The following is a 53,825-nucleotide window of genomic DNA, read 5'->3' as shown; positions in this document are numbered from 1 at the left end:
CAAACTGGTCCTATCATACTTAGCCCCACGAGTCTCATGCATCTTTAAGTCATTATGATCAGTTATCTCACTGCCACTGATTTAAAGCAACCCTATATATGCCTTAACTTGCTTCTAAAAGACCACACATTGAAAGCCACTGTCTCAGTCCAGCTAGCGTGGTCCTAACAAATATATATGCATTCCTATAGTTCCAGTATGTGAGATAACAAACCCTGGCATAAGCATTAACCTAACTTGTGGGGCAACTATGTCTCCCTTAAGGTGACAAATGCTCAAAAGTTAACCTCAACCATTTTCTCAATCTTGTATTAAATTTTCTTTCCAACTTGGATCCTTTCGGTTTGTTATAAGTTATAAGCCAGCAAAATTATCAGTCACCATTCCAATAAATCAATCTTATTTTTGGCAGATACAGTTAAATTAATCAAGGTTTTGAATTGCGGTTATAATTATAATTGCACTCTAGTTGAGAGTCTTGACATTGTCCAAGATTATACATAAATATGACCAATGTGATTGCAATTACGTCATGATACTGTTGTGTTTAGTAAAAACAAAAAACTTATGTTGCCATCAAAATTGCAGTTGTAAACCGTTTTTGAAACCCTTGGTAATAATGTTCTCTGATTAATTAAAGTTATGGTTCTGCAGTTTGGTGATTGAGGTTTTGTCGTCTAATGGGTTTTCATGGATTATATATACACACACTTTGCAAAATACGGATTGGAGAGCATCATACTTGATACTTGTTGAGAAGCATGAGCCAAATGGTTGTAAACAATTTAATTAAACTCTTTATTTACAAAAATTGATTAGATGAAGGCTTATCGCAAACACTTGATCAATATATAAGTTTTTTCATAGCATCTAGAATCATATTTTGTAAAGTATTTATATAAGAATTTAATATCTATATGCATTAATATTGTAAAATAATTTTATATTATCATATAATTATAAATTACTGTTTGAATTATTTTAAAAATCAAAAAAATTATCATAAATATTAGGTTTTGATTTGATATCTAAGAAACTCAAATATAACATTTTTTCTCTTTATACATTTGATGAGTTTGTTTGCTCTTATTTTAAATATGTTTGTTTTTTTTTATAATTTAAACAAACTTATTTAATATTTCATTAAAAGGACTGGTAAGAAGTTTAGTATACCAGGGACGTATATGATTTCCCCACCTGATGAGAAATTCAATTAATTCAAATAAGTAAAAGGATCATAAGGTTTGATTTTCATATGGTTGTTTAATTTTAATTTTTTTATTAAAAAAAAATTTAAGTGAATTGAGTCTTAACGATTCATTAAGATTCAAACATGTGTCAAACTTAAAGAATATGAGAGATATACAGTATTTATCAACAAGATTCTTAGACAATGAAATTTGATTCGGTAACATTTTCATACTGTGTTTCACCACTAAAAGTGCAGGGTGGTACTTATTAGATGTGTTGGATATGCTTGACCTTGCGTCTTCAATTTCTTCACACCCACTTCGATTGGCACAAATCAAGTTCAAGCAACAAAAAAGCCACAAGACACTAACTAAACCATTAACAAGCCACATCCCAAACAACATGTCATTTGAAACAAAAGAATACAAGTTAACACCAAATCACATGCATCTAAGTAGAAACTAATAATAATTGCATTCCTTTAATGCTTAAATAAAAGAACAAACCACCGAGACAACCAACATCCCAACCTCTTTTCAGTTTACGGGAGCAAAGCAAATCCACTGCTAATAGACGTGTAAGATACGTGAATTTCTTAACGTAAATTCCACACACACTTAAACCATGATCTACTCTCGTAGCAAACAAAACCATCATCCCAATTCACTTGCAGGGACGTAAAATCCATAATCTAAAACCATCCATACTAAGTAAAAAATATATATTCAAAACAAGCTAATCATCGAATTACCTTTAAAACAAAAGAGCAAAAATATTGAGACTTGCATTTAGCTTGCGTTTTCCCGTGAACAAAATCGTCGCCACCAGTGATCCCCACCTTGAAGCCTGAGCTAATTACATTGGTCTTTGCAACACCATCTCATTCCATCCATTATTTCTGCCTACAACAAAGCCCCGTATCCTGTGAGCCAATGTGGTCCCATTACCAAACCCTAATATAGATGGAGTAGACATAATTTTTCAATTGTAATTAACCATTACTTTATATGGTTAACCCTTAAAAGTTAGTAATAGCAAATAATTAAAAAAAGAATAAATTATACTCATACTTCGTGATCAAGTTAGCACTTATTACACTTAATGATACTCTTTTTTTTATCATACACAAGATTCTCTTATTTTTTTACCATCCATTACACTGTGACCTCCTAACCCATTATCACTGTCAAAGATAATGAGAAAAAGAAGAAAGAAGTGAGGATCTAGTGGCATTGTTGTCACATCCTTGACCTAGCTCGATGAATGTAGCATTATCGTACATGGCGAAATAATTGTATCGAGCTTCAACGCGTCGTCACAGGAGGTGAAGTAGATGTTGTTGAGATGGGTGATCACATGCGACACGTAGCAAGAGCACTAGTCATTGGTGAGATCGCTACGACACTGGAAGATGCCATAGATAGCATCAGAGGAGGCAAGGATGGTGAAGTTATTGTGGTTGGCGAAGGAGATGAAGTTGACAAGGGAGGTGAGGAACGAGTTATCGGTGTTTTCTTTAGCAAAACCCAATATGAACTTGGACTGAAAGGAGACTTGCAAGAGAGTGATAGGAATTCTTAGGATATTTCACAAAAAATTAACACCGTTAGTAACAGTGACATTTTAGGAGAGACAACAGAAATACGATTTTAGGAAGAGAGTAAGTGTAAAAAACATTAACTTCGAGGGAGACGAATGTAATTTGCTCTTAAAAATATGATAATAAAACAAGTAACTTACTGACCTTGATTCATTTGATGAGTAAGCAACTAATATATTGGTAATATTTTTTAATGGTTAAGATAGAAAATAATTAGAGATGTTCACGGGTTTGGGTTGACCCATGACCAAATCCGACCCAATATGAATCCAATTATATTTGAGTTGGACAACGAGTTGCAAATTATCAACCCATGACCCAATCCAACCCAACCCAATCATATAATAATAATAAAAAAATATTAATATTATTAATAAGAACATAATAAAGGTTAAATTATAATTTTGGTTCTTCTAGTTTTCTAAATCCATGATTTTGGTCCCTTTGATTTTTAATTGTAATATTTGGTTCCATAGTTTTACAAATTAGCGATTTTGGTCTCCTTTGTAGATTATTAACAAATAATTATGATTAATAGAGTTATTCAAAAATAATTATAAATTAATTTAAAACTATTAATTATTGAAAACTTTAATACAAATTATTAACTCTAATTTTTCACAACATCCTACTCCTTCTCTTTTTCATAAATACCTCTTTCACCTTTACCGCCACACGCGAGTCCAGTGACAACAACACCACATTAGGGTTCATAATCTCTTATTAAAATTTTTGAATGATTAACAATTTTTATTTAATTTATAATTAATTTAATGACTCTATTAATCATAATTATTAGTTAATAATTTATCAGGAGACCAAAATTACCAATTTATAAAATTAGAAGACCAAATGTTAACTAAAAATTAAAGGACCAAAATCATAAATTTAAAAAATTAGGAGGACCAAAATTAAAATTTAACTTATAATAAAATACAAAAATAAAAATAATGAAAATCTAAAATTTCTTTATGCAACAAATTTGCATATTATATGTAATTATATTGTACATTTTAAAGAAAATTATTTTAAAAAAATTGTTCTAAAATTTTTAATTTTTAAATTTTATGACCCGGTTGACTTAACCCAATTCAACCTAATCATGATCGGATTGGATTGGATTAAATTTTACAATAAAATCATTAGAAACTGACCCAATTAATCAAATTGAATTTTTTTTAATTGAATTGGGTGATGAGTTTTGGCAAACCGGGTCCAATCCAACTTATGTACACCCCTAAAAATAACTCTGGGTGGTGTGATATACCAGTAAAACTACTGCTACTGCTACTCCAAAGCTGATAACAATTGTTGTAAGGTCACAAACGTGTTCACAAGGCCCGAAATCTGTCCCTAAATGAAGATTCCTGGTATTGGGCCCATCTTGGACATGTTGAGCATTCTATATTATTATTATGTCATCTACCCTAACTCTTGCATTTGTGTGCTATAAGTCATCCACCATAACAGAAGACATGTATTGCCACCACCGATATTCACCTTAGCTTCAACCTTCAAGTTCAAATCAAAATGTTTCGGGATACAAATACAATCTTTTGAAATCGCATATATAGTTATTTCCAAAACAAATCCTTCCTTGGTGGAAGCAACATTCTAATTGTTTTACTTCTGTAATTTGCACAAGGAAACTGTCAACCATTTATCTCTAACATCCTCTAATTCTACTCAGATCTGGAATGGGATATTCAGATGGATGGGTATATATACAGTGCTTCCTGAGGAGATAAACTAGTTAATTATATGAACAATTCTGCATGTTCATCAGAGGCAGGAAATTTCGGAGATGGAGGCATTTAATTTGGCATGCTACTTTGCTGGTGTCTGTGGAATAAAAGAAACAGCATTGCCTTTTGGGAACAACAATTTGAAGGAGCAAAAAACTCATGGAAGAGAAGAAACAAATCTGCGATCTTTTTTTCTTCGTTGAGTTTTAACCCTTTGCTCTGCTTTTTCTCACATACTTAGGATATATTTAAGGATTCTCTTTTTTGTGATTACTATCGTACAATATTCTCTATTTTGGTTTGGCCTTTTGTATGTAATCTTGCAGCTTTATTTCTTGTACAGACTTGCTAACCCATATATATATATATATATATATATATATATATATATATATATATATATATATATATATATATATATATATATATATATATATATAACACTTTTGCCTTCCAAAAAAAATATTTGTCGATAAAAATAAAAAAAATTAAATATATTTTTATTCCTTGCACGTTAATGTTTTTTTTTCTCTTATAAAATTATTTTTTAATTTTTAATTATTTCAAATTATATTTATTTTATTTCTAGTTCTTAAAGTATTTTAGATAACGTTTAGATAACGTTTTGAACAGAAAAAAAAATTATCTAAAAAGTCTTAAGGATTAAAAACAAATAAAAAATAATTTGTATGGATTGAAAATAAAATTTTTGTACAAAAACAAAATAAAAAAATATAAATTACAAAGACTACAAGTGTAATTAAGCCAAAATAACGTAGTATATTTTCCTGCAATCTTCTAAGGGCATTATTACAAATGGACATTCTATTTCAACGCTTTTTTCTGTTTGGATTTACCTCGTCAATGGGGGGTTTGGAAACAAGAGGACTTAACCATCAATATTACTACAGTTATGGATCACCATCATCAACAGAAGCATGTTAGTGGGCCTCTTGGCCCACTTCAATTGAAAGAGGATAAAGCTTTGGGCTCAGTTAAGTCCTAAAGAAAAGTTCATGAATCCTCCTAATTAAATGACTTTTATTAATTGTATTCTACTTGTTAGTAGACTTGGATATTAGATTTTTTTTTACTACTAATATTGTTTTTACTAATATTACTTTATTAAAATAATAATTATTTAATATTTAAACAAAAATTAATGTTACACAATTATAAAACTATGAAAGCATTCCTTAAGTGAATATAGCATTACTTTCTATCAAATTCATGGATGCTTCTTTTTAAACGATAACAATATAGCTCAGTTAGAGGTTTTTCTTTTCTTTTCTTTTCTTACTACTGAAATTCATTAAGAGTGTGTTTGGATAGAGAATTTTAACTGAGGAAAGTAATTTATCAGAGAATTTGAATTTCTGTAATTTAGAATTCATTGTTTGGATGCTTTTTATGAAGAATTTAAAATTTTGGAATTTTAAAACAGAATTTTAAACAATTAAAAATTTGGAATTTCAATTTCCTTCTAAAAGGTAAGAAATTGAAATTCTCGTCTTCTTCAAGAAACACCGTCTGAGCTCCTAAAATATCGATCGGGTGTGAGCATAGAGGAACACACGTATAACTAACACACTAACCAAACACAAAATTTTGATTTTTTTTATCCAAATACAAAATTTTGAAAATAAAAGAATTTCAATTGAAGTATTTGAAATTCTTAAAATTTAAAATTTCTAAAAATTTTAAATTTCTCCATCCAAACACACTCTAAACGTCATGCAGATTATCTCCCTTCAACAAAACACTACGATCTTATGAACCTCATCTTGTCTCTTAACATGTCATAATTTGATGTAGACATTTAACGCATTTATAAATCGTGAAGTTGATTAAATCAAGCATTGGCAATGAGTACAACTCCACATTAATTTTCGAAATTATGAGTTAAAAATTTTAAAAATCCTAAATTAATCGCTGGCTTTATAAAATATTATTCACTGTAATTAGTTAATATTAGTGTAAAATGATAGTGAAAAATAAAACAAATGACTTTTTTTTGTAAAGTCATCAATTTATGAAAGTTTTTTTTATTCTAAAAAATTAAAATTCTAACTCATATATCCACAAAGATTATATAAGCTAAATATTTACCCTTAGTTGCCAATTCTTGTTCAATCTCCTTCTAACAAAGCTTGTCCATTTTCAGTACATCTAGAAAGAAAAAGTTCTTGCATACAATGTTCAAAGTTTAGTACCATTAGTCAATCTATCACTCATACAGTCATGCAGTTTTAATTTTAAAATATAAAATAGTTGTTTAGCTAAAAATATGTAAATATAATTGGCACCTTTGCATCCAAGAATTTCTCAATGAAGACAAATTACCAACACGGGGTATATAGTTCTCTTGGCTCATGCCACACAACTCTTTCTATATATGTATATATGATTTATTCATTTATTTATCCCAAAAGAAAAAACCATACAAAAATCTAGCCACAAAGAACATGAGGCCGAGAAAACACCACCAAATGGATAAAGCAAAAAAAGTTCAAAATTAACAGCAAAAAAAGTACAATTCTAGTTACCATATATGATATATACCCCTTCTTTTAACTTTTATTTCACAAATTAATTATTATGGTGGGATTCCCTGCAAAGAATCTAAATGACTAAATCCAAATCCAGGATATAAAGATATCACACCTATCATCATTTCATTTGTTTCTTCTCCCCTTCCATGAACACTACTTTCTCCCTCTTCTTCCATATCTTTTGATTAATTCTAGCTATCATAGTTTTAAAAAATTCAACCATGCGCCTCTTCTCTTTCCCACACTACAAATCCTTTTGGAGATCTTCAATTGCATTTGCATTTTTCTTAACATTTCTCACTCTCCAAACCCAATCCACTCCAATCCCATGCAACAAGGACCCCTACAAGGAGCTCAACCTTATCCCTAACAAAAACGGCACCGTCACGCGCCCCAACAAACCCCCCGAGAGCCCGCCCGCACCGGATCCCAACCTCAACACCCTCGTACTCTCCAAAGACATCTCCATCAACCAATCAAAAGGCACATGGGCGAGAGTCTACCTACCCCGCGTGGCACTGGATCACAGCTCCAAGCTCCCCTTATTGGTTTTCTACCATGGGGGAGGGTTCATTTTCCTCGGTGCGGCCTCAACAATCTTCCACAATTTTTGCTTCAACATGGCAAACGACGTCGTTGCGGTCATTGCTTCCATCGAATACCGTCTGGCACCAGAACATAGGTAGTGTTTGGTTGGTATACAGAGTAAATTTTACTTTAATTTAAATATTTTATATTTTTTATGTCTTTTTATTTTCAATTTTTTAATTCTTTTAAATCATATGGTGCATAGACTACCCGCGGCATACGAGGATGCCGTGGAGGCACTGCAGTGGATCAAAACCAACAAAGATGATTGGCTGACAAACTACGTCGATTACTCCAACGTTTTTCTCATGGGGAGTAGTGCCGGAGGAAACATAGCCTACAACGCGGGTCTACGAGCAGCCACGGTTGATGGTACTTATAATCAGATTCCCAAGATCAAAGGGCTTATTTTGGTTCAACCATTTTTCAGTGGGACCCAAAGAACCGGTTCTGAGCTGAGGCTAGAGAACGAACCTCATTTGGCGCTGTGTGTTAATGACGCGTTGTGGGAGTTATCGTTGCCCGTTGGAGTTGACCGTGATCACGAGTATTGCAATCCAACGGCAGGGAATGGTCCTAAGAGATTGGAAATTATCAAACGGCGTGGATGGTGGGTGCTGGTTACCGGCTGTGGCGGTGACCCACTTGTGGATCGTCAGGTGCAACTTGTGAGGTTGATGCAAAGGAAGGGAGTGAGAGTTCTGGGGCATTTCACACCAGGGGATTATCATGGGGTTCAAGATAGTGACCCATTGAAGGCAAGGGAGCTATATGGGGTAATTAAAACTTTTATTTCAGCTTTAAATTAATGTTCATTGCTCAAGAGTACTTAGAGTAAGAATTTCTTGTAATTGCATCATTTAATGAGTGAGAGAAATAAATATTGGATATAGACATTTTAAACTCCACTTATCCCATTTTTTTCCTTTCTATGTTAAGTGGTCATGATGTGTGAAGTTTGTTGTTGAGAATTGAAGTCTCGTTTTGTGTCTTGCTTGCTAGTTCCCTGCTTGATCTTTCAGTAGAAAACTTCAAATTATTAATTGTAAGCTATATAAACATTTGATTTTTGCACTTTATTTTTTCTGGTCATTATTGGTTGTTCATAATATAGTAATATATATGCTTATAATGAATTAATCATGTACTTGTTTTCAAAATAAGTTAAACTATCTTGGATTGAGTTGTATTGTTTTGTTTTCATCGATGTGTCTAATAGGTTTAATTCATCCCGCCTAATCATGGTTAGGACAGTTTTATTATAGTTATGGATTACTGCTACTATTGTAGCTCAGCTTAATAATATTGCAATGGGGTTGGCTCAGGCCAAGTTGACTAGTTTGTACAATAGAAAAAGTTGAAGTTGTATTATGGGTCTAGTGCACATGTTTCGCCTATTTATCTATTTTTACCTTACGATAGGTTTGAAATTAAGAATCAAGCCATATTGGAATGTGCTGTCTATTGGAATGTTTCGTATACTTTATAATTGCAATAATAAAGGGCTTCATAATTGCAAATTTCGCATTATAAAGCCATCTATCTATATGCGACAGGAGGCAACATTTGATTGCACTCCTTGCCCTCTCTACTTAGGAGTATTTCAGCTACAGATATAAATATATAATAGATTTTAATGTTTCTTATGGATGGCAGAAAAGAAAAATAGATAATGGAATAGCATATATCTACTTATTTAGTTGAAAAGAAAAAAAAAAGAAAAAAAAGTTATTGTTTACAAGTTTTTTTTTTTTTCATTTCTTCTTAGAATCAATTTTTTTTCATTTTTCTTCTTCTGAAACAAATGATCCAAGGTAAAGGTTAGAATTTATAAGCAGGGACATTAAAGACATATTTAAGTTGATTATAACATATTCCATTGAGCACCTAGATAGTGAGTGTGCTTTGGTAAAAAGTGTAAAAATTCTTAAGGGGTTTTCTAGACTATCAATTATAGGAAACAACAGAATCTTGAAACCTATGATTCTCATAAATCATCAATAAATAATTATGTGTATCTTTCTCTATAGGAAGACTTGTACCTTTCTCCATAAGAACTTCTCTCCGGTGTATTTTGATTTCCTTGAAAAATGAGAGAAATAAGATTTCATTTCCTTTGACCTTTCTTTTCTACCTCTCTCCGTTAGTGATGACTATGAGTGAGAGATAATATTTTTCTGGCCAAGAAGGGGACCTTATTTCACGTTAGTGGGTATTAAGCCTCTTTTATAACCACTACTCCCATCAAGTAGCAGTTAACCCTAAAAACTTTTCCTATTAAGTCCAATTACAATTTAACCCTTAATCATTAATTATTTACATATTAGTCCCTACATAAGTCACATGCCTTTCAAATGAGACATCAATTCTAACATTCTCCCACTTGGCTCATGTGACATTAATAAACATTATGGACTAAATAGATTAACTAACATAATGCGCATTAAAAATTGACTAAATTGTTCTATATATTGGGTACATCATAATTTCATGATTAAGAATAAGAATCAATTCGAGTCATGGCGGTTGTACATCATCTAATCGACATAGTCCCTTCCATGTACTACAAATTAGTTTTCTCCTTAATATGACCATTAGTTAGGAGTACATAATTGGTCCAACATAATGTCTTCTTTCAAGACAAAACTTGTTAACATTACTCTAACACAAACATGCATGCAAGCATAGAGAACAGGTAATCAGAAACATATCATAATTAAGCTCAGAGTGTCACTAAAATGTATAAGATAAATTACACTTAATGATCATCAATAACAATAATGCCCATACTTTCAACATGTTCTATAATGTCTTGGGCGGTAATCCCTTATTCAAAGGATCAATTATCATAAGGTTTGTGCTAATTTATTTTATTGACACTCTTTGTTTCTGAACTTCTTCCTTCACGACAAAGTACTTCAATTTCATATGCTTAGTACCCTTAGAGTACTTATTGTTCTTACAAAAATATTGATGCGGAGTTATCACAATACATTTTCAGCAGCCAAGCGATACTGTCGACAATTCCAAGCCCTGAATTAAAGTTCTGCAACCAATTAATCTGAATTGTAGCCTCAAAACATACTACAAATTCAGCTTTCAGATGCAACAACAACTGATGCATACAAAATAGCTTTCATTTATTTTCGTTCCATATCATTTCTAGGACATTGTGCAAGACCAAATTTGTCTCTTTTCTAAATTAGAACAGGTGATGTTAAACACCTTTCCATCTTGAATCTCTCTAGTACTTTATCGATATATATACTTTCTGAGATAAGCCTAACAATCCTTGTGATCTATTATGGAATATTTCTATCCCCATCACATAGTTTACCTCACCCATATCTTTCACTTCAAAGTTTCTAGAGAGAAATTTATTAGTCTCATGAAGAAGACCAAGTTCGTTAGCTGCAAGCAAGATATCATCAATATACAAAATTAAAAAAATAACCTTACTCCCACTGACCTTCAAATACATAGACTGATAAACAGCATTTGCCTTAAATCTAAAGGAAACAATGACATCATTAAACCTCAAATACCATTGGCGGGAAGCTTACTTTAAGACTGTATATTGATTTCTTTAGTTTGCACACTATGTGTTCCTTTCCCTCAACTGAGAACCTCATTGGTTGGTCCATACAAACATTCTTCTCTAAATCTCCATTAAGAAAAGTAGTTTTCACATCCATCTAATGTAGCTCCAAGTCATAATGGGCTACTAATGTCATGATAATCCTGAAAGAATCCTTTCGTGAGACCGGTGAAAACGCATCTTTATAATCAATGCCATCTTTCTGAGTAAATCCCTTAGCAACAAGTCTAGCCTTGTAACGTTCAAAGTTGCCATGAGAGTCACGTTTAGTTTTGAAGACCCACTTACAACCAACTCTCTTACAACCCTTTGGTAATTCTACAAGGTCCTAAACACTATTATGTTCTATGAAATTTATCTCTTCTTTCATGGCATTTAACCACTTCTCAGAATTATCACAACTTATAGCTTTGAAAACGAAACTGGGTCATTATCATTAATGCTTAAGTTTGTTTTTGTTTCATGTAGGTATACCACATAATTATTCGAAATAGTTGGTCTCCTTTCTCTTTGAGACCTCCTTAATGCTACTTCTTGTGGTCCTTCCATAATAGGTTCATTATGCATTATGGGTTCATTATTGTGTTGCTCCTCTTCATTAATTTTGTAACAACAACTAAAAGAAGAAATCACCTTACTACTAGAGGCACAAGCTAAAAGGGCTTGCACTCTAACTTCTTTAATTTCCACTTCTCGTGGAACTGTACTCCCACTGATTTCATCATTTTCAATGAACCTTGCATTTCCAGTTTCGAAAAAATTCTCATACTATGATTAGGACAATAAAACATATACCCCTTTGATTTTTTGGATAACCAATAAAATATCCACTGATTGTTCTTGCATCCAATTTTCTTTCTTGCGGATTATAAATCCTTATTTCTGCCTAGCAACCCCAAACATGCAGGTGTTTTATACTAGGTGTCCTATTTGTCCACAGTTCAAAGGTGTCTTTGGAACTGCCTTACTAGGAACCCTATTCAACAAATACATAGCAGTTTTCAAGGAGTACATCCACAAAGATACGGGTAAAGTCAAATTGATTAACATACTCCTAATCATATCCATTAAAGTTCTATTGCGCCTTTCTGATACACCATTTTGTTGTGGTGTACCAGACATTGTGTATTGTATACAAATGCCACGTTTCTGAAGAAGCTTAGCAAATGGACCTGGGTGTTGCCCAGTTTCATCATATCTTCCATAATACTCGCCACCTCTATCATATCTAATAATTTTCACATTTCTGTCTAATTGTCTTTTTACTTCATTCTAGTAAATTTCTAAGGCATCCATTGCCTGAGAAATCTCAGGCAGTAAGTAGACATAATCATAACGTGAATAATCATTAATAATGGTGATAAATTATCTTTCCTTTCCGAAAGAACTAACATTAAAAGGTCCACAAATATCAGTATGCACAATTTCAAGAAGCTGAGTGCTTCTTATAGCTCCTTTCTTTGTATGTTTTGCTTGTTTTCCCTAAATACAACCCACACAAATATTTAGATCCGTAAAATCTAGATAAGGAAGAATTTCATTCTTTATTAATCCTTTCATCCTTTCTTTAGAAATGTGACCAAAACGTTTATGCCACAAGAAAGCAGATCGTTCATTCACTAAACTACGTTTAGTGCCAACATTATGATGCAGAGTTAAAAAAATTTCAGCATACAAATGGTCTATTTCCAATTTATATAAACCATCACAAGAATTTCAGTACCAATGAGATGATTATGCTTAAATAAATTGAAACATCCATTACCAAAATTAAAAGAGTATGCAGTAACATCAAGTTTAGATAATGAAACTAAATTCCTAGATAAACTAGGTACATAAGGAGTTTCCAGTAAATCTAAATGATGTCCAGTGTCGAGCTTTAAACAATAAGTCTCAACTATTTCCAGTGGAGCTTTCACTTCATTCCCTATGAAAAATGAACTTTTCATTTGGGCTTATGGTTTGGATTGTAAGGAATCTTTGCATAATGTTAGAAACATGAGTCATACATCCAGAATTAATCCATCATGTATCATGGGAAACTTCAGTTAAGTTTGATTCAAAACATACATGAGCATTAAGCTCAACATTCTTTTTGAACCAAGACTTACACTTTAGGCAATCCTTTTGGAAATGTCTTGATTTCCTACAAAATGGACAATTATTGCCCTTTGATATCTTCTTCTGGATTTGCAAAGAGTCGTCATTGTTCTTTAATGACCCTTTGCCTTTATCATGCTTCTTCATAAATTTCTTTTCAAGCTCCTTGATTCCCTTGGTGACTTACATAATGGACTGAGTGACTTCCTTGATTCTTAAGTCTCGTTTCTTCCTGAACTAACATACTGTGAAATTCATGCATATTCCATTTATCTTTCATGGTATTATAGTTCATTTAGAACGGGCCAAACTCAGACGTTAATGAGTTTAGAACAAACTGAACAAGAAAGTTCTCATTCACAGCCATTATATTCCCAAGGTCTTAAGTCTTGCTGCAATGTTTTTCATCTCAATGACATGTTCATACATAGTACGTGAACCATCAAACTTCATGGTGGTCAATGTACTCATTAATGTCCTAGCAACAGACTTATCAGCTGTTTGAGAGCACTCTCCCACTAATCCCATAAACCTTTTAGCACTTTCGATTTTAGGGAGAGTTGTCTTAATACTATCTGCAACAGTCATTCTCATCAACATTAGGCTGAGACTGTTAGATCTTTCCTAAGTTTTATAATGAACTCTCTCTTCATTGCTACTAGCATCAATAATAGTAACAAACTTCTCTTCCAACATAGCAATATCATGATCCTAAACACCGAAGTGAAATTGGACTTGCTCATTTCAGTAAGAGAAGTTAAGCCCATTAAAATTGACACAGATGATACATAAGAATCCAATGAATTCAAAACATGTATTACATAATAAAATTCACATAAGTGTTTTGAGACATAAAATACATGTCATACATATGATTCATTCAGATAATGATCAATGTATATTGATGTTCTCCTTTGGGTGATACACCAACACACAACATACAAACATAATGATGCTAATAAAATTTTAACATTATTTGGCAATTAAATATGCACCAATTAGTAGTATTTATTTCCTTTGGGCATATAAATAAAACTAATGATACACACAAATCGCCCACAATTATATTCATTAATTATAAGAACAACTAATCAACCTTTGGGCGATCCATAAATGCCTTATAACAATGAATTTCAATTACCCATAAACCAATAACCATATAATTTAGCATCCATTATTCTATGAGTAATCAAAATAATCATTAATTTTGAAATTAAATAACCTTACAAATTTGGCCACTTTGGTGACTAACAAATTCAATATACATTTAATTCCAACCAAATATAATTGAAATATCATTAATTTGGAATTAAATAACCTTACAAATTTGGCCACTTTGATGACTAACAAATTCAACATACATTTAATTCCAACCAAATATATATGGCCTGCACATACTTATTGCTATTAATAATTCATAGTCATTCTATTAATTTCATTCCAGACCATAAAATAATATTTGCATTTATTTGTGTTTTTGCATTCAAACATGTTCAAGCAAATATGTAGCATATACATATATTTAATGCTACCAATAATTGCAAAACATTCACATTAATTTAATTATAGAACATAAACTTTCAATCCTTTAATCCCGTTCAACAATAATTTTTCGGAAAAAAAAGATCAAATGGGATTGAAAATAGCAAACATAAGGTTGCAAATAGCAATTTCCAAAATTTCCTATTTTCAAAGAAGGAATTAACATGTATGGAGCATAGCGCTTTTCAAAACATGAATCACACTAATGGCTTTCTCACATTATATGATAAAAAAATACCAATACTAGCCACCATTATCATGGAATCAAATCACATTACACAAAATATAAATTTGAAATCTTTCTCCAAATTTAATATATACAATTAAAAGTACCCGCTATAATTTTATGTATTCATACTAAAGCCAACTTAATTGATATCCTTTTCAATAAAAGATTTTATACTTGCAGCGGAAAAAAATTTCTAAATTTTATAATTAGGATTCATGGATAATTGAGAGAAATTAAATTATCCCTAAATTTCATAATTAGGGTTCATGCATAATTGAGAAAAATTAAATCATTCTTGGAGAATCATAAATTTCATAACACATGCTTTGATACCACATGTAAAAATTCTTAAGGGGTTTCCTAGACTATCAATTATAGGAAACAACAGGATCTTGAAACCTATGATTCTCACAAATGATCAATAAACAATGATGTGTACCTTTCTCTATATGAAGACTTGTATCTTTCTCCATAGGAACTTCTCTCTGGTGTATTTTGATTTCGTTGGAAAATGAGAGAAATAAGATTTCACTTCGGCCTTTCTTTTCTGCCTCTTTCCGTTAGTGATGACTATGAGTGAGAGAGAACACTTTTCTGTTCAGGAAGGGGACCTTATTTCACGTTAGTGAGTATTAAGCCTCTTTTATAACCACTACTCCCATCAGGTAGCAGCTAACTCTAGAAACTTTTCTTATTAAGTCCAATTACAATTTAGCCTTTAATCGTTAATTATTTACTTATTAGTCCCTACATAAGTCATATGTCTTTCTCATGAGACATCAATTCTAACAAAAAGGACAGATTTTACAAATTCATAAACATGTTTGTAAGTCACTACAAGTACAACTGTAATCTTTGGTAACATATGAAAGTTGTAGGTAAAACAAAATTGTTGAAGTCCACAGGACAGAGTGTGTTAACGAGATGTTAGTGATGTTATTAGCAGCTGGTTATCAAAGGAGCAATTAGATAAGAGTTGGTTTTAATTCAGTTAGGAACTAGTTACTTTGTCAGTTTGTAAATAAGCTGCCTATAATTCAGTATCTATTTCAGTATCAATTTTAATATGGTTCCATTTTAGTTTTACCCTCGTTGCTCAAGCACTACTAGAAGAGAAGCATTTTACGACGCACATTCTAAGACGGTTATTTGCGACCGTCTTAGAATGTGACGCGGTGGCAAACTTGTAATTAAGTAACAAAAAATTGTTTTCTACGACGTACATACTAAGACGGTCGTTAATAACCGTCTTAGAATGTGCTTGGTTGGCATTTTCGTTATTCTTGACAAAATAACAACGACGGGTTTTAATGAAAACCGCCTTCGTTGCATTTAATCTTTTTGCACACCAGCCCAATAGGTTTATGCATTATTGAACGTTTGTCTTGCGCATGCTCTCTACTCACCTTTGTAGTCCCCGCCGTCAAAATACCCATTCCCATCGCCTTTCTCTCTCCTTCTTCCTCTGCCCCCCAAAAAAATGAAGCGTTTCATGCTCCCAAGAAACCCTTTCAGCGACGCAGCAGAGCTTCCTTCTTCGCCAAGCCCAACCCCAACTACCAGCTTTGCCAAACTCCGTCCCTCTTCTCACAAACACAAACCCTCCAAAGAGAACGACCTTCCCTCCGATCCCAATCTCGTTACTCCCTCCCCTGCCAAATTGAAGAGCCCCTTGCCCCCAAGACCCCCTTCTTCCAACCCTCTCAAGCGCAAGCTCACCATCGTTGATGCCCTAACCGACAATTCTCTTCGATTTCGGCATCAAGGTAATGCTCTCATCGCCACTTAGGGTTTTCAACTCTTCATTTCTCCAAATGTTGTTGATCTGTGTCCCGATTTTGACTCCTTTTTTTCTTTGTAGGTTATTGTCAGGATGAGGCCATTGTCTTCGGACAAGGACGAAGGAGATCCCACAGTTCAGAAGGTTTTCAATGATTCCTTGTCCATTAATGGATACAATTTCACCTTCGACTCCGTTGCTGACATGGCGGCTACTCAGGCATGCTTTCTATTTTTGTTTTTGCACTTCTAATCAATACTGAATACTGTTGTTCTTTTATTTTATCTAGATTGAAACATTTGATTCACTTTCTGTTTCTGATTCCGTTTTTCAGCTGGATATTTTCGAACACGTTAGGGTGCCTCTAGTGGAGCATTGTTTGGTTGGGTTCAATAGTTCAGTTTTTGCTTATGGACAGTTTTTTTTTTCCTTCCCTTTGAGTTGACTTTTTGCTTTTAGTTTTGTCCTGTTGTTGCTCTAATGTTGTTGAATTTCATGATGTCTATGCAATTAAACTTACTAGATTGTGGGAAGACTTATACAATGTGGGGTCCTGCCAATTGTTTATCGCATGAAAATGATCAACAAGGACTTGCCCCCCGTGTTTTTCAGCAACTCTTTGCACGCATAAGTGAAGTAAGCATTCCATTTTCATTCCTTGTTTGAAGATTGCTTGCACTGTTTCGGGATGTTTACTGTTGTATTTCCTGCACAGGAGCAAACTAAGCATTCTGAAAACCAACTCAGCTATCAGTGCCACTGCTCTTTTCTTGAGGTTGATTGTCTCTTAATTGTTTCTTTTTGTGTTCCTGACCTACTTAACAATTTTAGTTTAGTCCTTTTGGCACAAAGTTTGTTTTTGCAGATATACAATGAGCCAATCATGGATTTGTTGGATCCAAATCAGAAAAACCTACAGGTAAATTCTGAAACAGCAGTGATGTTCTTTATTTTTCTTGTGTGATATGCTTATTATTAGCTTATGTGATATGCAACTCCGTTAATAAGGCTTGCTTGTAAATAGATGTGTTGAAAGTGTTGGTTTCTTTGTGCAAGTATGTACTTCATTGATAACAAATATGATTTCCCATGGTATGATTGAAACTTGATTATTCATCAACTAGACAGGGATAGCTATTTTGTAACTAACTTGAGATTATCTTATTGCTTGCTACCTTAAAGGAATGGAGCAAGGAACTTATCCTCCTTGGGCACATGGTCCCGGTTATGTGGTCTCAGTTGATATCACGAGGACGATGTCCAAGAAATTCAGACATAACCATTTGAAGGTATATAATAAAATCCATTATTTGTTGAAAACTGTTTGTATAGTTGCTATAGTGCTAAATGTGTTTTGTGCAAACACAATGTTGACATCTTTGAACGTCAAGCAAGCTTCCTTCTGTTCAATGTGGTTTAAAACGGTTTTCCAAACACACCCTCAATGATTCAATTTTAACTCTTTTTGGCACATGTTTAAACTAGAAGACGTTGCAATGGGAATCTGGATCGCAGTCATGAAGAAGGAAGGTCTAGAAGTTTGCTATGAGAATGAGATCAGAGTTTATCTCGAAGGTTGTAAGGATGGTTATGTGGTTTCCCATTACCAAGGTCCCAGGGATATGCTCTTTTTGTGGCAGAAACTTCTGGTCGATAAACATGCAAAATGTTGTGGTGATAGTAGGAAATGATTGAGGACTGGTCAGGTTACAACTTACAGAAAATAAATAAAAAGAAAAGGCTAGGGAGCTTTGTATAATGATTAGAATAGTTAGCTTGTATAACTCAATTATCTTATTGCTCTATGTAGAGAGTGAGAGAGAAATTTGTATAGAGCCGCCAATCGTAAATAGGTTATCAGATTTTATGGCACCTAATCAATTTTGATTGAGATGTCATTGTACTAAGAAACCTCAATTTTTTTTATTTTATATTTTTTTCTCCCTACCCTTTTCTTTTATTTGAATAAGATATAGGAGTATAATGGTTGATAAACTCTTCCAAATATCTAATACAGTTGAATATCTAATTTCGTACTTAAAATACAGCTGCATAACCAATTTCGGACGTAGATAACTTTTTCTGTTTAGCTTTATAATTGTACTCTTTTAATATTTTATTGACCTTGAATTCTCTATAGAAGCTTGCTTGTAATTCACTTCATTCATTTGTTTTAATTGTCTATAGCCTAATTCACTTCAACGGTAATTTAAGTGTTGGTTAAATTCAAGACTCTATTTACCCAAAAAAATTATTAACAAGACTAACAAAATATTTTGTTTCCTTTTTTTTCCTGTAGATATATATTTTGAAATCTCTGATGATGCAAACCTTTTGGCGGATTGTGGAGCTAACAATCCCGTGGTAGGAATTTTGTATCCGTTTTCAAAGGGATTCTTTGTTATACATGCTAAGAGATTGGCCAACTATACTTACCTGTTCTGCTGTTGAGCTTTCTTTCTTTCTTTTTTTTCTCTAATGAATATTCCATATCCTTTGTTCTTTTACTTCTTTGTCTTCCCATCTGATTTTGTTTATAATGATAAAACATCACTATAGTTTTACTTTCTATTCACCTAAAAACAATGTTACCCTTGCAGATGAAAGAATTTAGTGATCTTGACTCTTGGAGGTCCCATTTTTCTATGCAACTGGATCATGTACTAAAGGACAATGCTGTTTTAAGGTGAGACCCCAATAAACCTTATTTTTAGGGAATTAATATGGGATGTCAGGTGACATCCCTCATAAAATAAACCTTATTTTATATAGATATATTAAATAGTATATGTATATGTAGTTTAGATTTTTTCTATTATCATGACACACACAAAAAATTATTATTTAATTAAAATTGAATTTTTTTTCTCTTTTTCTTATCAGAATTAAAGTTTTACATACTTGCATATGAAAAAGTTAATATAGGTTATTAAAATATTATTTCAAACCTAACTCCTTTAATATTATTTTAATTTTTTTTAGTATGCACATGTAATTGTGACTGTCCTTTCAGGCGGCTGTCCTTTAATATTATTTTAATAAAAGTTACATCATAGATATAATTTAAAGTCAAGATAGGGAGAGTTTAATGTTATTTTTCTAATTATTATATTAATCTTGTAATTTGTCTCTATTTTTTTCATTTGAAATGTATCACGTGAGTTTGTGAGAATCTTTTATTCAAGTTATAATATCCGTACACTCTTATCCATAAAAATTTCCTCACAAAAAAAAAATGAAAAATCATTAAAAGTCAAGTTTAATAGTTAAATGTTCAAATTAACATTAAAGAATTGAATGATATATATGAACTCGTACGTACATGAATCTTTATTCCAAATTCTGAAAATAATGTGTTCCGAATCATATTCTAAATTCCGAATTAAAGTAGAGATCTGTTTATTAATCAGAAAAAGACGTAGACATATGTTAATACTATTATATGAAGCTATTAGCATGTGGTATTTGTTAGGATACAATTAATCATAAAAATAAAACATAATTTCTTTATTAAAAAACACTATTATAAAAGCTCTCACTTTATAATTATAACTTAGTCTTTTGTATCAAAATAATTCAGTACAGAAAAAAATATAAAAATAATTCAGAAATTATAGTGTGGAATCACTCTAGCTAAATTCCTATCTTTTTTGTTTGGTCCTTAAATTTCTACATTTTTAATTTATAGATTTCCATTTTGGGGTGAGGTGAAGGACTGGACCAATTTCTAGCAAGTCATGTTAGTGCTTTAAATTGAAGGGCTAAAAAGAATTAGGACACAAAGTATAAATTTGTCTTGGAGATCAGACTATAGAGAGACAACTACATATGTTATATCACTACACCGCAAAAGTGTATAGCCTGGCTAAACCAACCTGAATTTAGACTTCCTCTTCCTTTGTATAGCCTAGCTATTATAATAAATGCTGTGCAATTTTAAGAAGAAAAAATATATATTTTTCTTAATTGGTCTGCGTGTCAAGGTACGAAAGATTAATTAGTAATCTCCAATGTCTACTATGGTTTCCTAATGATTATCCTACATTACAACTTCCTTACGTGTACTTTTGGTATTTATTTTATTCACAGTTAACTTTGGTTTATTTATTTTTCAATTTAGATGTATTGGCTATATATGGTGAAATCAAGTTTACAAGTGCAATTTAAACTTGATTTCAAAAAGAATCATAACTCAATATAGTAATGGTCCAAATCCAACCTTGTACTATGTTGCAAATGAAACACATAAACTCACTCTTCCAAAACAGGGAACCAGCTAAACTTGGGAACCACACGGGATCACATTATGTTCGAGAGAAAAAGGAGACAGCTAATGGCTGAGAGATTCATAGCGCTTTCAGCTATTATACCGGGCTTGAAGGTCAGTGCTTAAATCTCTGCATCACTCTGTAGTATTATTTTATCGTTAAACACTTCAAAATACAATATTTCTATGGAAAATGTTTCCAATTTTTTGCCTGTGATCCAAGGTAGAAGGACGACAAATAGAGAGATAAAAATAAAGGAATGAGGGGAAATTGTTGGTTGATGGATATGTAGTGAAAAAAAAATAAGGTTAGAAATAATTTGTAAGAGAAGCTGCTGGGTGAATAAAATAGTGTAAAGAGATTGAGAGACGGATAAAAAAAAAGAGATCAAGAGTAATAGATACCAAAAGTAGGTTGGACTATTTGGAAACTAGAATTACGAAATGAAAAATAAATAAAAAAAATAGTATCATGTGTGAATATGTATTGTCACGATATGTCTACAAATAACGATTAAGATTAACTATCTAGATTTTGAAATTTAGAAGAGAAATTGGAGCTAGCTATATAATGAGAAGGATAAAAATTAAGATTGTCCTATAATTTATGTTTTCCATTTTAAGATTATATGCTTAGTAATAATTGAGCTGGGTTAGGCTATAAGTTTGACTAGTTTAACACCCAACTGAAAGTTATTGGTTTTAACTTTCTATAGTTTCTCAATTGGTCTTAAGCATTATTTGGCTCCATACCTAATAAGAATAATACTCCATAGGATTCAATTGTCTAAAATAATCTACAATAATTATCTAAGCTAAAGTTTTTATTACTATATTTTACTTCTTGTTTTTCTGAAAATAATCTTAAATCATAGTTGTGCACCTCTCAGTGAGATTCATGACGTAAATGTGAGAATAGGAACCATGAGTTTCTGAAAAATAATTCTTGAATCAGAAAATAATGAACTTTTTTCAAGTTCTTCGAGAATGAGAGATTTTCTCCTACAACAATTTTGTAATCATGGAAATGGGAATGAACATGTTGTGTGTGACATTCAGCTGTCCCAGGACATCTCCATTGCCTTCTCTGTGGTCAAGTACATTTTCTACCACTGAGTATATCACCTGCTGTTTGTAATTGGCAAGTTGGTCTTTGTAATTTATTTTCTACCATGTTTTAACCCAGGAAATAGAATAGCATAACTAATAGTTGTGTCAAAACACACGAATAAGGTATTTATTGTTATACGGGGGTGATGAAAGTTAGTATACCTTTTAATTTATGTTATCTTTTTATTTTAATTGTTTAAGTTTCTCCAATATATTTATTTTCTCCCTCTGGATTTAATGGTAAGTTCAAGAAAGATTCAGTTCAACACTTCAAGAAGAAGTGATCTCTCAGATGTTGTTTAGGTGTCAAAATAGGCTTCTTGAGAACCTGAGTTAACATGCATAATCATGCCACTGTCTATTAAAAAAACAGAATAAAAAAAAATATTAAATAGCAACAGAAAAAAAAAAGATACCACGACGATTCTTGAATAACCGTCTTAAAATGTCTTATTTTCTAAGACGGTCATTTAAGAACCGTCTTAGATGGTCGCATGCTGATTACAACATACTAAGACGGTTCTTGAATAACCGTCTTAAAAATAAGAAATTCTAAGACGGTTATTTAAGAACCGTTTTAGATTTTACATATTCTAAGACGGTCAGTTGCTTTGAACCGCCTTCATAAAGGGGTCATTTTAAAACGGTTGTTTATTAACCGTCTTAGAAACTTATATTTTTTAAGACGGTTGAACAACCGTCGTTGTAAGTGTAATGTTATTTTACGACGCTGCATTCTACTACGGTTTTAAACCGTCGTAGAATATCAAATTTAACCGACTTAAAATGTCATATTTGCAGTAGTGAAGCTCTCAAGTTATGGTTTCCTCCCCTCCTCTGATTCCTAATATGGTGCATGTATTATAGCTCTCTCACCGAGAGAGTAATGACTATGCTGCCAAAGAAGACGAGAAATGATGGAAGCTAAAACTATGGTATTTTAAACAACAATCAAAGAAGAATATGTGATAATAACTCCTAAAAATGTTTGCTTTTTAGAAAGAAAGAAAAAATCTAAAATACTATTGTTGAAGAATAATTCACAACATCAGTCTTATTCAACCAGTCTTTATAATTGTAATTATTTTCCATCATTTGGGTGAAATGTCACCAACATCATTTGTGTGATGAATGAGATGTCTCTTTTTATGCATGTGGCGTGTATTTGTTCTGTGAGTTGAGGTTCTTGAAATTCTTTTTCATCCTAGTTTCTTGAATTTGGTCCACTCCGGTTGTAGAATTAAGAAGAAACGTGGGAAACCTAGGTTCTTCAAATTCTTCTCCATCCTAGTTTTCAATCAATCATTGTGTGTTTGAGGTACTCTATGTGTGTGTTTGTATTTATCTACATAATTCATACGTACTATGGTGAATGTTGCATAATGCATATTGTATAATGCATATATTGTTGATCGACTACATAATGTATACTGTGAAGTACTGCATAAGTTTATGTATGTTGTGTACTGTATAATGAAAACTGAGTTTCACACCTTTTACGTTTTCGCACAAACAACATAAGCAGAGATTTCACAGTGAGATCAAATTAAAAAAATATATAATCATAAAGATTAAATTGACATATTTTAAACTATAAAGAGTAAAATCGAAAATACTTACAACTACAAAGAGCAAAAAGATATTTAAATCCATCAAAAATGAGGATTGATATTTAATACAGGACTCATATTATTTATTTATTTATTTTACTCTTAAAAAAACATAAATATAAATCTATAGGTAACTAATAAGTACAAGCTAGGATAGATTAAAAATATTACCTACACAGATATAGGAGAGGATGCATATTTTTTTTTCTTTTCAAAATGCAAATATTAATTGTAGATGTCTAATTAAAGATTTTTTTTAATGTGTTATAAACATAAATAAGTCAATTATGATTAATTTTTGCATAATTTCAACCTCTGCAAGTGAATTTAAGTATTTATTTCACAAATTTTTCATAATTATTTGGCTGGATAAAAGATTAAATTTTGCAAAAAAAAAAACCTTTATAATTAATTTAGTTGTGGTTATAACACACTAAAAAAATTAAAGAATTAAATGGGAGAATGCAATAAAAGAAATAAAAGTTCTAAGATCCCAATAAAAGAAAAAATATTAAAAAAATCTAATTAAAAATTCGGCAAAAATATAAAGACCTGTGGCTCAATTTAACCTTTTAAAAAAGAGGCAATTATTCAAGAGAATACAACGATGCATCAAAGCCCCAATCCCCCAAAGCAGCTGCTAGATATAAGTAGGAGACAAAAAAGTAAAACCTTAGCATCACTATATATCTCAAAAGAATAAATAGACAATAATACCAAATAATCAGCCTATGCCGCCGTGTATATTCTTCATTCGCTACTGTGGCCATGAATTTGGAATACTCAACACATTCCTCTACACGTTTTAATACGTGTCATTTTCCAATCCTTATTTTGATGGTAGTATGAAGACTTCTTGGCCTTCTTTGTGGCTATTAGAAAATCAATTTAATTTTCCAGTCTTAATCATTATTTTCTAACAATTTATTCTCTAATTATCTGTAACGTCTATTTTCAGAAGAGTTAGATCCCTAATTTAATAGATTAAAATATAACTTTCTCCTTTGATTCTTTTTCCCTTTCAATTTCACCTTCTAAGTTTAATTTTTTTTTTCTTTATAGAAAAAAAATTATTTTGGTTCTTTAGAGCGTTCTCTTAGTACTGTAAAATGATTTTTTTTTTATCAGTTTTTTGAATTGATAATAATTTTTAAATATGACAAATGTTCTATAATTAAAGTTTTTGACTCATTAATGGGATCTTAAGATATCTCTAAAAGCTTAAGTCATTTGAGTAGACTATGAGATTATTGTTATACTTAAAGCTCATCTTAATTATACTCAAAGCTTATCATTACAAATTCAGTATCTATATCCTTTGGAAGAAAAAGTCTTCCTCACAAATTCAATATCTATATCCTTTGGAAGAAAAATGTTAATCTAACAAAAAGACTAACTTAATTTAACACAAACACTTTAAAAACCAAAGTAAAAAAAAGAAAAAGAATCGACTAACTAAAAAAAAAAAGAGTATATTTTAACTCAACATTACAATAATTTAAATTAAAATCAATCTTAAGTTTTTACATAAACCTCTTCAATGCATGGAAGACTTTGTGCCTTTTTACTGTAATAGAAAAGCAAAGCAAGTTTCTCCATTATTCCACCATCATGTCGAATCAAATCACTGATCCCTACCACCACCTCCAACTCCGCCGCAACCCCGACGATGGCACCTTCAATCGCATGCACGACGTCTATCCACGCACCTCTCCTCCTAGGACCCCACTCTTCCTATTTTTGTTCTCACCATAGACCTCACCATCAACCAACAAAACAATATCTGGCTACGCTTATTCCTAGCCTGAATAGCACTATCCTCTTCCAACCCAAACCCTAAGAAGCTACCTCTCATCGTTTTCTTTCATGGTAGCGGCTTCATCATACTCAATGCAACTTCCACAATTTTTCATGATTTTTGTGTAGAGATGGAAAATACTGCTAAGGCTATCATGGCCTCCGTTGACTACCGCCTCTCCCCGGAGCACAGGCTACCGGTGGCGTATAACGACGCCATGGAAGCGCTGCGTTGGATCAGAAGCAGCCAAGATGAGTGGTTGACGCAATATGCTGATTATTTGAAGTGTTATTGTTATGTCCTAGTATTCGAGAACTAGGAAGAACTCTAGAAGAAGAGAATAGAGAGGAAAGGTTTTTGTTATTGTTGTGCATTCCTTTACAAAATACATTCATATATATAGCGCAAGAATGCTAAAGTCTGTTATTCTAATTCCTCTATGTTCCTATGCAAGGCAATTAAAAATAACAGAATAGATTCAAAGTTGATTCTTGTAGCATACAAGTATCTTCATGGTCCACTAACAAGCTGCCAGCTCAGCGTTTGGTCCAAAAGGAGGTCACGAAATCCTCCAAATTGTGTGGTTTGCACAATTCCCTTTTATCCCTGAGGTGAGTGTTGGTCTGCTTCTTATCTGTGTTGGTATGCTTCTTGTTTGGTTGCATTTCTGTTTTGTTCTGCTGTTGCTTCATAACATCCCCTGCCACATCTGAAAGCACCTTGTCCTCAAGGTGGTACTCCTCTTTGAGCTCAGTCCAAGATTCCCACGAGGTATCTTCAAGAAGCAATCCTTGCCATTGCACCAAGGCCAGTAATTCAGGCCCATCACTAGAAGAGGCCCACTTAGTAGCCAATATGACGAGAGGAGTGATAACGGGCTCATTGTCCACTGAGTTGCTTGGTAGACTGTCAACTGGAATGGGAATAACAGAAGCCTACTGAAAAGGCTTAAGAAGCAAACAGTGAAACACGGGGTGTATACGGGAATGCAGAGGTAGCTCCAAGTGATAAGCTGCTGGGCCTATCTTCTCTAAGACACAGAAGGGCCCATAATAGCGTTTGGCTAATTTGGACTGAACTGCACCAGTAACAGTGGTTTGACGTCGTGGCCAGAGTTTGACCAGTACCATATCCCCGACCTTGAACTGAACCTCTCGCCTCTTAGTATCAGCAAAGTGTTTCATAGTATGTTGAGCTTTAAGGAGCTTCTTCCTAGCTATGGTGAAAATAGCCTCACGACTTGTGAAGAAATCATCAACAGCGTCAATATTGGAAGTACCGGGAAGATAAGGCGGAATGGACGATGGCTTCTTTCCAAAGGTAACTTCATAAGGCGTCATTCCTGTAGCAGTGTGAATGGAAGTATTGTACGGCCATTCGGCCCAAAGAAGAAATTTGCCCCACGAGGAAGGTCGTTGGTGAACAAAGGATCGTAGATACTGTTCAATGACCCTATTCAAGACCTCCGTCTGGCCATCCGATTGCGGATGATAAGCCGAGCTCATTCGAAGCTTGGTGCCAGAAAGTTTGAAAAGCTCCTGCCAGAATTTGCTTAGGAACAATGGATCCCGATCAGAGACTAAGCTATGAGGCATGCCATGGTTTTTAACTACAATATCCAAAAAGAGGTGAGCTACTATGAAAGCCGTATAAGTGGACTGAAGCATTCCCAAGTGGACTCTTTTCGAAAATCGATCCACTACGACCAAGATAACAGAGGATCCGCGAAAAGATGGCAAGCCACCGATGAAATCTAATGACAAATCTTCCCAAGGGCATGCCAGAACTGGTAAAGGACAGAGCAAACTTGGGCTTTTGAAATGATAAGCTTTGAGTATTTGGTCTGCTGACAATGCAGACATTGGAGAATGAAACTGCGCACATTATCCTTGATACCTTGCCACATGATGTTCTGAGTCACCTGCGCCACTGTTTTAGCAATGCCCATATGCCCACCATTGGGTGTGGAATGAAATTCCTCAAGTAGTAGAGGGATGAAGCTGAATCCTTTGGGCAGCCAAATTCGATGTTTCTGTAGAATGAAATCCATAGTGTTGCTTTAATCAGTATGAGCAACAGGATTATCAATAATACTTTGTCAAAGTTCTAGATAAGCAGGGTGACAATGAAGCTCGACCTTCAAATCCTCCATAAACACCAAGTGGGGCACGATCAATGTGAATAATTGACCAGTGTAATTTTCGGGTATCCTGGATAGAGCATCAGCTGCCGCGTTTGACTTTCCTGACCTGTATTGGATTGAGTAATCAAACCTGGGGAGATGAGCTAAGTATACTTGCTACTCCGGTGTCTGTACAGCTTGGGACATTAACTCCTTAAGGCTTCGATGGTCTGTTAGGATGACAAAGGAATGCCCTAACAGATATTGACGCCATTTTTTTACAGCGGCGATGATTGTGGCAAGTTCTCACACGTATGTGGAGGATCAGAGCAGTTTGGGGGAGAATGCCTTACTGAAGAAGGCAATAGGGTGGTTCTACTGTGAGAGCACCGCCTCCATTCCTACCCCTGAAGCATCAGTCTCAACAACGAAGGGTTGAGAAAAATCCGGCAGTTCTAGTACCGGAGCACTGCACAGGGTGTGCTTGAGATCATCAAACGCCCGTTGAGCTGCCGCAATCCACTGGAATTGGTCCTTCACCAAGAGCTTGGTTAAAGGAGCCACAATCGAAGCATACCCCTGAATGAAACGACGATAAAACCCCGACAATCCCAAAAAACTACGTAGGGCTCTGATCGAACGTGGTGTAGGGTAATTACGAATTGCCTCAATTTTTGTCGGCACAAGATGAACACCATTATTGGAAACCATATGCCCCAAATACTCAATATGGGTTTGTGCGAAGGAACAATTGGAGTATTTGAGAAAGAATCCTCCGGCAAGAAGCACAGCAAAAGCTTTCTCCAAGTGTGCAAGATGCTCCGGCAGGAATGAACTATAGATGAGAATATTGTCGAAGAAGATGATGATAAACTTCCTTAAGTAAGGACTGAAGGCACTGTTCTTGGTGGCTTGAAACAAGGATGGTGCATTGCATAAGCCAAAAGGCATGACAAGGAACTCATAGTGACCATGATGAGTTCGAAAGGCCGTCTTGCTCACATCTTTCGGCCGCATCAAAATCTAATGATATCCCTACAATAGATTGAGCTTGGAGAACCAACATGCACCTCCAAGTTCATCTAATAATTCGTCTATGGTGGGAATTGGAAAACGGTCCTTGACTGTAATACAGGTTGTAAGGCATTGGATGATATCATCGAGCTTCGAGGTTACATGGTGCTGATTAGAGGCCAGTTTGGCAATTGCCTCCTCCATACGATCTATATTGGTCTTGGAGCAAATGGAGTCTGCCATGGAGAGGGAGGGTGCTCAATGAAAGCACCAAGCTGTTATGTCCTAATATTCAAGAACTAGGAAGAACTCCAGAAGAAGAGAATAGAGAGGAAAGGTTTTTGTTATTATTGTACATTCCTTTACAAGACACATTCATATATATAATGCAAGAATGCTAAAGTTTGTTATTCTAATTCCTCTATGTTTCTATGCAGGACAATTAAAAATAACATAATAGATTCAGAGTTGATTCTTGTAGCAGACAGGTATCTTCATGGTCCACTAGCAAGCTGCCAGCTCAACATTTGGTCCCAAAGGAGGTCACGAAATCCTCCAAATGGTGTGGTTTGCGCAATTCCCTTTTAGCCCTAAGGTGAGTGTTGGTCTGCTTCTTATCTATGTTGGTCTGCTTCTTGTCTAGTTGCACTTCTGCTTTGTTCTGCTGCTGCTGCTTCATAACAGTTATCTTATGGCGACCGGGGCCACTATCGCATACCATGCATATCAGTGGTTTTGAGAGTTTGTAGTTATCATTTGTACTAAAAGTTTTTTTTATCGTGTAATTATGGATATACGTATTTTTCATTTGATTATGGATATATATGGTTTGAAAGAATGATTTTTATTTTTCATGTATTGTTAATGCAAAAAAAAATATTATGTATTGAACGCCTACTTTATAACGATTAATTAAAAAAAACTGAAGTAAAGAAGATGAATAATTAAAAAATTAACACAGATGTAAATTATATAAGTCATGTTATTCAAAGCCCTATATAAGATAATAAATTTATTTATTTTTGGCTAAATTATACTCTTGATCACCTACAATATTTAATTTATGATTTTCTTCATCCTATTTTAATTACACAAATTTAGTGACTCAATTTCTTAAAGTTACACAATTTTATTTGATCCGTTAGTTAATTATTCATTGACCACAATGACATATGTTGACTTTAACAATATACTTTAATGTTTTTAATGAATTTCTCACGTGACATTTTAATGCTCATGTGCTGGCACACATGACTTTGATGTGGACCGATGTTATTGTTATTCATGTGACATTAGCATGTTGATTTGAATCACTAGTTTGTGTGGCGTTGACATGGAAAGAGATTGATGATTAAAAACATGATAAAGTTGGAATTATATTCAATTTGCGATTTTGATTTGCATTTATTTTTAATTATGTAATTTTTGTTTTTATTTTTTAAAATTATGCAATTTTAGTTTTAGTTAATTCTTCATTTATTGCAATGTGATATGTTGACTCTGACGTGATACTTTAATGCATGTGTGAAGTGGACAGCTAGCGTGTCCCTCAATGTTGATGTGATAATATACATGATACTAACATGGACAATTGATATTGTAACTGATGTGGCACCCGTATGTGGGCTTGTGATGTGGGTTAACGTGGAAAAAGAATATTTACAATTTAAAAAATGGTATAAAAATGATGAAGGTGGGATCATATATTAACCCCCAATTTTGATTTCCTTTTGTTATATCAAATTATTATTCTTTTTGGTTTGAACATTACTTGGATTTTATGATTTTCATGTCTGTGAATCTAATACAAACAAGTTTCATGTCTTGAATTAGTAAAAAATAGATTCAAAATTGTGTTCTAAAAAAATTGGTCATTATTTCAAAAGAATCATTTTGACATACCTTAAAACATAAATAACTAAATTTAACTTTTTTAAAAGTTAAGGGACAAAATTGAATACAATAAAAAAAGCTTAATTTCAATTTGGTCATCAAATTATTTTCAATGATTCAATTTGATCTCCAAATTTTAAAAAGATTTAATTTGGTCATCAAGTTGTTAAAAATGGATCAATTTAACCCCCAAATTTTTAAAAAAATTAATTTGGTCCTCAAGTTCATATAATTGAATCAATTTGATTCTCAAATTCGTAAAAATAAATCAATTTAATTAGCTCTCAAAATTTTAAGAAGTTGAGGATCAAATTAAATAATTTAAAATAATTTAGAGACCAAATCGATTTATTTTAAAAAACTTGAGAATCATATTAAATCTTTTAAAATTTTAAGGACAAAATTGATTTATTTTTAAAATTTTGAAAATCAAATTAAACCTCTTAAAAATTAAAAGATCAAAATAAACCATTTAAAATTATTTGAGTAACAAATTGATAATTAAGCCAAAAAACATAAAAACTTAAGGAAATAAAAGAATGTAGATTTTTTCTTTGTAGGTCTACGTGCAATTGAGGAGGAGAATGGTGTGGAGGCACTGAAGATCCAAGGGTTGATATTGTGTCAAGCATTATTTGGTGATACCAAGAGGACTGGGTCCGAGTTAAGGCCAGAGAATAACCCATTTATTCCGTTGTGTGTTACTTCTACTGATTTGATGTGGGAATTGGCACTGCCTATTGGTGCAAACCGTGACCATGAATATTTTAATCCAAGGGCTGGGAATGTGGTTGAGAAATTGGATAAGATGAGGGAGCATGGGTGGAGGGTATTGGTGAGTGGCAATGGTGGGGATAGGAGCTTGCACAGTTGATGAAGAAAAGATCAAGGATGCAAGTGGTGAAGGACTTTGAAGAAGAAGGGTTCCGTGGAATAGAACTTCTTGAGCCATCCAAAGCAAAGCATCTCATTGCGTTAGTGAAAGGCTTCATTTACTCAATCTGCGCTTAAGAAGAAATTATCACATGCATGCTTGTGATTTCGGTTAATCCATGTGATATGTAACATAATCATCTTCATTTACTTTATTATATATATACTCTCTTGTGCGTGCATGAAATAGATAGAATCTAGCTAGTTATTTATGATAAAAAAATATACAGATATTGATCTAAACATGCAAATCAATTTAAATGGCATATTTAGATCAAACAGCGGAAATTAAATATTATGAGCGTACCTCCAGCAATTGTAAATCGAACGTGAAGCGGCACATACACGAACCTGAAGGCAGTTTTGTTCTTCTAGACCCTTACTCGCTTTAAATAGATGGTGTATTTTTCTGAATAGAAAAATCGATTTGGTGATACAAAACTGAGGGCATCCTATCCTATTTATAGAGTCTGTCCATCACAGAACTCAACCAACTTGTTATCAGAACGTGGGCTTGAGGATAGGTACGTGAGTTTGTTACTGAAGGTGGCAGTGATAAGGGGGTTGAATGTGGATAGAAAATGGACCAGATACAAAAATAACAAAATTTCCAAAATTTGCAATGGGAAATAACTAAAACAGAACGTGAAACATGGGGGAAAATAAAGCTTGAACGTGGGCCACTCCATCATTCTCCCACTTGGTCCATTTAACTCAACATCAACTATAATAAGAAACATAATATATGAGTCATGGCGATAGGTCCTCTGATGATGAGTAATATCTTCCATGTATCATAATATATCAAGTCTCTCAACACTAGCTTTCAACTTAATGAATAAATCATATGTTTATTCTATATCTAAATCGAATGATTTTTCTCGAAATAAATAAATATGTGCACAAAACCATATGAGAAAATATCCATCTGAATAAGAGTTTCATTGAAAATAACAAATGTATGTACAATGAAATTACATCATGGAACCAAGTCTCATTTGTACTATATGATCCTTAAAATTCTTTGGTGGCATGCCTTTAGTTAAAGGATCAGCAATCATCAACTCAATGTTGACGTGTTCAATGACCAGTTTCTTTTCTTTAACACGTTCTCTTATGGCTAAGTACTTGATGTTGATGTGCTTACTTTGACTTTCACTTTTGTTGCTTTTAGCCATAAACACCACAACAAAGTTGTCACAATATAGCTTTAATGGCCTAGAAATAGAGTCCACAACTCTAAGGCCAGACATGAAGCTCTTCAACCATACACCATGCAAGGTAGCCTCAAAACAGGAAACAAACTCAGTCTTTATAGTGGAAGTAACAATTAAGGTTTGTTTGACACTTCTCCAATATACAACTCCACCGGCTAACATAAAAATATAACCAGATGTTGATCTTCGTGAATCAACACAACCAGCAAAGTCTGAGTCGGAGTAGTCAATCACTTCCAGACAATCAGTTTGTTTGTACATGAGCATGTAATCCTTTGTTCCTTGAAGATATCTCATCACTTTCTTTGTAGCTTTCCAGTGGTCAATACCTGGATTACTTTGATATCTTCCCAAGACTCCAACAGCGAACGCAATATCAGGTCTAGTGCAAACCTGAGCATACATAAGGCTTCCAACTGCTGAAGCATATGGAATATTTTTCATGTGTTCCAGCTCAAAGTCATTTTTGGGGCAATGACTCAAAGCGAGTTTGTCACCCTTCACAATGGGAGCTACACTTGGTGAACAATCTTTCATGTTAAATCTCTCTAAAACTTTGTTGATATAGGTTTCTTGAGACAAGCCTAAAATGCCTCGAGATCTTTCTCTATGGATCTTTATGCCTATGACATAAGATGCCTCTCTCATATCCTTCATGTCAAAGTTCTTTGAGAGAAATTGTTTCACCTCATATAGCATACCCTTATCATTAGTCACAAGCAGAATATCATCTACGTATAATACAAGGAAACAAATCTTACTCCCACTGACCTTCTGTTATATACAGTGATCGATGACATTCTCTTCAAAGCTGAATGAAGAAATGACCTCATGAAATTTTAAATACCACTGGCAGGAGGCTTGTTTCAATCCATAAATGGACTTATTAAGCTTGCAGACTAAGTGCACACCAACACTAGATAAGAATCCCTCAGGTTGTTTCATGTAAACCTCTTCTTCTAGATCACCATTCAGGAATGCCGTTTTCACATCCATTTGATACAGCTCAAGATCAAAATGAGCTACTAATGCCAAAATTACTCGAAGAGAGTCTTTCTTAGATACAAGGGAAAAGGTCTTTGTGTAATTGATTCCTTCTCTTTGAGTGAATCCTTTAGCAACAAGTCTTGCCTTATGTCTCTCAATGTTGCCTTCTGAGTCTTTCTTTATTTTGAAGACCCATCTACATTCAATGGCTTTTACACCAACAGGCAACTTAACAAGATCCCAAACTTGGTTAGATGCCATAGAATCCATTTCATCCCTCATAGAATTATACCAAAAATTTGATTCCTTAGAACTCATGGCTTGTGAAAACGTCTCAGGATTATTTTCAGCTCCAATGTTGTAGTCTAATTCTTGTAGGTACACTACATAATCACTAGGAATTGTTGTCCTTTTTACTCTAGTAGATCTTCTTAATGCTGCTTGATCATCTTGCCGAGGAACTTGTTCAACCGGTTCTTCACCAGTTTGTTCAATATCATCATGTTGTTCCTCACAAACAACTTGATCTACATGATCACTTTCAATAGCTTATGGAACTTCAATCGTTGGTTGTCTAAAACCCATTTTAACTTGAGGGGTGGGAATGACTACCGACTTATTACTTGTCCCAGAAGGTTCAGCTTCATAGTGATCCCTTTTAGAAGAAATGTTCTGAAATTGATCCCTCTCACTGATCAAGTCATTTTCAAGAAACTTTGCATTCCTTGATTCCACAATCCTAGTGCTGTGGGATGGACAATAGAACCTATACCCTTTAGACCTTTCAGCATATCCAATGAAATACCCAGTAATAGTCCTAGGGTCTAGTTTCTTCTCTTGTGGATTATAAATTCTTACTTTAGACGGGTATCCCCAAACGTGTATATGTCGCAAACTTGGTTTCCAACCCTTGAATAACTCAAAAGGTGTCTTTAAGACAGCCTTGGTTGAAACTCGGTTTAATATATACGCAGCTGTCTTAAGAGCATCAATCCACAAAAATTGAGGAAGCTTTACATTACTCCTTATGCTTCTCACCATGTCTAATAAGGTTTGATTTCTTCGTTCTGTCACACCATTCTGATCCGGAAAATCATGCATAGTGTATTGGGCAACAATCTCATGTTCTTGAAGAAATTTTGTAAATGAAGCTGGTGCTTTTCCATCCTCTTTGTATCTACCATAGTACTCCCCCCCTCTATCTGATCTCACAATCTTAATTTGTTTTCCACATTGTTTCTCAACTTCAACCTTTAAAACTTTAAAGGCATCTAAAGCTTCATTCTTAGAATGAAGTAAGTAGAGATACATATATCGTGAATAATCATCTATAAAGGTTATGAAGTACTTCAAACTACTTGCATCCATGTCTGGACAACATATGTCTGCATGTATGATTTCTAATAAATTAGAACTCCTCTTTGCACCTTTTTTAGACTTGTTAGTTTGCTTACCCTTAATGCAATCAACACAAGTCTCAAAATCAGTGAAATCCAAAGTACTAAGTACTCATTCATTTACTAATCGCTTGATTCTCTCAATAGAGATATGTCCTAATCTCCAGTGCCACAACATAGATGATTCTTCATTCACAATACATCGTTTTAACCAAACATAAACGTGCATAGAATTATAAGTAGCGTCACTTTTCAATTCAATCGAATAAAGACCATCAACCAATTGACCACAACCAATAATTTCATATTTATTCAGTAAATTAAAACCAAAGTCAGTAAAATTAAAATAGAATCCCAAAGGTGCAAGTTTAGAAACAGAAATTAAGTTTTTACAAAAACTAGGAACATAAAAAACTTTCTCCAAATGTAATTTAAAGCCACTACTTAAAACTAAGACGCACGTTCCAATGGCCTCTACATGCGAGCTCATCCTACTCCCTGAGTAGATGCACTGATCACTTCCCACTGGCTTCCTTAGGCTTTTCAAACCCTGCAAGGTATTAGAAACATGGATTGTAGAACCAGAGTCAATCCACCATGTATTATGATTCACATTAATCATATTAGATTCATAACAAACGAAAGTAAATGGTGTACCTTTCTTCTTAAACTAACTTTTAAATTTGGGGCAGTCCTTCTTTATGTGTCATTTCTTTTTACATAAGAAACACTTTGACTCCTTTTTAATTGTTGATTGAGTCGAAATCCTTCCTTTATTGGTGCCTACAGACTTCTTCCTATCCTTTCCAAAAGTAGAAGTAGTCAAATTTACCTTCTCACCCTCTTCCATTATCAATCTCTCCTCTTCTTGAACACACATGGTCATCAGTTCATTAATAGACCATTTATCCTTATGTGTGTTGTAGGAGATTTTAAAGGGTGTATACTGTTGAGGTAGGGTGCACAAAATGAAATGTACTAGGAAGGATTCAAACATGGTAACTTCCAGGGTTTTCAACTGAGCCACTATGTCCCTTAAGCGCATGATATGTTCACGCACACCTCTCGTTTCAGTAAGCTTAATGGAAGAGAATTGCATAATGAGTGTGCTAGCAAGCGACTTCTCAAAGGTCGTAAACTGTTCATCAATGACTTTTTCAACAGATCTCTGACCTTATCATGCTGGTCAACTGAACCTCAGATACTAGCAGATATGTTGGTTTTTATGAACATAACGGAGAGACGATTAGATCTCTCCCACTTTTCATAAAGGTCAACAACATCAGGTTTGCTAGTTTCAATAATAGCCGGTGGCTCATCCTTCTTTATAGCATAGTCAATATTCATCCAGCCCAAATGAAGGAGAATTCTTTCCTTCCAAACCTTATAATTATCACCTTTCAATATGGAAAGGTTACAAGAAATATTCATAGATTGTGAAACTGCAAACAAACACACATGCTCATTAAGAAAATTTGAGACTAAACAAATGTCATGTTTTGCCAATGCAAATCATGTCTCAATATATGAATCTAGTAACACAAAACTTGCATGTGGGCTAAAGTCCTACTCAATTAGATTCATCACACAACTTTACGATAAAACTATTAAATCATGTTTTTTTCCTTAATTCTTGTGGGTAAATTAAAAAATATAATTTAATATTTTATTCTAATTAATCATACAAATACAACAAAATTTCTATGGGTAAATCTCATTACATTACATATGATTAATCACAATTAATATTTCTAATGTGATTATAAATTTAGCATATAATTTTACTCAATTAAAGATGTTGTGGTTATTCTTTAATTTAATAAAATTATATTAATCACTTAACATTCAATCTTAATAGGAGCTAAATATTTACATAATATTCTAAATAATATAAATAAACCAAATAATATTACATAAAATATTCAAGATAATTTCACATATATAAAATCATAAATCATTGAAACATATAAACTCTTAACCATTAAATTTAATATGCATAAATTATTTAGCTTAATATTACATGCTTAAATACCAAAATAAACATACAATTAATTTTAATAAATAATTTAAGCACACTAACATAAGTTTACGCTTTCTAAAGGATTAATCTTAATGAATGATTCAAAGCACAGTCACGTAACATACCAAAAGCTTAGTTTTCAATAATGAGGGGATGCGTTTTTTTTTTTTTAAAAAAAAAAAAAACTGGCATGCTGCAACCTCTTTATTATATTATTTTAATATATAAAAGTTCAACTGTTTGGATTGAAGCGTATACTACTTCGTGCATTATATATATATATATATATATATATATATATATATATATATATATATATATATATATACGTAGCTTTCCTTTTATGCTTTCGGTGGTGTAGTATACCTCATCTTATATATATATATATACCGTTCGAACAAATAAAAATGATTGAAGTTTTTTTATTTGGAGTGGTGTTAGGTTTAATTTCCATTATTTTGGCTGGATTATTTGTAATTGCATATTTACAATACGGTTGAGATGATCCGTTAGATCTTTGATTAATTAATGTCTTTTTTTTTTAATCCTAATCTACAAGGATTAAATTCAGATTTTTTAATGTTCAATTATTTTAGTGTAATTATCATTCGAAAAATACAAGAATCATGTTCTGTAGGATTTGAATCATCACGCTATGTAGGATTTGAACTTATATATATAAACCTAACAAGACAGAAGCAGAATAGAAGCAAGACAGAAGCATTGGAATGACTCTGATACCAAATGATAAAAAAAATATACAGATATTGATCTAAACATGCAAATCAATTTAAATGACATATTCAGATCAAATAACGGAAATTAAATATTACGAACATATCTCCAGCCATTGCAAATCGAACGCGAAGCGACACATACACGAACCTGAAGGCAGTTTTGTTCTTCCAGACCCTTGCTCGCTCTGAATAGATGGTGTATTTTTCTGAATAGAGAAATCGGTTTGGTGATACAAAAATGAGAGCACCATATCCTATCTATAAAGTTTGCCATTCATCACAGAGTTCAACCAACTTGTTATCAGAACGTGCGCTTGAGGATAGGTACATGAGTTTGTTAGTAAAGGTGACCGTGATAAGGGGGTTGAATGTGGATGAAAAATGAACGAGATACAAAAATAATAAAATTTCCAAAATTTTGTAATGAAAAATAACTAAATCAGAACATGAAACGTGGAAAAAAATAAAGCTTGAAGGTTGGCACACCATCAATTTATTGTTGTCCCACATCCTTGTCAATAGTAGATAATAAAAATAATTAGATCAACAAATAAAAAGTTTAATATTTTACTTTGTAATTGAAATTTAAAAAAATCATAAAATAGAACCCCAAATGCTGTCATGCCGCACTAAAAAGAGAGCAGACAAACTCAACAAAAGCTTCTGACTGTTTGGAGACAATAAAAACGAGCAGCAGGTGAGTTTATTTTTTATTATGGAAAAATGTATAATCAGCTGTGCTATGGACAGAAATGGATCCTTTGTTTCTTTTTTCTTTCATTTTTTTTTTCATTTCATAAACTTTTAATATAATAAATAAAATAAAAATGATACACAATTTATGAAAAAATTACATTCATTATCACAAAAGCTTAATTATGGAAAAAAAATAAAAAGAAAAGAAGATGAAGAGAGGATCAAAACCCAAAACCGAGTCCGCCACATCTAACGGTCCTTAGTTAATTGTGACCCATAACACAAAATTAAAATTAAATATTATTTGTTTTAGAAAACACACACACATACATATATATATATATATATATATATATATATATATTGGAGTTTATTAAAGCCTAATAAAATTCTTATGAATGATAAATTTCTTTCTCCAAATTTTCACCATAACTCAAATCCGAGTGCAACAATCCCACGTTCTTTGATTAACCCATTTGTAACTAATTGGGAGTAAATAATACTCCTTGAGCTGGGTGGTGGTCCACGTTGACATTAAAAAATAACACAATAATTCCAATCTCAACTTCTTATATAAACGTCATTTTGAGTCTAATATATAGTAAACCAAAAACAAACGAACTCTATTATTTCACCATCATGTCGAATCAACCCATTGACCCCTATCAATACCTCCAAATCTTCCGCAACCCCGACGGCACCTTCACTCGCCTAAACGACGCCGTTCCATGCACCCCACCCTCTTCCGACCCCACTCTCTCCGTTCTCACCAAAGACATAACCATCAACCAACAAAACAACACCTGGCTCCGTCTATTCCTACCCCGAACAGCACTATCCTCAAATTCCAATCCCAAGAAGCTACCTCTCATCGTTTTCTTTCACGGTAGCGGCTTCGTGCGACTCAGCGCGGCTTCCACAATGTTCCACGATTTTTGCGTCGAAATGGCGAACACCGCGGAGGCCTTCGTGGCCTCCGTTGACTACCGCCTCGCACCGGAGCACCGGCTTCCGGCGGCGTACGACGATGCCGTGGAGGCGCTGCGGTGGATCGCGTGCAGCGAAGAGGAGTGGTTGACGCAATATGCGGATTATAGTAAGTGTTATCTTATGGGGAATAGTGCTGGGGCCACTATTGCTTACCACACAGGTCAGTTTTCTATTCGTAGTTGCACTTTTTTAATTGTATGTTTATTTATAATAAAAAATATATTTAACAAAAATACCCTCGGATTTTAACACATAATTGTTTTATTTTTTTATTTTTCATTTGAGAGGAGCCATTCCTGATTACGAAGAAATGGAGTAAAAATATTAAGTATTTTATACTAGTATTAAGAAATTTAAGATACTTAAAAATATTTATTAAATGAATCTTATGTCTTTAATAATAACTTTAATTTTTTATTGAAGTTTAAATTTTATGCATGATTAATAGAATTTTTTTTTTTACATTATTAACTAATTAAAAACCATGAAAAATATTTTTCTGGTATAAAAAATTACAATCAAAGTTAGCATATATGAATATTTATAATTAAATAATATTATAAAAAGTTATATGATCACTAGGACATATATATCCAGGACATATATATTTAGGATGTGTTTGACCTAGCTTAATTTTTTTTCCTTTAAAGAAAATTCTGGACCAACTAATATTTACATAAAAGTTTTTTAAATTTTAAATAACTTATTGTAAATTCTGTAAAAAATAACTTATATAAAAAAAAGTTCCTTAAAGAGACTCGTGCAGTTAAACCACTAATTCTAACTAGACTCTACTACTCTTTCTAATTTTTTTCCTATAATTCTTAGAGAGACTCTCTAACTTTCTAATTTTAATTAGGTTTAATTATTCATTTAGTTTTTATAATTTTTTAAATTTATTATCTATTGTTTCTATAGTTAATAATTATATTTTTTGTTCCCTTAAGTTTACAACTTAATTTCCAAAAGATTTGTGGCGTTAAAATTGATTAATTCAGAGAATTAAAAAATAATTTCAACCACAGATTTTTTAGAAATTAAAATATAAATTTCAAAAACTAAAAAATTTACTTAAGTTTTAAAAACTAAAACATTTACTTATTAAACTTTAAGAATTAAAACATTTATTTATTAATTATACGAATTAAAATAGATAAGTTTAAAAATTAAATTAAATAGATAATTAAATCTTTTAATTATTTCCATCACTATTTTTTTACCAGAGAGGCTCATGCTACTTTTTTTAACCAAACTCTTGCTTTTCTTCTCAACCACGAGCGTCGCTGCTCTTATCACAAGACTAGCATTTCGTAGCCTTTTCACTCAGACAATACTCCTATTGGTTGTTGCTCTAGGAATAATCGGTACTGAGTTCTTTACATTAGTTATTCTATTTAGCTGTGACATGTTCGTATCCCTTCTTTGATTTCAATGAGATCACGTAAGACAGAAAAAAAAAAAAAAAAAAAGGAATTGCACTTCACAACACATTTTTCAGCTATAACTATATTCTTATTTAGTAATTAGTGTTGAAAATTTTAATAAACCTTATAAAATATCAAATGAATACTAAATCACATGAAGAGATTTTAAGGAATACCTAGATCCATAGAACTTGATCAATAAATCTTATAAAATATCAAATGAACACCAAATCACATTAGGTTAGATTATCAAGAAATTTTAATAAATATCTAAATTCATAGAGCTTGATCTATAAATCTTATAAAATATCAAATGAATACCAAATCACATTACGTCAGATTATCAAGGTTTTAAGGAATACTTGGATCTATAGAGTTTGATCAACACGCAGTGGAATTTTACAACGGTCATGAACAATTGATTTGTTGTCATGGGGACCATAATCATACCTTAGTATTTAATCTATTATGATTCTCATTATCTCCTAAGCCATACCAATTTTTTATTGACAGTCTAATAGACTCATTAAATTAGATCAACCTATCTAAATGTAAATAACTAATATAAATGTTATAATATAATATGTAACACATATTAATTAATTAGGAATTATAAAATTCCTAACAATTATTACAATAATTTGTTACAAATAATGAAATATTAAATAAAAATATTTTACTCTAAACATGATAACATTATTTTGTATTTATTTTCTACTCCTTAATTTATGTTAATGAATCTTAAGAATCATAGGATGTAAGATAGAGATAATATTAATAAATATTTTCATTTTTTTATCAACAACGATTGATATAAGTGATAATAAATTTTGTTTCTTAATCAAATGATCCAAATTTAAATTTTGACTAATCTTTAGAAATGAAATAAATCATGTTAGATAAAAAAAATATTTATTTTGTCATGTTGATAATTCCAACAAAAATTAGTCATTAATTTCAATAAAAGTCACTTCTTACTATTATCATGGTAAGGAAAAAAAAAAAAATATATATATATATATATATATTTTTTTTTATTTTTTTTTATTTTAAACATTATCTTTTAAGACGATTTCAAGAAAAATAAAGAATGATGAAGATGTTTTATTCAAAAGTAAACTGTTTGTTATTCTTAATTTTTTAATTGTTAAAAAACAGCATAGAGTATGTTATATATCCTTTTTCTAAAACAAAAAATTAAAAAAGAATCCAGCATGTCAATCATTATAATCTTAATAGAAGAAATGAATATTGAACTTTGTTTCCTTATAGGTCTACGTGTGTGTGAAGTGGCGAATGATCTCGAGCCACTGAAGATCCAAGGCTTGATATTGCGTCAACCATTCTTTGGTGGAACTCAGAGAAACGAGTCAGAGTTAAGGCTTGAGAATAACCCGATTCTTCCATTGTGTGTTACCGATTTTATGTGGGAATTGGCTCTACCAATTGGTGTTGATCGTGACCATGAATATTGCAATCCAACGGCAGAGAATGGGGTTGAGAAATTATTGGATAAGATGAGGGAGCATTGGTGGAGGGTATTGGTGAGTGGCAATGGTGGGGACCCATTGGTGGATCGTGGAAAGGAGCTGGCACGGTTGATGGAAGAAAAGGGGGTGCAAGTGATGAAGGACTTTGAAGAAGAAGGGTTCCATGGGATAGAAATTTTCGATCCACTGAAAGCGAAGCAACTCATTGCTTTAGTGAAAGATTTCATTTACATGATCGGTGCTTAGGGTCAACGTTGTACCAAACACAAGTTTCAGTGTGTTGTCGTCATTGTTAGCATAGCATGTTATCTTTTTTATTAACAATAATTATAATCACTCGATTTGTAACGAATAAAAAATGACTTATGTGAATAAATACGTTCTGTGATAAACAAGTTATTTTTATTATTTGTTGCTGTGATTGAGGGATGGTTGTAGAGTTAGTTGAAGGATAAAATAATTAATTTTTTTATAACCTAATAGGGGTATCTTTTTTATTAATTATTTTTTACTGCTTTATTATTGTTACAGATAGTTAATCAATATTTTTTTATTTTTTGTATAACAATAATTTACAAATATAAGTTTAAATTAATAACAATATCATATGAGTCTAAGTCAATTGATTAATTAGATCTGAGTGTTATAAATCTTATAATAAGTAAGAGTTAAGTCTAGTGAAAAGGAATATTCTCTTATGTTGTAACAAATTAATACTATTTTAATCTTTATAGGAAACCGTATTAACTTTTAATACTTAACTGTGTCACGATTATAAATGTCTTTTTAAGATATGCTATAGTACTATGGAGAAAAAAAAAGTCACTTAGTGAGGCATTTATTTCATGTAGTAATTGAGTGGCCTAATTCCGTGTATTTATTAAAAAAGTATTCAGTACTACTGATTATTTTTATTTGTTGTCTCTTTATTTTTTTTTAAAAGAACATTAAAACTTAAAAGGGGCTATTATAATAAATTATGTCAGTAAAAAAAATTATGGTCTGCTTTTTTTAAAAGAAAAAATATTGTGACTGCTTTTTATTTTGTTAAAAAAACTTTTAATAATAATAATATTTTTGGCGGATTAGCGTCAACATTATTATAGAATTTTTTTTGTTATATTTTCTAGTTATCATACGCCAATAAATGAAAATATTATATTTTTTGTCATAATAGTTGTTAAAGATTTGACAATCCTATATAGGTCCTAGATTTAATGTTTTAAAAAAATATGGGGAGACAAAAAATAAAAATAAAATAAGAAATATACTTTTTTAGTCGAAAGAGTAAAATATAAAGAGGTGAATCTATTAAATAAATAAGAGAAAGATAAATTGGTTTTTTCAAGAAAACATACTTAACGACACTTTTTTTTTTTTTTACAATAATCACACTCATATTCACCAATTTTATGGATGGCACTGAGAGCTAGTAACCCCAAGAGAACCTTCTCCACAACCGATTATTTTTCTGACACAATTTTTTGAATTTGACGGGAACGTGTGTATCTATGATGATAATTTCAAAGTTTAAGGTGGTTGAGAATACATATTCGAAATTGAAAATTGAAAATTATAGGATTATTTTGAGCACATAGTATGTGTTTCATTTAATGGTTTAAATTTTAACTTTGTACTTCTCCTCTCTAGATTACTAGCTAGATTTCCCATGCTTTATTTTATTTCAAGTTTTTAACTTTTTATGCTCTGCAATTGATCTACGAGTTTTGGAATTAGAGAACTCTCGATCGTTGAGTCATTTTGTTCAAACGGGTTTGCTATAATTTTGAAGTGTGAATTTCACATTAAAAAAAATGCTCAGTACGTCCCCACGCTAACACCCGTTGTTACATCTATGAGGTCAAAGGCACCCTCTACTTTCCATAATGCATGGAGTTTTTCTGGTTAAGAACCCCAAGATTTTCCCCAATCACTTAATCACTAAACATTTCCTCTCCATTGGCTGAATAGAATGTTGGAAGCCCACGTTGCATTCACGTTCCACGTTCCTTTTTTCTATCTCTTATCTCACGTACTAATAAACTTCCCTTTCCCTTCCTATCTCACGTTCTTGAGAGCTCTGTGATGGACAGACTCTATAAATAGGATGAGGTGCTCTCAGTTTTGTATCACCAAACCCACTTCTCTATTCAGAAAAAATACATCATCTATTCAGAGTGAGTAAGGGTCTGGAAGAACAAACTTCCCGTTTAATTTGCAATGGCGGGAGATACGCTCGTAATATTTTTAATTTCCGCTGTTTGATCTAAATATGTCATTTTAATTGCGGGTTTTGTTTACTGTCTTGGAATTGTTAATCTACATTTTAAACTAACAATTTTAAATAAAGCTTGACTTGATCTAGTGGTAGATGTGGTTTATATTACCTCTTTGTTGTGGGTTCGAATCTTAGTGGAAGCTTTTTCTTCCTTGTTTTCGTTTTTAATTAATTAAAAGGAACGCGAAAACATTTTGGGCTAGTTTTGAACCCTCACCCTGCAAGCATGAAAGGACTCCCTTTACAGCTAAGCTATTGCAATTTAATTGTTTATTAAGTGCAGTTCATGTGTATTTATAACTTCTAAAGGATAAATCATTTATGCACAAACTGTTTAAAATTGTGTGTCTCTAAGTTATGCTGAACATGCAATATTATGTTAAATACTTGTATGCATTGGATTTGATCATTTAAAGTTTATTACATGTTGAATGGATATACGTACAATGTTATTTTGAATTGGTATACATGTAATTTTTATGATTCAATATTGAGCACATTTGCATTATTAAGTATGTTTATGCAAAGATTATTTTTGAATGTTAAGTGATTAATATAATTTTATTAAATTAGAGAATAGCCACAACATCTTTAATTGAGTAAAATTATATGCTAAATTTATAATCACATTAGAAATATTAATTGTGATTAATCATATGTAATGTGATGAAATCTACCCACAAGAATTTTGTTATATTTGTATGATTAATTAGGATAAAATATTAAATTATATTTCTTAATTTACCCATAGGAATTAAGGAAAAGAACATGATTTACTAGTTTTATCATAAAGTTGCATGATGAATCTAATTGAGTAGGACTTTAGCCCACAGACAAGTTTTGTGTCACTAGATTCATATATTGAGACGTGATTTGCATTGGCAAAACATGACATTTGTTTAGTCTCAAATTTTCTTAATGAGCATGTGTGTTTGTTTGCAGTTTCACAATCTATGAATATTTCTTGTGACCTTTCCATTTTGAAAGGTGATAATTATAAGGTTTTGAAGGAAAGAGTTCTCCTTCATTTGGGCTGGATGGATATTGACTATGCTATAAGGAAGGATGAGCCATCGGCTATTACTGAAACTAGCGAACCTGATGCTGTTGATCTTTATGAAAAGTGGGAGAGATCTAATCGTCTCTCCGTTATGTTCATAAAAACCAACATATCAGCTAGTATCCGGGGTTCAGTTGACTAGCATGATAAGGTCAGAGATCTGTTGAAAGCCATTGATGAACAGTTTACGATCTCTGAGAAGTCGCTTGCTAGCACACTCATTATGCAATTCTCTTCCATTAAGCTTACTGGAACGAGAGGTGTGCATGAACATATCATGCGCTTAAGGGACATAGTGGCTTAGTTGAAAACCCTGGAAGTTACCATGTCTGAATCCTTCCTGGTACATTTCATTTTATGCACCCTACCTCAACAATATACACCCTTCAAAATCTCCTACAACACACATAAGGATAAATGGTCTATTAATGAATTGATGACCATGTGTGTTCAAGAAGAGGAGAGATTGATAATGGAAGAGGGTGAGAAGGTAAATTTGACTACTTCTACTTCTGGAAAGGATAGGAAGAAGTCTGTAGGCACCAATAAAGGAAAGATTCCGACTCAACCAACAATTAAAAAGGAGTCAAAGTGTTTCTTCTGTAAAAAGAAAGGACACATGAAGAAAGACTGCCCCAAATTTAAAAGTTGGTTTGAGAAGAAAGGTACACCATTGACTTTCGTTTGTTATGAATCTAATATGATTAATGTGAATCATAATACATGGTGGATTGACTATGGTTCTACAATCCATGTTTCTAATACCTTGCAGGGTATGGAAAGCCTTAGGAAGCCAGTGGGAAGTGAGCAGTGCATCTACTCAGGGAGTAGGATGAGCTCGCATGTAGAGGCCATTGGAACGTGCGTCTTAGTTTTAAGTAGTGGCTTTAAATTACATTTGGAGAAAGTTTTTTATGTTCCTAGTTTCTGTAAAAACTTAATTTCTGTTTCTAAACTTGCACCTTTGGGATTTTATTTTAATTTTACAGACTTTGGTTTTAATTTACTAAATAAATCTGAAATTATTGGTTGTGGTCAATTGGTTGATGGTCTTTATTTGATTGAATTGAAAAACGACGCTACTTCTATGCACGTTTCTGTTGGGTTAAAACGATGTATTGTGAATGAAGAATCCTCTATGTTGTGGCATCGAAGATTAGGACATATCTCTATTGAAAGAATCAAGCGATTAGTAAATGAAGGAGTACTTAGTACTTTGGATTTCGCTGATTTTGAGACTTGTGTAGATTGCATTAAGGGTAAGCAAACTAACAAGTCTAAAAAGGGTGCAAAGAGGAGTTCTAATTTATTAGAAATTATACATACAGACATATGTTGTCCAGACACGGATGCAAATAGTCCGAAATACTTCATAACCTTTATAGATGATTATTCACGATATATGTATCTCTACTTACTTCATTCTAAGAATGAAGCTTTAGATGCCTTTAAAGTTTTTAAGGCTGAAGTTGAGAAACAATGTGGAAAACAAATTAAGATCGTGAGATCAGATAGAGGTGGGGAGTACTATGGTAGATACACAGAGGATGGACAAGCACCAGGCTCATTTGCGAAATTTTTTCAAGAACATGAGATTGTTGCCCAATACACTATGCCTGGTTCTTCGGATCATAATGGTGTGGCAGAACGAAGAAATCGAACCTTATTAGACATGGTGAGAAGCATGAGGAGTAATGTAAAGCTTCCTCAATTTTTGTGGATTGATGCTCTTAAGACGGCTGCGTATATATTAAACCGAGTTCCAACCAAGGTTGTCTCAAAGACACCTTTTGAGTTATTCAAGGGTTGGAAACCAAGTTTGCGACATATACGCGTTTGGGGATGCCCGTCTGAAGTAAGAATTTATAATCCACAAGAGAAGAAACTAGACCCTAAGACTATTACTAGGTATTTCATTGGATATGCTGAAAGGTCTAAAGGGTATAGGTTCTATTGTCCATCCCACAACACTAGGATTGTGGAATAAAGGAATGCAAAGTTTCTTGAAAATGACTTGATCAGTGGGAGTGATCAATTTCAAAACATTTCTTCTGAAAGGGATCACTATGAAGCTGAACCTTCTGGGACAAGTAATAGGTGGGTAGTCATTCCCACCCCTCAAGTTAAAATGGGTGTTAGACAACCAATGATTGAAGTTCCACAAGCTGTTGAAAGTGATCATGTAGATCAAGTTGTTTGTGAGGAACAACATGATGATACTGAACAAACTGGTGAAGAACCATTTGAACAAGTTCCTCAGCAAGATGACCAAACAACATTAAGAAGATCTACTAGAATAAAAAAGACAACAATTCCTAGTGATTATGTAGTGTACCTACAAGAATCTGACTACAACATTGGAGCCGAAAATGATCCTGAGACGTTTTCACAAGCCATGAGTTCTAAGGAATCAAATTTGTGGTATAATGCTATGAGGGATGAGATGGATTCTATGGCATCTAACCAAGTTTGGGATCTCGTTGAGTTTCCTATTGGTGTAAAAGCCATCGGATGTAGATGGGTCTTCAAAACAAAGAAAGACTCAGAAGGCAACATTGAGAGACATAAGGCAAGACTTGTTGCTAAAGGATTCACTCAAAGAGAAGGAATCGATTACAGAGAGACCTTTTCCCCTGTATCTAAGAAAGACTCTCTTCGAGTAATTCTGGCATTAGTAGCTCATTTTGATCTTGAGCTGCATCAAATGGATGTGAAAACGGCGTTCCTGAATGGTGATCTAGAATAAGAGGTTTACATGAAACAACCTGAGGAATTCGTATCTAGTGTTGGTGAGCACTTAGTCTGCAAGCTTAATAAGTCCATCTATGGATTGAAACAAGCCTCCCGTCAGTGGTATTTAAAATTTCATGAGGTCATTTCTTCATTCAGCTTTGAAGAGAATGTCATGGATCACTGTATATACCAGAAGGTTAGTGGGAGTAAGATTTGTTTCCTTGTATTATACGTAGATGATATTCTACTTGCGACTAATGATAAGGGTATGCTATATGAGGTGAAACAATTTCTCTCAAAGAACTTTGATATGAAGGATATGGGAGAGACATCTTATGTCATAGGCATAAAGATCCATAGAGAAAGATCTCGAGGCATTTTAGGCTTGTCTCAAGAAACCTATATCAACAAAGTTTTAGAGAGATTTAATATGAAAGATTGTTCACCAAGTGTAGCTCCCATTGTGAAGGGTGACAAACTTGCTTTGAGTCAATGCCCCAAAAATGATTTTGAGCGGGAACACATGAAAAATATTCCATATGCTTTAGCAGTTGGAAGCCTTATGTATGCTCAGGTTTGCACTAGACCTGATATTGCATTCGCTGTTGGAGTCTTGGGAAGATATCAAAGTAATCCAGGTATTGACCACTGGAAAGCTGTAAAGAAAGTGATCAGATATCTTCAAGGAACAAAAGATTACATGCTCATGTACAGACAAACTGATTTTCTGAAAGTGATTGGCTACTCCGACTCAGACTTTGCTGGTTGCGTTGATTCACGAAGATCAACATCTGGTTATATTTTTATGTTAGCCAGTGGAGCTGTATCTTGGAGAAGTGCCAAACAAACCTTGACTGCTACTTCCACTATGGAGGCTGAGTTCGTTTCTTGTTTTGAGGCTACCTCGCATGGTGTATGGTTGAAGAGTTTCATATCTGGCCTTAGAGTTGTGGACTCTATTTCTAGGCCATTAAAGTTGTATTGTGACAACTTTGCTGCGGTGTTTATGGCTAAAAATAACAAAAGTGGAAGTCGAAGTAAGCACATCGACATTAAGTACTTAGCCATAAGAGAACGTGTTAAAGAAAAGAAAGTGGTCATTGAACACGTCAACACTGAGTCAATGATTGTTGATCCTTTAACTAAAGGCATGCCACCAAAGAATTTTAAGGATCATGTAGTACGAATGGGACTTGGTTCCATGATGTAATTTCATTGTACGTACATTTGTTATTTTCAATGAAACTCTTATTCAATTAGATATGGTTTTGTGCACATATTTATTTATTTCGAGAAAAATCATTCGGTTTAGATATAGAATAAACATATGGTTTATTCATTAAGTTGAGAGCTAGTGTTGAGAGACTTGATATATTGTGGTACATGGAAGATACTACTCATCATCAGAGGACCTATCGCCATGACTCATATATTATGTTTCTTGTTATGGTTGATGTTGAGTTAAATGGACCAAGTGGGGGAATGTTGGAAGCCCACGTTGCATTCACGTTCCACGTTCCTTTTTATTATTATTATTTTGGAACATTTAGTTATTTTGAATCTGGTCCATTTTCCATCCACATTCAACCCATATCTTTGCAAATATATTTGCAACCACATTCAGTAACAAATCACGTACCCATCAGTTATCTCACGTTCTGATAACAAGTTGAAAGCTCTGTGATGGACAGACTCTATAAATAGGATGGGGTGCTCTCAGTTTTGTATCACCAAACCCACTTCTCTATTCAGAAAAAATACACCATCTATTCAGAGTGAGTAAGGGTCTGGAAGAACAAACTTCCCGTTCAGTTTGCAATGGCTGGAGATACGCTCGTAATATTTTTAATTTCCGTTGTTTGATCTAAATATGTCATTTTAATTGATTTGCATGTTTAGATCAGTATATGTATATTTTTACATGGAAAACTTTGGCAATAGACAAACAAATACGTACCATTCTCGTAGCTAAGTTTCATGGCTCCTTCTTGCAATTAACAAATTCCTAGGTACGTGGTCTAGGTGATGACACCTTTCCTATCATTTTATCTTTAGAGGTCGGCTTTGGGGGGATTCTTTTGGTGCTAACACATTCTCGTATATTACTATTCTACTTTGATCAATAGTATTCAATTATTGAGTGCTAATAAATTTCAAGTTTTCATTCTGGGTAAGTTCTTACACAAACAATCTCATTGACATGCCAGCACAGAACACAACAGTTTCTGCATCTTCACACCAATTAAACAAAAATAATTTCCTCCATTCCATCATGTTCAATAACCAACCCATCGACCCCTAAAACTGCCTCCAAATCCTCCGCAATCACGACGGCACTTTCACTCGCCTAAATGACGACGCCGTTTTGCACACCCCATCCACCTTCTTCGGACCCCACTCTCTCAGTCCTCACCATCAACCAACAAAACAACACCTGGCTCCGCCTATTCCTACCCCGAATAGCACTATCCTCAAAATCTAAATGCGACCACACGATCACTACCAATGTTTAATACCTTGGTTTTTGTTGATGTTTGCTGGGACTCTATATCGATCTCTATGCTTGTTTCAAACCAACGACCAGAAAGTTGAAATTTATGCTCCAAATTATCAAATCTCTCGTGAAACTGACATTTAAAACCTTGATTGTGTGCTAATGTATATATGGAGTAAAAAATATTACATAATCTATTTTACACGCATATATAATCTGTATTTTATATCTATTGATGTTACACTGTCTTTCACAGATTATAATTTTAATGGAAGAAATTAATATTGATTTTTTTTTCTTGCAGGTCTACGTGCGTGTGAAGTGGTGAATGATTTGAGCCACTGAAGATCCATGGCTTGATATTGCGTCAACCATTCTTCGGTGGAACTCAGAGGACCGAGTCAGAGTTGAGGCTTGAGAATAACCCAATTATTCCGTTGTATCGTACCGATTTGATGTGGGAGTTGGCACTGCCAATTGGTGCAGAACGTGACCATGAATATTGCAATCTTAGGGCAGGGAATTGGGTTGAGAAATTGGTTAAGATGAAGTAGCATGGGTGGAGGGTGTTGGTGAGTGGCAACGGTAGTGACCCATTGGTGGATCGAGACACGGAGTTGGCAAAGTTGATGGAAGAAAATGGGATGCAAGTGGTGAAGGACTTTGAAGAAGAAGGGTTTCATGGAGTGGAACTTTTTGAGCCTATCTAAAGCAATGAAACTCTTTGCGTTAGTGAAAGGTTTCGTTTACGTACATTGATGATTAGGGCATGAAATTTTTTGAAAGAATAGTTAATTGTTATTTATAGATGTTGTGATGTAATTTATTTCAGTTTATTAGTTGTTGAAGTTTTTATTTCAAGTATGTATTGAGTGGCCCAATTCCATGTCTTTATTCTTTCACCAATTTACTTTTGAGTTGGGTTAAAAATAGGCTTAAGTGATCCATTTTTGCGATACTTGTTAATTACGTGTACTATAACTGTTTAAAAAGTTTGTACTGAACTAAATAATACATCGGATTTATATTCAAAATCCGAGCATATATGTTCAAATCAAGTTCCAGCTAAGTTAGATCTTGTTTACTCCTACAATAAATTAAAAATGTGCAAGAGTAACAATTAACATATAAGAACCGATGATGTTTGCGGATATAAGAACCAAATCAACAAGCTTTTACTTAGGCATAAAGATCATATTGAGACCAATAATGGTTAATTAGTTTAACTGATAGGTTTGGACTCCTTAAATATGTGATGATCAGAATCAGAAGTTTGAATTCTAACTAGTGTATACAGAGAAATTATTGTTAGAAAATGACAAATTACCTATGAAATCATATGCGTGGAAAAAAAAAACTTATCGATAATATTTTTTATCAGAACATATCCGGAATCTATTAAATTATGTCTCAAATATGAATAAAAAAAATGTAAAAGAAAAAACGAATTGGAAATTTGGAACTACCGACTTACATTATTATTAAATTAAATTCAAGGCAGGTACATATGCATGGATTAATAAAAGAATAGAATAACTTCCTTCAATTCACAACTTCTCTACATTCTACCTACATTGCAACACTTTCATTCATCTTCATGCTAAACTAAGTCCCCACTCTCACCATGTCTAAACAACCCATTGATCCCTACAAACACCTCGACATGGTTCTCAACCTTAACGGAACCCTAACTCGCTTGCGCCACATTCCCCACACCGCACCCTCTTCAGACCCCACTCTCCCAGTTCTCACCAAAGACCTCACCATCAATCAACAAAACAACACATGGCTCTACTTATTCCTCCCACGAATAGCACTGTCCCCAAACCCTAAGAAGTAACCTTTCATCGTTTACTTCCACGGTGGCGGCTTCATCGTAGCCAGTGCCACCTCTACCATGTTCCACCACTTCTGCGCTCCCATGTCCGCCGCCTTCCCCGCCGTGGTCACCTCCGTCAAATACCACCTCGCGCCGGAGCACCATTTCACGACGACATACGATGACACGGTGGAAGCCTTAGAGTTTATCCGAGACAACAACGATGAATAGTTGACAAAACACGCCAACATGTCTAGTTGCTATCTCATGGGAAGCAGTGTCAGGGCCACAATTGCCTATTTCATGGGTCTACGCGCGATCGACATGGCGCGCGATCTTGAGCCGTTGAAGATCAGAGGGCTGATATTGTGCCAAGTGTTTTTCGGTGGGACCCAGAGGTGCGAATCTGAGATTAGGCTCAAGGACGACGAGGTTGTCCCGCTGTGTGTGATTGATATGTTTTGGGAGCTGGCGCTGCCGGTTGGCGTTAACCGTGATCACGAGTATTGCAATCTGAGGGTTGAGAAGTGGGTTGGGAAATTGGGGATGATGAAGGAGCTAGGGTGGAGGGTGTTGGTGAGTGGGAATGATGGGGACCCTGTGATTGATCGTGAGAAGGACTTGGTAGTGTTGTTGGAGGAGAAGGGTGTGGATGTGGTGAGTGATTTTGACATAGATGGTTGTCATGGGGTGGAGTATGCTGATGAATCAAAAGCAAACCAACTCATCCTGGTAGTCAAACGTTTTGTTTCATGAATATAAGTACTATACCGAAGAATTGTAAGAATGTTATGCTTTTTCTCTTTTCTTT

The 53,825-nt window shown here is 33.4% G+C and overlaps 3 protein-coding genes and 2 pseudogenes across 9 annotated transcripts; all 5 read left to right on the top strand.

The window, feature by feature from the left end:
- The first annotated feature begins 7,135 nt into the window (after positions 1 to 7,135).
- Positions 7,136 to 8,755, top strand: LOC114425250 (carboxylesterase 1-like). Its single transcript, XM_028392091.1, has 2 exons — positions 7,136 to 7,770; positions 7,882 to 8,755. Exons 1-2 carry the CDS (start codon positions 7,310 to 7,312, stop codon positions 8,483 to 8,485), a joined length of 1,065 nt encoding a protein of 354 aa, XP_028247892.1. The 5' UTR covers positions 7,136 to 7,309; the 3' UTR covers positions 8,486 to 8,755.
- Positions 8,756 to 16,251: 7,496 nt separating this feature from the next.
- LOC114367030 (kinesin-like protein KIN-12A) lies at positions 16,252 to 23,464 on the top strand. Of its 7 annotated transcripts, none has more exons than XM_028324111.1 (8): positions 16,252 to 16,911; positions 17,007 to 17,144; positions 17,260 to 17,320; positions 17,449 to 17,561; positions 17,641 to 17,700; positions 17,762 to 17,844; positions 18,108 to 18,214; positions 18,411 to 18,920. In XM_028324111.1, the coding sequence occupies exons 2-7, from the start codon at positions 17,019 to 17,021 to the stop codon at positions 18,166 to 18,168; spliced, it is 504 nt and encodes a 167-aa protein (XP_028179912.1). In that variant the 5' UTR covers positions 16,252 to 16,911; positions 17,007 to 17,018; the 3' UTR covers positions 18,169 to 18,214; positions 18,411 to 18,920. The 7 variants fall into 7 exon arrangements, 5 of the variants coding, with proteins under 5 accessions (XP_028179912.1, XP_028179911.1, XP_028179910.1 ...); XM_028324110.1 differs by having other exon boundaries at positions 16,253 to 16,911; positions 18,414 to 18,920; XM_028324109.1 differs by having other exon boundaries at positions 16,254 to 16,911; positions 17,791 to 17,844; positions 18,414 to 18,920.
- Positions 23,465 to 25,430: 1,966 nt separating this feature from the next.
- Positions 25,431 to 31,750, top strand: LOC114368410 (annotated as a pseudogene).
- A 7,560-nt stretch (positions 31,751 to 39,310) lies between these two features.
- LOC114366905 (carboxylesterase 1-like) lies at positions 39,311 to 43,038 on the top strand. The gene is made up of 2 exons (XM_028323932.1): positions 39,311 to 39,876; positions 42,413 to 43,038. Exons 1-2 carry the CDS (start codon positions 39,366 to 39,368, stop codon positions 42,874 to 42,876), a joined length of 975 nt encoding a protein of 324 aa, XP_028179733.1. The 5' UTR covers positions 39,311 to 39,365; the 3' UTR covers positions 42,877 to 43,038.
- A 9,781-nt stretch (positions 43,039 to 52,819) lies between these two features.
- Positions 52,820 to 53,815, top strand: LOC114368409 (annotated as a pseudogene).
- Positions 53,816 to 53,825: the final 10 nt, after the last annotated feature.

The sequence above is a fragment of the Glycine soja genome, chromosome 9 (genome assembly GCF_004193775.1).
Source record: "Glycine soja cultivar W05 chromosome 9, ASM419377v2, whole genome shotgun sequence".
Lineage (NCBI taxonomy): Eukaryota > Viridiplantae > Streptophyta > Magnoliopsida > Fabales > Fabaceae > Glycine > Glycine soja.
This window is presented reverse-complemented; position numbering and strand designations above follow the sequence as displayed.

Coding starts and splice junctions, on each gene's coding strand:
- LOC114425250 (XM_028392091.1), top strand. CDS start 7,310: ATGCGCCTCTTCTCTTTCCCACACTACAAATCCTTTTGGAGATCTTCA. Junction 7,771..7,881: donor CGTCTGGCACCAGAACATAG/GTAGTGTTTGGT, acceptor TATGGTGCATAG/ACTACCCGCGGCATACGAGG.
- LOC114366905 (XM_028323932.1), top strand. CDS start 39,366: ATGTCGAATCAACCCATTGACCCCTATCAATACCTCCAAATCTTCCGC. Junction 39,877..42,412: donor CACTATTGCTTACCACACAG/GTCAGTTTTCTA, acceptor GTTTCCTTATAG/GTCTACGTGTGTGTGAAGTG.
- LOC114367030 (XM_028324108.1), top strand. CDS start 17,019: ATGAGGCCATTGTCTTCGGACAAGGACGAAGGAGATCCCACAGTTCAG. Junction 17,562..17,640: donor TCTTTGCACGCATAAGTGAA/GTAAGCATTCCA, acceptor TTTCCTGCACAG/GAGCAAACTAAGCATTCTGA. Junction 17,845..18,107: donor CAAATCAGAAAAACCTACAG/GTAAATTCTGAA, acceptor GCTACCTTAAAG/GAATGGAGCAAGGAACTTAT.